This window comes from Haliotis cracherodii, unplaced genomic scaffold, assembly GCF_022045235.1.
Source record: "Haliotis cracherodii isolate W230 unplaced genomic scaffold, xgHalCrac1.p SCAF_15, whole genome shotgun sequence".
In the NCBI taxonomy this organism is placed as follows: domain Eukaryota; kingdom Metazoa; phylum Mollusca; class Gastropoda; order Lepetellida; family Haliotidae; genus Haliotis; species Haliotis cracherodii.
In genome coordinates this window covers 25,096,661-25,149,064 of record NW_027266270.1, presented here as the reverse complement: position 1 = coordinate 25,149,064, position 52,404 = coordinate 25,096,661, and the positions used below count along the sequence as shown (strand labels likewise).

Sequence of the window (52,404 nt, the reverse complement as noted above, 5' to 3'; positions counted from 1 at the left end):
AAGTTTGAAATAACAAAACTAGTAAACAATGACCGAAACGAAAACAGAAAAGAAAGTTCCCTTAAGATTTTACTTTCGAAAATGTATAAACTTATAATTTAAAAATTGGATATGCATTCCTGCCACAGGTGAATACATTATAAATTGTTCGAGTGAGTGAATATGGTTTTACGCCGCTTTTAGCAATAATCCAGCAATATCACACCAGAAATGGGCTTCACACATTGTACTCATGCCTGGAATCAAACCCGGGTCTTCGGGGTGACGAGCGAACGCTTTAACCACGAGGCTATTCGACCGCCCCTTAATAATTGTTCGAAACACAAATAATATATATTCCTTATTTTAAATTGATAGTTTTGGCAGGTTGTAGGTACCACAGCACCTCAGTCAACCTTCTAATGGTATGCTAAAGACAACATTGATCCCAATTCCTATACTAATTAATTACCTAAATACACAGTGGTATAACACATCTATTAAGGCGTCCTTACATATTCTTTGTGTTTCTTATCTCCCGCCGCCTGCAAATTTCCCTGTAGCCTAGATTTTTATAAATGACACGTTCTAGTTAGTGGAAACTGGAAAGGTCATTTCAGCTAAGCATTTGTTTCTTTCAACATTTCCCCGCCAATCAACAATAGACAAATGTGAAGGTGGATCCTATATCGCAACACAACAAGAAAAGTACTAAAGAGTTTTAAAAGTTACATTTAAGAACGCATACTGTCATTTATATATACGACCATGGTTTTCAAAACACGTTTTATTGTGAAACTTCTTTTCAAGAGGCAGCATACAAATACAGATGGATAATTCAGGATAAATAAAATATTGATATATTTCTTTTTGCGGGAGTGAAATTTGCAGAAGGCGGGAGATGAGAGAGACAAAAATAAGTGTAAAGGACGAACTTAGATCCTTTTCCACAATGTGTTTAAATTTCGGTTTTCGGGTTCAGTTCGCTTTCAATGTTCGACCAATGATCTGTTTAAGTTGACAGATATTTAATACAGATCGTCAAAACCTTCAATAGGAACCCTTTTATTCCCACCCGCCCGCCCGCCACCCTCTGTGAAAACCTTGGAGACAAAAAATACAAAAGTAAGTAAGAACGCCCTTACTGCTACTAACTGCATGGCTTTTCACCAGTAAATCCTAAAGTATACGTCGTATCATATATAGCGAGGTGTGTTGTGAAGGCGGCAAGTCGTGCCGCGCCATCAATGCAGTTAATGGTCTAAGGGAGATAATCATGTTATGCTATGTTTGTAATAATTAAGAGTAAAGTCCCTTGTCAGAGCTCCATACAAGCTCTTTCCCAGCGCGTGACACCTTCGTTACACCCTCGGTAACATCGCTGCCACCAGTGTGGGCGCGGCCATTACAATCTTGAAATTTGCCATCTAACAGCAAATGTAATAACGTTTATACTTTTATTTATGTCTTTTGGAATGCCATCATATTTCATTTTGAAAAGGTTTTCAAGATGAATTTACTCTGTTGTTTGTATATAATCAGATTGGTTCGAGATTGCAGACTAACGGAAAATCAACCAACTTCTCCCTTACATTCTTACTATATCAATAACACGATAGTTTTAATGAAATAGAAATTCAAATTGACAAACAAAGAAAAGTAATTTAGCACCGGTAAGAGTATTCGGCGTCACAACAGTCGTCACTTGTTTGTAAACATAACGGTCATTTGATTGTGAGTTCAACTCCAAGCATGGTTGGGGCCACCTATCACAGTGGGGAGTTTTGACTGGTGGCAGCGATAGTATAGAGAGCTCCGCGAATGGTTTATCGCTGTGAAGAGCTTAAGCGCCATAAAGTGTGTTAACTTAAAGTCCCCACATCGTGTGGAATTTTCCGAGTTCATTCAAGCTCCTCAGAGCGATAACCCTCTCACGCACTGAGAAGGAGCTTAGAAACTACTGGTTATCTCCCTTGCCACAAGGTCAAACGACGTCACAACTTATTCCGGACACGCGCATAGCCCACACACTGTATTCTTAACACAGTTTTACCCTTTGGTAAACTACAACGCAGTGTCTGAAGTTTTGCATGTACAACCTGATAGAGGGAGCTTGTGCGTTTGAAATTACCAAGTAACATGGTTCCCATGTTCGTACGCGCCACAAGTTTAGCGCTTTTCGCCAGACAAGATCACAATCACAATCTCATTTAAATCAGATCTAATTTCTGGCTGCCGCTTAACTAATCTTTGTTTAGCGATAGCGAGAACTAAGATCTGATTTTGATGAGGTGGGACAGGATCACAGTGTAATTTCCAACCTGAATTACTTCCCTTTGACCACTGGAAAATATAATCGACTGAATTGTCTCCCTTTGACCACGAAAGAAATTGTAACGGCGCTGATTTGTAGAACTCGAACAGGTCCACCTGTTTAATTTGATAACTAACAACACATAAACAACAAACTATCAAGATCTAAACCCGTGTAGAGAGTATTTCCCTTGTTTGTAAAATAATAATCTAGCATCCGTTTCTATTTTGCCCAAGACTGCATGTCAGAAGATACATTGAAGTGATGTTAAAACTGATTCGAACCTGTATTTAATTTGTTTTACTTGAAAGGTCAATGTTTTTCTATTACAATATGACTTTATGGTGATGGTTTCTTTTTGTTTATCTACTTGTACTTTCCCACTTAGATCCTTTTCCACAATGTGTTCAAATTTCGGTTTTCGGGTAATTTGCTCTAAAAAATCGACCAGACATGTTTAAATTGTTAAATATTTGGTATAGATCGTCAGAGCATTTAATCGGTATTCTGCGGTTAGGAACCATTTTTTCTTTCTTTCTTTTTCTTAAAAATGTCTCGTTTAGATTCAATGATCCTGTAAAACGATGAATGGCACACTGAAACTTAAGTGAATTAAAAATATCGAAAAAACTTCCGCAAAACTGAAGCGAACTATAGATATCGATTGGACTATTTTCTCTTTGACGCTCATATTGATACGGGATATACTTACTGATTCTCAGCGTGTAATACTTACCTCCATGAAGTATTAAAACACCCCCCCCCCCCCCCCCCCCAAATGTGTGTCACGATTTATTATGAACTGACGTACAAAAGAAACTTTGCCAGAGTTTGAAATCACTCTTGCTCAAAAACATCAAAACATACATGCATGAAGTAAAAGGTATTGAGAAGATCAATATATCAACTTAATCACCACTGAAAATGACAACCATACCGCGACCGAGAATGACGTCAGAGCTCCCCAAAAGTTGGGTGTGGTACAAAACTCGAGCTTTCAGAATCATGGACAATAGGCAGAGTACATAAACAATCGCTCACGTTCAATAACAAGTCATCAGTAGCGTGTGTGACCACCAAATGCCTCAATACACGCAAAAACTCTTCGACGCTCAGAAAATGTCAGTCGTCTGATGAGGTCACGTGGGATTTGACGCCATTCTGCTTGGACGGCCACGATCAGTTCTTGCCGGTTGACTGGAGAGTGTGGTCGTTGTCGAATACGACGATCCATCAAGTCCCAGGGGTGTTCTATGGGGGACATGTCGGGTGAGCGTGCAGGCCACGGCAGGATGTTGGCGTTGTTGGCTGCGAGGAGGTTAGTGACAATTCTGGCTGTACGGGCTCTGGCGTTGCCATGCTGATAAATGACACCATGTGGCTGCTGTTGGAGAAATGGTAGGACAACTGGACGAAGAACGTTATCCATGTAACGCTGAGCTGTCAAGTTTCCGTCAACGATGACCAGCGGTGTCCTCTCCTGCCCACAGATCCCTCCCCACACCATAACACTCCCTCCACCATATGGTACGACCTCCTGCACGCAACACGCCGCCGTTCGTTCACCCCTTCGGCGGTAAACACGTTGTCTTCCATCAGCCCTAAACATACAGAATCGACTTTCGTCAGTGAATACAACCCTCTGCCAGTCACGTCGTTGCCAACGTCGTACAGTCCGGGCCCATCTCAATCGGAGACGACGATGTTGCGCTGTCAATAGCTGTCCTCTGTATGGTCTAAAAGCCCCGATTCCATGAGCCCTGAGTCTCCTGGCCACTGTCTGTCGACTAACCCTGTGACCTAAGGCATTTGTCGCCGAAGACGTCACTGTCAGGAAGCGATTTCGGAGGTGCAATTAGGTACGCAAGTACCGGTGATCATGGGGCGTGGTCACCCTGGGTCTGCCTGTTCTTGGCCTGTCAGCGGTCCACCCTGTCTGTCTGTAACGTTGCATCAAGTTGGTAACGGCAACACGGGAGCAACCGAAGGTTCGTGCAATATGGGCGTGCGTGGCTCCCATCTGTACCATACCCAAGGCTCGTTCACGTTGTTCGACTGTGAGTCGTGGCTTTTCTTTGGTGTTTTTTTATCACTGTGGATGTCTGACTTGCCGTTGCAATCGTTTTATACCCTTACCCGCATGTGCATTTGCAGTTGTCCGTGGTGCACGTGTTTTTCACTTTTTCGCGTGTTATCTCGCAAACATGTAACAGACGATTAACATTTTCTGCATACACTATTGTTGTATTTAGGTTATGTGTTTTAGATAGACTTCATCGAAAAATAAAATACTTTGTCTGAAATTTATATTTTCAGTTGGTAAAGTTTCTTTTGGACGTCAGTTTGACGTCATATTTGAAACCTAACGCTGTGCGTTCGGTATATATGGATTGGACCATTTGCTCTTTGACGCTTATATTGATACGGGATATACTTACTGATTCTCAGCGTGTTATGCTTACCTCCATTAAGTATTAAAACACACCCCTCCAAATGTGTGTCACGATTTATTATATATCTGAAACCTCACGCTGCGCGTTCGGTATATATACTCACACGCAAAAGAAACGCAAGTCGAGTACGCAGTATACGTTATTTATTTTCAACACTAAGGACAAGAAATATTAATAGGGCAAGATTGACAAAAAATTGATTAAAAGGCAGATGACATAATTGTTTTTTTCAAATGTTAGGTGCTTACACGGTTTCGGGTCAATACCCAAAATGTCAGTCAATACCTGGTGTGACCACCATTACCATTGATCACTGCTACACATCTCCTGTACATTGAGTGGATCAGACGATTTCTGAAGGCTCTAGGGATTCTCCTGCACACATCCAGAGCAGCTGTGCGTAGTTCATCGGCAGTTGTAGGGACTGGGCGCACATTGTACATACGCCTTTGAACCTCATCCCACAAGTGTTCGATAGGGTTCAGATCAGGGCTGGGGGCTGGCCACGGTAGAACACGGATGTTGTGGCCATGGTAGCTCTGGCAACATGGGGACGAGCGTTATCCTGCTGGAAAATGTGTTGTTGATGATGTGCAAAAAATGGAACAACGTGGGGTCTGATCACTTGGTCGATATACCGCTGAGCAATGACGCCGTGTGCCCGACCTTGACCAACATTCAGAAGTCACATGGGTCCAAGTCTCGTATTAAGTCCAATCCCTGCCCATATCATGACGCTAGGTCCACCCCATGGATCCCTTTCCACGACGTTTCTGTCAGCGAAATGATCACCTCGATGCCGCCAAATTCTGACTCATCCGTCTGCATGGGAGACACAAAAGCAACTTTCATCAGAGAAGATGACACGCCTCCACTCACGATGACGCCAATTGTGATGACCCTGTGCCCACTGAAGTCGTGCTTGTCGATGTCGTGGTTGGAGTACAGGACGACGTGCTGGTCGGCGACATCTGATGTTGTTGGAACAGAGACATCGGATCACAGTGTCCCGGTTAATGTGTCGATTATGTGTTCCTATGGTCTGTCGAGCACTTTCACTTGCAGTTAGGAACGGATGTCGCTGGTGTTGACGGGTAATCTGCCGATCTTGTCGAGGTGTGGTGACCCTAGGACGACCTCTCCGAGGAAGGTCATCTGTGGTCTGTGTAGCATTGTATCGATGCAGGAGACGGTAAATTGTGGTTATGTTAACGTTGAAATGACGGGCAACATCTTGGCAACATCTTGGACAGACTCTCCAGCTTCCAAACGTCCGATAGCCTGGTTTCTCTGAATTTTAGTTAGGTGTGGCATCGTTGACCAGGGAGTGATAGGTCCAAGAATCGGCCACAGTTTTATAGCCAGTACAGTTCGTGACAGTTCGTGCATTTTCGATTTCGCGAGAAATGGGTGTATGATACCCACATATTCATTGAAATGGTGCGTTTTGACTATACGTTTTTTTATGTTGCGCTATATATATATATATCGATTGGACCATTTGCTCTTTGACGCGCATATTGATACACACCCTCTCCAAATGTGTCAAGATTTATTATATATTTGAAACCCCACGCTACGCGTTCGGTTCCAAATTCAATTTAGGGTGGCTTACTCTACAGGTAACTTAGCACTACTTAGAAAACACAGTATGCTTTTCTCCTAATTAATACCTTTTCAAATACCTGCGAGCGGCTGACCAAAAAAGATTGAAGCTTATTCTTGATGATCTCCTTAAAAGTGATTGTTGGTTAAAATATAAAGCAAATGGACATTATTTTGAAATGAAAACTAAAATTATGTTCTTTACTGATCTAATTTAATTTTGTTCATAATTGAAACATGTTGAAAGACGTGTAGGAAAGAAAAAAACATTTTCTAATTTTGTTAAATTCTATTTCAAACATGTGCAATGTTGGAAAGAATAGAAGATCGCAGGTGCTCTAAGGGGCATAACTCTGGATTAATTTAGCGGAAGTGCACAACTGTCAACATGGCTGACTCGTCTCCGTGGCAAGCTGGTCAACAAGCCGTAAGTTGCCGTTTCCTTGCCAACATTGGGGTGACTAAACCCATGATGTCTTAATGCCCACATTGGACAAGATCTAATTTATGGAGAATTGTTATTTTCACGCGATGCACACCTAACAATCTGAAAGTGACTTTCTCTGAAAAATAAATCCGACAGTGAGAGTTTGTGGAAGATATGATTTCAGAGATTGTCTCTAATTATAGTTATTTAATGTAGCTAAAACTTGCAGACTTGTGTCGCTGAAGAAATGTATAAATGTTAATGCAACAATACAAAAGTGTTTTCAATTGCATGATAACTTGTCGTAAGTTTATTAAATCATTTAGTTGGATGTTGGGTTTCCCTCAAAACATATCTACGAAGGCAATTCAAAATTAGTTTGGTGCTCATTTTGTAATGGTGATTTATTTTGCATATTTTTGCACACATCCACGTGAACTGGGCTTTCAACTCCCTCAGAAGTATTTCTGATTAGTGTCCATTACTGTCAAATAACAATCCCAATACACAAAAATGATGACATTTATTTCTGTTAACACTTGGATTGACAAATGACCATGTCTTGTTAATTCTATAGCAATATTACCTGGTTGACCGAGACTAGCAATCAGGTGCCGTCTTGTTGAGAGCCGCAATTTAGTCCTACAGTCATGTCTTGACTGTAGGACCCAATCATGGCTCTTGGAAAGGTTCCATCTTGTTATCGTTACATGATTTCAAGCCCCTCCATCACAGTCAAGTTAAAAATAGATGCACGACAAGATCAGTCATATGATATTGTAGAATTTGTGTTACTGCATGCTATTTAGTGCTGTAGTAGCATGTGGTATGTGGTTTACATTACAGCAGTGCCCCGCCTACTGTGTGTGAACTTCATTCATAAATAACTTCAGTGGCAGTGGGCTTTGAAGCATCTCCCTTGTTTACATCATTAAGCATGTGGTCACGTAGTGTTAAGGGGATTAAAAAGAGGTGTGTCTTGAAAACATGTGATGTGGGGATATATGCAGCTTGTCTTGAGTTCTCGAAACCGTTTCATTGAGCTGTCATCTGATTGGCTCAATAACCCACACATTCTTCATTTACTGATTTAGATCGTGCAATGAATGTCTGTTTATGTGGAGGTGTCCGCAGATCTTCACACGGAAAGATCTGATTGTAATGAGACTGAGGTTGGAAGACTATGGTGATATTGATTGTGATACACCAATTTGTTACTTCTTGACATTTGATGGGAAAAAAATGTTTGTTTCCAAAACAGATGTGACTGATGTCTAAAATATGTTGCCACCCCTACTTTAGTCCCTGTTATAGACATTATATGACATAGAATGCAAAATATGTATCCACTTGTATCTTGCTACCAGTGTCTTATGTACTTTTAGTGGGAAATAGAATGTTTAAAGCAAAAATATATATATATATAAGACAGGGCAAAAGATGCTTAACTATACTATCTATTTTAGTAAGAGAGCATCCACTGCACTGAAGTTTCTGTTGAATCTAATAAATAGGACATGTTAACATTCCATCGGACAACAAGCATGATGGTCAGTGATCCTGATGCCGCTGAATGATCTGCTCAGTAGAAACACAAACATGTGGTAATGCTAAGTTAACATTAATCCTTTCAATTCTATCTGCTGGCCATCTTGTGAGGATACATTTCAATGTAATTTCAAGGTAGTTATAGTATTACAGAAATAACCAATATTTTACCAATTGTGTTTTGAGTCCTCCCAAATATTCATCTGTAACTGACACTTGTCTGAATCTAACATGTTCTCAAAAATCTAACTCTTACACATATCATGTTTTAAAAATGGTCATGATTTTAATTATGGTAATTGAAGGTGACAATATGCTTGATAATATGTTGCTATGGTTACAGGACATGAACCAGGGGTCAGCAGTACTGGAGATGGAAGGAGTGGAGATGACAGATGAAGATGGGGATGCTTCAGACTATGAGAACAACATGTCGGGTAAACAAAACCCTCCTTTCAGAATAGTTCATCATTAAATTTTGTATGGAAGACCTGATGATAAAGCTGCTGGCCACTTACATTGCTTATGGCTGGAATATTGCTATCTGTGGTGTTAAACACTCATTCAGTTAAACACTCACTTATTCCGTCACTCTGGTTCTTTGTTCGTTTGATTCAGGACCACAGAGTGGTGGAGACAAAGAGGGCAAGTTCATGGATGATGTCCGTCAGCGGGTTGGTCAAAATGTCACACAAATGGTATGTATCGTTATTATTGATAAGGATTGACTGCATATTTTTTTCGGTTCATTGAGGTATGAATAAAAAAACTGACATGAAAACTTTTGTAACAATCCGCTAGACGGTTTGCACATCGGTTTTTCGATTCATACCTCAATGAACAGAAAAAAATTCAGTCAGTGCTTATTATTAAATTCCACAACGAAAACATATAATAGTTTAACCAAAAACAGTTGTTTATATCAAAGCAGACAAAAATGACGAGATTGATAAACATTCCAGGTTTAGAAATACGTGAATCATGTGCATGGGCGGATACAGAGTTGGGGTGCGGGGGTACGCACCCCCCCTTTTTATTTCGAAAAAAATCTTTATTTCTGTATAAATTACCACCAAAGACAATAAATAGATCTTAATTGTGCACCCCCCCTTTTAAAAAAAGCTGTATCCGCCCATGATATGATTGTTTAATATATGCACATAACTTGGCACGCCCACAAAGTCAGTAGCCAATCAATGGAGGGTAGGGTTAAAACAAAGTTAATAGGACCTGTCAATCAAGCCTAGAGGTGAGAAGAACTGCCGGAACAAATATGTCCGGGAAAAGGCGGCTGTTTCAACTGACATGGTCAGGTACCGCCAGATTCGAAAATTAGTTCCCTGAGAACGAGAAGACCCAGTTGGAAAAATGCAAATGAAACCTGAAGACATGAAAGTTCTGGCGAGCGGGACAAAAAAAGCCAGCAAGTCTTCGGTCTCAAAGGGTTGTTTGGACAAGGAATATGCAAGAATTTGGCTAAATGCCCTGTGCATGGCAATATATGTGAACAGAAAGGGAATTCCCTCGCATGTAATATTGGGATTCCCTGACATTCCATAGTAATAAAAGTAGTCCGCTTTGGTGGGCGTGGCTTAGTTTTTTACATTCATTGGGAAATGAATGCAATAACACATGACCAATTCAACTAATCAGAATGCAGGAATTTCAATGAACTCAAGGAAAATTTAATTATATTACAATGATTTGTTATATGATGTGTTGAAAGCAATGAGCACTCTATGTGTGGAAGATTATTCAGCATTAGTTTTTATGTGAATATCACATTCAGCAAAATGAGTTAATTGAAAGTTTTTAATTAATTTTATGCATGTTAGCAAGTTAACATGGTTAAGATAACCATTATGTGGTTGTTTCATATGCTTTATATATGTTTTGTTAAAGCATGAGGGTGATTGTTAAAAATTTTATAAACTAGAACTTACTTACTATCATAATCTTCACGTTAATGTTATTACAACAGATGTGGAATGCAGGGAGACAGAGTGCTCAGAAAGCTTGGAGTATCTATGGCAACATTGACATTCTACGCCCTTATTTTGATGTTGAACCTAAAGAGGTTCAGAGGCGGTAAGTGGCAGACATTCTTTTTTGCGAGATTGTATGTTATAAAATAGTCAGATCTCTTTTCCTTTTCTCAAGGTGATAATACCTTTTGGATGAATAAACTTTCACCCAGTGAGTGGGGACAGCCCATCAGCAATATTGCAGCTATTAGCAGATTAAAATATTGATTTTGAAATGATTGTTTTGGTTCATAGCTCTCCCATTTGTTCATGTTTCCTTGAGTGCAAGAAGATTGGTTGGTTGGTTGGTTTGTTGTTTAACGCCACACTCAGCATTATTCCAGCTATATGAAGGCAGTCTGTAAATAATCAAGTCTGGACCAGACAATCCAGTGATTGATATCGAGCATCAATCCACCCAATTGGGATGGATGACATGCATCAACCAAGTCAGCGAGCCTGACCATCCGATCCCGTTAGTCGCCTTTTACGACAAGCATAGTCACCTTTTATGGCAAGCATGGGTTGCTGAAGACCTATTCTACCCCAGAATCTTCACGGGTCGAGTGCAAGAAGAATTAATGTGAAAACAGCAGCACTGTCCAATGGCTTTTATTCTTCATATACGACCATGTGTCCAGTGCTTCAACAACTTCTTTGAATCTGATTTTTTTAGGAAACTGAACTTGTATCGCAGCAATGTTGTCATTTCAGAGACAGTCCAGAATTACGTTTCCCATTTTTAACATCGCTGTCCTGAATACCCACTGCCATTTATTCAGGCATCATCATCAGTTTATGTCAATGAGCTTTATACAGAATATATATGTAGGTATTTGATAAATCTAATATTAGTGAATATATAATGTGTGGAATCCTTTTGATTTCTTTGCATACATCGATGTTGGGTGAAGGTTATTTGAATGTCAGTTAAAAATCTCTGGTAACCGTCGTAAATGCATCTTAATGTAACGGGTGGCCTAACTGTGAGTTGGTTGGCTGTGTTCATCGCATGTCAATCACTGAATTGTGTGGCCCTGATTTGATGATTAACAGACCGGAGTCACATCGGTGGAATATTGCTGAGTGCTGCATTAAACAATAACTGAGCGACCAAACAATTTGATTTCCAATTATTTAGAATTTCATTTATTGCCATCATGATCATGATTGTGTCTGAAACCATGAACCATGTGAGCTGAAGAACCTGTTACTTTTATTCATGTCTAATCAATTTACCATTTTCATCAAATTAGTGATTTATCGTAGTGCACCGACTCCAATGTTTATAATCACATGATAATATCAATGTTTAATTATCAACTTTTTGATGGAACTCCAGCCAGTCCTTTTGATGATCCTAGGTCTGTAAGCTCCTGAGGGGTTTCAATATAGTGGTAGATGTCTATGTCATGTCACTTTATGATTTTTCAAAGTGAAGTTAAGATTCTGTCTCTCTCAATCCCTCTGCATATTGGTGTAGACGATCTAGTGTAAGAAATATTTGACCTGGCCATTGTTATGTAATGTTGTATCCAATACTTTGTAATATGTCCATCATGTTGTAAGAGGCGATTGGGATCAGGTGGTTAGACTTGCTGGTTTGGTTGATGCATGTCATCGTATCCCAGTTGCGTAGACTGATGCTGATGATGTCAATCGCTAAATTGTCTGGTCCACACTTGATTATTTACTGAAAAGAGTCATAGGTTTGGAATATTACTGAGTGGAGAGTTAAATAACAAACAAACAAACAATATGTCCATGACATTCACCATGACACTTACTCCCGGACTCTATCTGTTCCTCCAGGCTGCTGTTTTCCATGATACCACAGAAACCTACCAGTCAGAGACAGGTGAGGCAGCACCCCCACTCCTGGTTGTGCACACATTTTATGTATCCTGTGATCATGCTGATAATTTCTCAGCAACCAGATACCCTTTCTAAGTATAGTACAAATTCTAGTACTTTTGGGGGCTGCATTGGCTAGCATCTTAGTTAATCACACTGAATTGTGCTTTACTTTGGCACATCCCTATAAATTTTACAATTTATTTTTTTCTTTTCATATTTACTTTCATCATGTTCAAATTATTCTATAACTAATAAATTATCAATGACTGTACGTAATTGGGTTATTTTTGTTTTGATAAATAAGCTTGTCAAGATGATTTTGTGTAACATGTTAAGATCCATGGTCCACTGACAGGTAGTCACGCGCACATGTGTCTTTCTCTCAGGCAGTCACTTGCATGTGTAATTGGACCCATCTCGCGTACACGTAACATCCTCTATTGCTGAAATGGGCTTCATCTGTGATACGTTATCCAGATTTACATATGTTATAAGTTAGTTGCCAGACAGTTACTAAATGTATGTCAATGTTGTATGACAACAAAGAGTGATAGTGCCTGTGTTGTGTGACTACAAAGTGTGATAGTGCCTGTGTTGTGTGACTACAAAGAGTGATAGTGCCTGTGTTGTATGACAACAAAAAGTGATAGTGCCTGTGTTGTGTGACAACAAATGCACTGTCTGTTACAGCGAATTCAAAAGGAGTTATATGGACCGCTGATGGTGATCTTCACAATGATTGCTTTGCTGCTGTACCAGATGAAAGTTTCTTCCCATTCTGTGGTTCGTATATTGGGTTATACACAATCAGCCTTTGACAATCACGCTAGTCTGCTGACCCGGGAAAACTATATTGTGCTGAGGACAAGAAAAAATACAAAGATGATAGTTCTCATTGACTTGTAGCATTTAAGGGATGTTATTTTAAACCAGTTGTCAATGTTTCAATTTTGCTACTCAATAAGACTGACCAAATGTAAAGAAAGTAAACAGTTTTGTCTCTTTCAAGCAGGACTAGCTACTCTTAGTACAGGGAAACATGGTTTACACTAGTCCTTTGGACTAGCCTTCAAAACACCTGGATAAAGGCTTCATGTTTATGTCCTAATAAGATATAAGTTGCAGTAGATTCCACTGACTCAGTCATCTAAGCTTGAGGTTCGTTCCTATGGTCCTAGTTACTCTTAATATTCAACATCAGATTATTGACAAAGTGAGTGAGTTTGGTTTTACGCCGCTTTTAGCAATATTCCAGCAATATCACGGCTGGGGACACCAGGAATGGGCTTCACACATTGTACCCATGTCGGGAATCGAACCCGGGTCTTTGGCGTGACAAGTGAACGCTTTAACCACTAGGCTACCCGACCGCCCCTAATGACAAAGGCCCCTTGACCGTTATGCTTAATTTTGTACACTGTCAGTGGGTGAAATTATGTTTTCTGGATTATCCCAGTCAAAACCCACATTTGTTTTGCTAAAGATAAATGGCTGTCCAACAAGTACTGACTCCACATGTTACTGTTGGTAGGAGGAGGGGACGCTGATGGGAACGGCGTTTGTGGTGTGCTTCTCATACTGGTTCGGGACGTCATCTTTCATATGGTTCCTCAGTTACGTGTGCAACGTCAGGATAGCGATGGTGCAGGTGTTGTCTATGGTGGTGAGTACAAGATCAAGGCTCCCGATAAGCTGTGGATTTGGTGCTTATTTGTATAAAACATACAAATCACCATCACCAAGTTTTGAATTGCTTGCGTACAAATACACATGAAGAAATTCAACGACCAATTAGAATAACAACACATTGCATAATTATCCAAAGAAGCTTTTGCAGTTTTTGTGCACGTCTTTACAGATATTTTCTTACTGACTGAATGCAGGCATCACACGAACTCCTCTGCAGGGAATAATGCAGCATGTTTCAGTGCCACTGTGTTAATCAGTCTTGTTAATCTGACACAGTGATCATTGTACACCGTTGCCATCTGCCCGCGAGTACACAGCCCTGTGTTTTGATTCGAGACGAGTCGGCGAATAGCTGGATATTTCAACGGTTGCAGAAATAAATTTGCTTAACAATAAACAATAATTGCTTTGGATAAACAAAACAGGATTAATCACATACCTAGATTACCTCAATCTCATTAAAATCGAATACAGGTTCTAGCTACCGCTGAGGACATCCTATTTCAGGTCACGTCAGAAAGACCTTTTGCGAACTTTGACTGACCCATAAAATCATTAACAGGAAGTTGACAGTAGTCACAAAAAAATCAGCTTTCTTAAGCATTGCGGCACTAGTTTCAAATTGGTGACTTCCATTCCAGTACTTTTAAAGCCATTATCTGGAATGGAAGTGTACGTTGTAACACTTCTCCCATGTTTCAGGGCCACTGTATAGTACATTGTAACACCATGTTTCAGGGCTATCCCATGTTTTACCACTGTGTAGTATGTTGTAACACTTCTCCCATGTTTCAGGGCTACTGTTTAGTATGTTGTAACACTTCTCTTACGTTTCAGGGCCACTGGGTAGTATGTTGTAACACTTCTCCCATGTTTCAGGGCCACTGTGTAGAACGTTGTGACACTTCTCCCGTTTCAGGGCTACTGTTTAGTATGTTGTAACACTTCTCTTACGTTTCAGGGCCACTGTGTAGTATGTTGTAACACTTCTCCTATGTTTCAGGGCCACTGTTTAGTACATTGTAACACTTCTCCCATGTTTCAGGGCCACTGTGTAGTGCATTGTAACACTTCTCCCATGTTTCAGGGCCACAGTGTAGAACGTTGTGACACTTCTCCCGTTTCAGGGCCACTGGGTAGTATGTTGTAACACTTCTCCCATGTTTCAGGGCCACTGTGTAGAACGTTGTGACACTTCTCCCGTTTCAGGGCTACTGTTTAGTATGTTGTAACACTTCTCTTACGTTTCAGGGCCACTGTGTAGTATGTTGTAACACTTCTCCTATGTTTCAGGGCCACTGTTTAGTACATTGTAACACTTCTCCCATGTTTCAGGGCCACTGTGTAGTATGTTGTAACACTTCTCCTATGTTTCAGGGCCACTGTTCAGTACATTGTAACACTTCTCCCATGTTTCAGGGCCACTGTGTAGTACGTTGTAACACTTCTCCCATGTTTCAGGGCCACTGTGTAGTACGTTGTAACACTTCTCCCATGTTTCAGGGCTACTGTTTAGTATGTGTATGTTGTAACACTTCTCCATTGTTTCAGGGCCACTGTATAGTATGTTGTAACACTTCTCCCATGTTTCAGGGCTACTGTTTAGTGTGTTGTAACACTTCTCCCATGTTTCAGGGCCACTGTGTAGTATGTTGTAACACTTCTATCATGTTTCAGGGCCACTGTGTAGTATGTTGTAACACTTTTATCATGTTTCAGGGCTACTGTTTAGTATGTGTATGTTGTAACACTTCTCCCATGTTTCAGGGCTACTGTTTAGTGTGTTGTTACACTTCTCCCATGTTTCAGGGCCACTGTGTAGTACATTGTAACACCATATTTCAGGGCTACTGTGTAGTACGTTGTAACACTTCTCCCATGTTTCAGGGCTACTGTTTAGTACGTGTATGTTGTAACACTTCTCCATTGTTTCAGGGCTACTGTTTAGTACGTGTATGTTGTAACACTTCTCCATTGTTTCAGGGCCACTGTGTAGTATGTTGTAACACTTCTCCCATGTTTCAGGGCTACTGTTTAGTAAGTTGTAACACTTCTCCCATGTTTCAGGGCCACTGTGTAGTACGTTGTAACACTTCTATCATGTTTCAGGGCCACTGTGTAGTATGTTGTAACACTTTTCCCATGTTTCAGGGCTACTGTGTAGTACGTTGTAACACTTCTCCCATGTTTCAGGGCCACTGTGTAGTACGTTGTAACACTTCTATCATGTTTCAGGGCCACTGTGTAGTACGTTGTAACACTTCTCCCATGTTTCAGGGCCACTGTGTAGTACGTTGTAACACTTCTCCCATGTTTCAGGGCCACTGTGTAGTACGTTGTAACACTTCTCCCATGTTTCAGGGCCACTGTGTAGTACGTTGTAACACTTCTCCCATGTTTCAGGGCTATGGACTGTTTGGCCACTGTGTAGTACGTTGTAACACTTCTCCCATGTTTCAGGGCTATGGACTGTTTGGCCACTGTGTAGTACGTTGTAACACTTCTCCCATGTTTCAGGGCTATGGACTGTTTGGCCACTGTGTTGTACTGTTCCTGGGAACTGTGATACACACCACTCATGATCATATGTTCTTCTATCTACTCTGGGCTATTGTTGGAGGGCTTTCTGCACTGAAAATGGTACGGCAAACAATATGAAATACATAGCAAAACTTCATGCCCCATCCGGGGCGGTCGGGTAACCTAGTGGTTAAAGCGTTTGCTCGTCACGCCGAAGACCCGGGTTCGGTTCCCGACATGGGTACAATGTGTGAAGCCCATTTCTGGTGTCCCCCGCCGTGATATTGCTGGAATATTGCTAAAAGCGGTGTAAAACCATACTCACTCACTCATGCCCCATCCATCACCTGAGGGGATTTAAGTTTAGAAAATATCCCCAGCAACCTATCCTTGCTGGAAGAGGCGACTAATGGAATTGACGAATGGTCGTGTATCGTTGTTCACAATATCAATCATTGGATTGCGTGGTCTGGACACAATTATTTACAGTTCACTGTCATTTAGCTGGAATATTGCTGAATCCATTTTTAAACAACAAACAAAATCATCCCTAATACAATGTTCAGTATACAGTTTAAAGTGAATGTTGTGTAACCATGGTAACCTGGCTGGACAGATATTGTAGGCGGTGTAAAGCACTGTCTGAAAACTTGCACGACATTGCCCATCACAGTCTGTGCCCAAACTTTATTTCATTTTCAGTAGATTTTACTGTTAAGGTATTGACAGTTAGTTGCCAGCTAAGCTCTACTTGACTGAGGGAGGTCGGTGAGCCTTGTGGTTTGATTACCCACATGGGTACAATGTGTAAAGCTCATTTCTGGTGTCCCCCACGTGATATTGCTGAAATATTGCTTAAATTGGTGTAAAACCATACTCACTCACTCACTCACTCACTCACTCACTCACTCCTAGGCCATGTAGACCGAACACAATGTTACAAGATGCGGATCTGATAGTGGCTAAAGTTGCTGACTGTAATTAGTCACAGAGCCTGACCATCTGATCCTGTTCAGTTGCCACTACAACCATCAATTTGGTTTCTAAGTGCCTCTTACCAAAAATTATCTCTTTTCTATCATGAATATCAAGCTATGGATATGATCCTTCTCTCCCTTTGGGGATACCGGGATAGAGTTGGTCCCCAACAACATACGTTGGTTGTAAGAGGTCACATGATGGATTGGGTGGTCAGGCTCAGTGACATGGTTGATGTCATGGCATTAAACAACAAACAAACAAATGTCATGCTTATACCATGTATACACATCATGCATATAGAAATGTCATGTGGCATTTCTGGTTATCTCCACTAACGAGACATAGACATCAACATCTTCCCGAGGCAAGAATGTTAACTGACTTTAAAAGTCCAGTTTTCACCCTTGCCGAACTAGGCTGGTATTATGGAGTTACATTTTAGCAGGACTAACGAGTCTGTGTTTAGTCCAATCAAAATCGTGCAATGAAATTGAAATTTGGTTGGTAAACTTCAGTGCAGATTTTGGTTGATTGCAGGATTTGCAAAGCATGTGCACCGCTAGCTCGTTGTCAACAAATATTTTCCAAATCTTTTCATGTTTTTAATCAAGATGCTTACGTGATTTGATGCACATTGCGATGTAAGACCCGTTTTATCACAATATAGATTTTGATTATCGATCAGATTGCCATGACTTGGGGACCCCATTTTGTTTGAAGAAAATGCAAGTGATACGAGATGTGGAATCTGAGTGGTGAATAGGAGAGGCTTAGAGGCTTGTAATAAACACTGGTTGCCCTACGATCGAGGTGGAAACTGGACTTTGAAAGTCAGTTAACTCTCTTGCCTCGGGAATATGAGACATTGATCGTTGAGGTGTTATTTTATGTAAGAGAAGTGTTTACATTAGTAACGGAAGTCAAATCTTGTGCCACATCACGACAATAACACAAACTGTGATCAATATCTGATGCTGAGTTATAAATTATGATGAATTTTTGCTGATTTTGATTCAAGAAACGCTATTGAGTTGTTTTTGCAAACTCAGTTTTAGATTTAGGTTAAAAGTTAGGTTTGTTTCGAGAAATTGGGGTCGGATTTGTGATGAGTTTTCCTGTTTCCTGTTTCAGGCATGCATAATCATGTCGCGAGCCAGTGGGAAGACGGAGCGGCTGATCGTGATCGTGGTTCTAGCTTCATTACATCTCCTGTTCCTCCTGTATCTACACTTTGCGTACCACTCTGTGGTAGAAGGTAGGTGCCTGCCTAGCACACATTGTGTGGAATCCTGGCATCATCCCTGCATGTATTGGAGCTGCGATACTCCCCATGTGGACACACCACACTCTGCTGTTGAATACTTAAGTACAGTTTGCAATTTAAACAAACTATTATCAATACAGTAATATATTGGTTTGAAACAGAGGTATTCATGAGCTGTGTGAGTAGTCAGGGGAGATGTTTCTGCTGGTGTAAATTTATACTTTAATAACTGCAGAAGTTCACACTTTGGACTGTTGAAGAAATGAACTGCTCAGTGACTTACTGTTGACATAAATGTTCTTAATTCAAGGGAGGTAACTGAGGTTTCTCTCCTTCCCCCCTCCCCCCATCCCCCCATCCCCCACCCCCAAGCATTTATTCAGATAAAGCTAAATTTGAATTTATGCCTTTGTTGCTCGAGTCACCTGCAGATAGTGGTCCAGGGGAGATAACTCCATCAGTGCAACACATTCTGACACAACTGTAAAATCATAGGTTTGACAGTGTCATTGAAGCATCTTCATGGAGAGATATATAAAATGTGGCCTGCTAGTTTCTAAAAGATTTCATAATCACAGTCATGAGCTACCTACTAAAGATTCCAACTGGGCAACTAACTTTATTGTCCCGTCCAGACTCGATTATTTACAGACCGCCGTCATATAGCTGGAATATTGCTGAGTGCGGCGTAAAACAACAAACAAACAAACAAACTTACTTTAAGTGACAGCAGCACCTATGTTATTCTCATGTAAGTTGATCTCTGCTCTGCATATTTGGAGTTTGGGAGTTCAGGAATGTTCTGTTAACAGTAACCATGGTAACACACAGTTCAAATGATACTCAGCTTATCAGTGCAATGTTTAGAATTATCATTGTGCTTTTGTTTTGATTGCAGAGATGTCTGCAATGTTTGAGGATCATCGACACGAGCCAATCCAGCCCGTGGTGGCGCAGAGGATTGCAGAGCAGGGCCTGGACAGGAAGGTTGAGAATGCAGCAGCAAATGTGATGGAGAAAGTCACACAAAGTGAGTGTTACCTTGTACTTGTCTGCCTGTCTGTGCATGTTGGGGAGAGGATGCTTTCTCACTGAGATCGAGCTAGTACCACAAGGTTAGGGCCCCATTCCCACTTGCATGTTGTGTCTTAAGGGGATTCCAGGTTAGAATTGGCCACCAGCAACCTATCCTGGTTGTAAGAGGCGACATGGTTTGGTTGATTGTGTCATTGTACACCCCCCTCTTCCTATCTTCTTACAAAATCTCACAGTCAATTCTGCTTAGGCATCAAGACATGCAAACAATATAAAAAGTATGATCACATTGCATTAAATTGGCAACTGCACTCGATAAGGGTCAACTGGATATCAGTTGACATTTCAAGACCATGGACTGTTTAGAACTAGACAGACCAGAGCCGTTCTGATTAGAGCTATGCAGTCTAGACCATGGCCATGGCCAGAGCCAGATCTATCTTGATTAGAGCCATGCAGACTAAACCATGGCCATGGCCAGATCCATCTTGATTAGAGCCATGCAGACTAAACCATGGCCATGGCCAGATCCATCTTGATTAGAGCCATGCAGACTAGACCATGGCCATGGTCAGAGCCACCTTGATAAGAGTCATGCAGACTAGACCATGGCCATGGCCAGATCCATCTTGATTAAAGCCATGCAGACTAGACCATGGCCATGGCCAGATCCATCTTGATTAGAGCCATGCAGACTAGACCATGGCCATGGCCAGATATATCTTGATTAGAGCCATGCAGACTAGACCATGGCCATGGTCAGAAACATCTTGATTAGAGCCATGCAGACTAGACCATGGCCATGGTCAGAGCCACCTTGATAAGAGTCATGCAGACTAGACCATGGCCATGGCCAGATCCATCTTGATAAGAGTCATGCAGACTAGACCATGGCCATGGTCAGAGCCACCTTGATAAGAGTCATGCAGACTAGACCATGGCCATGGTCAGAGCCACCTTGATAAGAGTCATGCAGACTAGACCATGGCCATGGTCAGAGCCACCTTGATAAGAGTCATGCAGACATGGCCAGATATATCTTGATAAGAGTCATGCAGACTAGACCATGGCCATGGTCAGAGCCACCTTGATAAGAGTCATGCAGACTAGACCATGGCCATGGTCAGAGCCACCTTGATAAGAGTCATGCAGACTAGACCATGGCCATGGTCAGAGCCACCTTGATAAGAGTCATGCAGACATGGCCAGAGCCACCTTGATAAGAGTCATGCAGACATGGTCAGAGCCACCTTGATAAGAGTCATGCAGACATGGCCAGAGCCACCTTGATAAGAGTCATGCAGACATGGTCAGAGCCACCTTGATAAGAGTCATGCAGACATGGCCAGAGCCACCTTGATAAGAGTCATGCAGACATGGCCAGAGCCACCTTGATAAGAGTCATGCAGACATGGCCAGAGCCACCTTGATAAGAGTCATGCAGACATGGCCAGAGCCACCTTGATAAGAGTCATGCAGACATGGCCAGAGCCACCTTGATAAGAGTCATGCAGACATGGCCAGAGCTATCCCAAGCCTGAGCAGAAGGACATGACCTATAGGCCTGATTAAACCAGATCCAACCCATCCAACCCAGTGCCATGGAGACCTGATCAGATATGAAGGGATGTTGTATTGATTGATGAACATCCTGCGGATATAGGGGAAGAATAGGTCCCCTGTGTGACATAAAACAACCAACAAATAAATAAATAATGTAGAACAACACCTTATCCTTGCCTCTAAACTCAACAACTACTGTGGGTAATATTTCTGTATCTAAAATTCTTTGTTTTTGTATTTTCGTTCTGTATTAGGACTGACATTATAGTTAGATCACTAACACTTACTATGTACAGTCGCTTCCCATTGTCTGGAACTCCTGGAGACCAAGAAGTAGTTCGACAAAAGCCTTTTGTTACTGAAGGATCTCGCCATACATGTTATGTAAATGTCTTTAGAAATAAAACCAGAATATTTTTCATATCTACATTTTTGCATCCATAGACATTTTATTCATATTATTATGTTTGAAGTTGTGTTTAAAAAATAAAATGAGTTTGACATATCAGGGTAAGTTTTAATTTTTGGGAGCATAAATTGAGCTCCAGGAATTCGACTCATTTTGTTAAATTGGGGATAAACAGTATGAGTGTGCTTGGACTGTACTGTGAATTCGGGACTTTCGTAATGGAGGCAATGGGTTCGACTATATTTATTTATGTTGGTTTTGTCTATGTGATGAGTTGTGAATTAAGCTTCTGTCTGTAGTGCATGTGTTTTATCTATCCCATACCTCATGTACCGGTATATATACATGTATATGTGATTGCACTAAGTGTCTGGCAGTGTGTTTTTATATGCTTCTTTTCCTGATACTAACATGCCCACTTAACTGCCTAACATGGGATAACCTACTCTGTGTATTGTGTTGTTGAAGCATAGAAGTATTCAGAAATAAATACTTTATGTTAAATTTTGATTTTTATCAAGTCTCTGTAGTGAATATTAATTGTTGGATCTTAGTAAGTTAAGGTCAGGTGGCAGTATTACATGAGCTTGAAACTTCTGAGAGATTATTGACCACCTTGGTCTCGATTGGAATCAGTCAGTTCATGTTCCCAACAATGAAATGGATGCCTACAGTTGATGAGAGTAAGAACCATGTTATATAATCCAGGGAAATCAAAATGAGATGTGATCAAAACACACAGTGTCTTGCCCTGAAAATTAGGTAGGATAATTTGAGACTTTTGCCTCAGTCAATTTAATTACGGCTTAATGTGAGTTGACTGTAGAATTATCCCCACATAGGTTGTCCATTTTGAAATGATAAATTCAGTGGAGTTTATTTATCAAAATAAAAATTATTAACATGATCACATATGTTGAAATATGCCAGGAACAATATTTAAGGAAACCCCCAAATTTATTCAGAAATTATGTTAAGGAAATAACATCATAGAATTCATTCAAGGCAATATCTGGTCCCTGCCCTGTGAGAATTGATGCAGGATTTTTTCTTCCCATGGGATCCTTTGCCATTCTTCTTGTAAGGCCTGCCCAAGGTGTTGCAAATTCTGGGAAACCTGAGGTTGGTTGCGAACACTTTGGCCCATGTTTAATTGGTGACGTGTTTGGATATTTGGCTGGCCAGGGGAAGTTGTGACACCTTGCTGGCTCAGACAGTCGACTGCAACACTCTGTAAGGACATGAGTTGGACATCAGTTCTGAGTGAGTGAGTGACTTTGGTTTTACGCTGCTTTTTAGCAATATTCCAGCAATATCACAGCTGGGGTCACCAGAAATAGGCTTCACACATTGTACCCATCCATGTCTGGATTCGAACCCAGGTCTTCGGCGTGACGTGCGAACGCTATAACCACTAGGCTACCCGACTGCCCCTCATCAGTTCTGATGTGATTTGGTCCACATGATGTCGACCTGTCAGGTTCTCATGCTCGAACATCAGATCCGTTGTTGTATTGTTGTATGTGATGCCTACCGAGGCCATGATACTGCCACCACCATTCCTATCATGCAAGCGTAAACAGTACCGCAATTCTTAAAAAAACATGGCATATCTGTTGACGACCTGCAAACTGCTGTGCCCACTGTTCTCCGAGGTGCTGTGTGCAACAGTCAGACACATTCCCTATGAAGGACATCTTGATTTCAGACCTGCAGTTTTCAACCTGTTTTTATCCTTGATGTTGAGAGTCAGATTCCTGTGGCAGGCCTGAAGATGTCCCTCAGTTCTAATGCAGAAGTGAATCTGTTCCTTAACACTATAGTGCGTACATATGGATCCTGTCTGGGAGTAGTGTTCCTTGGCCTCCCTCCTCCTGTCCTCATCTTCCTGAGGCAAGAGAGTTAACCAGTTACCACTCTTGCCAAACTAGGCTGGAATTCCTGGGCTCGATCGTAGCGCAACAAGTGGTTATTACAAGTTATGTCCCTTCTAAGCCACTCCTATGGACCAATCAGATTCCACCTCTCATATCACTTGTATTTGTTTCAAACGAAATGGCGTTGCCCAGTCAAGACAATCTGATCGATAATCAAGATCTATATTGTGATAAAACGGATCTTACATCGTGAAGTGCATCAAATAATGTGAGCACCTTGATTAAAAACATGAAACGATTTGGAGAATATCTGTTGATACTGAGTTGGCGGTGCACATGCTTTGCAAATCCTGCAATCAACCAAAATCCACATGACAGTTTATGAACCGGAGTTCGATTTCATTGCCTATCCTAATCTTAACCCCACCCATTTGCTGATATCATTCCATCAGTCGCGATATCATACTTTCAAATCAACTAAAGTGCCGGGCACCTACATTCTGGAATTGGCCAGTTTCAATCTTGCCTATTTCACACATTTTTTCATTTTCTTTCATGTTCACTTTTGGTGGCATTTTGTTTCATTGTACCCCATCTATGAACTATGTGGCTATGGCATTTATTGGCACATGCGAGTAACCAGGATGTTTCACCGTGGACAGCATGCTATACCCGTGCAATGTGTAAAGTTCAATCAAGTTTGCTATCCACGTTCAATCTCGTGCCACAAAGCTGGTCATTTCATGCTTGAAGTTGAGACCACCTCCGCTGTCTAGTGGTAGAGCGTCCGCCTGGAGAGCAGAAGATCCCCGTCCGCGTCATACTTAAAGACGTTAAAAGATGGTACTTTTTGTAACCCTGTCTGGCGCTCGGCATTAAGGGGCTAAAACAAGGACTGGTCGGCTCGGAGTCAGTATACTGTGTCTGAGTGGGGTATTCATGTTAAAATCGGCATGGTATCTCAGTGAGCTAGCACTATTAATCGGCATCAGTCCGGTCCAGTACAAGCAACCACACACACATGCATGCACGTCGCTATATAAGTGCAATAATCATGGGTGCGATGTTAAACCCCATTTCACCTCACCTCACCTCACCTTGAAGTTGAAATGACACAGGTTCCCTTAAATACTGTTCCTAGTATATAGTACGTACATGTAAATTGTTTGGATTATGTTTCTTACAATGCATGTTTTGTGTCTGGCTGTAAAACTAGTGCAGGTGGGTTACGTAGTGGGTAAGACTGTGGGCACATCCAGAACGAGATGGTCATCTGTGCAAGGCCTGAAGGACTTAAATGTCTTCGAAGCGTTATGAACTTTATGTCAACTGAACTTCTGATATTTCTTATTTAACCATGTAGAGATTGCCGCAGCCTTTCAGCAGCGAGGTCAGTTAGTGGCGGAATCTATGGGCAAATCTGTCAACTCCTCAGCAGTGAAGAGAGTGTTGAGGGAGACTCTGAGAGGTGTTCAGACGGACAGGATTGTCCCCTTTGTCACCAAGACTTTAAATGGAAGTCATGTGATGGCTGGGAATGCTTCAAGGATCATGTGATCGCTGATGATTGATCATTGGTCAGTAGAAAGTAATCAATGTAATGAAAATAACATGAAAAAAGACTGATTAGCAAATTTTAGGATGGTGGAAATTAAATGATTATATGGCCCCTATCAACCTATGCTTGTTCTAAGAGGCGACTTAATGGATGGGATTGGCCGACTTGGGGACTTGGTTGATTCCTCGTCATTGCACCCCGACAGTGAACGATGCGCATAATATCAATCACTGGATTGTCTGGTTCAGACTCGATTATTCAAATGCTATTGTCATAGAGCTGGAATATTGCTGAGTGCAGCATTAAAACAACAAATAAAGAAACAAGTTATGACTTTGTTCTAAAAATATTCTAAACGGTTCATTAAATATTCAACTGGTGCATGTTCATATCATCATGTCCATATAAGGCATCAATCTGTTTGTTTCTCACTTACTAATGGTGGTGGTAAATAACTCCTGATAACACTCATTAGTCTAGATATATGGAGTGAGTGAGTTAGTGAGTATGGTTTTACGCCGCTTATAGCAATATTCCAGCAATATCACGGCGAGGGAGACTTCACACATTGTACCCATGTCAGGAATCGACCCGGGTCTTCGGCGTGATGAGTGAACGCTTTAACTACTAGGCTACCCGACCGCCCCCTAGATATATGGAAACATTGTTTATGGAAGTGTTGATAATTCTAGGGTGGAGCCTTGTGCTTTTAGCCCATAAATTTGAAAAAAAGGCCCACATTTTCAAATTTTAACATTATGCTGTATGGGCAAGTGTGGGTGTGCCTCTGGAATATTTGAAATTTTCACATAAAGGCCAATGTCGGAAATTTCCCAGAGTGAACCCCAAAACTAGTCAGAGGGACCGATGATGAGATTACGAGTAAAACAGTCTTCATAATGATGGAGCCTTTGGGATGATCCTTGCATGTGGCTAGTAGCTGTTTCTGTCTTCTTAGTACACATATATAGTTTGTATGTAAGATAGGAGTATTTACATCACAAGTCATTATGCATGCTCACTAGTTGTCTGTTGTTGAACTGTTGTTTGTCATGATTGTGTACAGAAGATGCATCTCTCTGTTACTTAGTCAACATAGAGGCCCCATATTTGTTTGTTTGTTGTTTGGTGCCACACTCAGCAATATTCCAGCTAAATGATGGCTCAATGATTCAAAGGTAATAGGTTATCCTGGTTTGTTTGTCTGAGAAAATAATTTATCCTTGATATTTCAAAGGAGTTATTGTTATTGTAGTACATGATATTTGTGAACCAAGTGGGTCTAGTATAAAGGATGTAGTACCATACACTGGCTACCCTCCTCCTTGCTTCGCTGCGACTGCTGTCCTCCGATCTGTCATCCTCTGCTGGTGCTCCAAACCTCATCTGTGGGTCCCTCATCACAGCACTTTCCTAGCTAATCTGTTGTTTGATAGAAACGTTTCTGTGTTCTTTGTACAATCAATTAACCCTTTCATCCATGTCATCCTGTCTCATCTGTTTTATTTTCATGTTATGAGTCTTTCTCAGTGATTTTACTACTGTTGGCTCTGTTTTGTTCAGGTGCACTCTAGTGAAGACAAACCTCCATAGCAGGCTGCACTCACAGGAAGTCGTCTGCCAGGGATAAAGGGAGGTAATCCATGCTCATGGCTTCAGCCATTGTGAAGTTGCTTTCCAAAACTATAGAAATGAACTGTGAAGAGTGACTGAGATTCTCTTTATGCCTGACTTTACCTGGGAACAGAAACTGGAGGATGTGGCAATATGGATCTGAACCAGATTGAAATACTTGTCAAGTGGATCCCCAACACTGAAGGTTTAAACTCAAAACTTGCACACGCATGCATACACCCCATCCCCACTGAACATACAGAATTAAACTTTAAGAATGTGATTCAACCACCCAACCATCCTTGCCACCTTGATCCAATTCGGTCCAGTGTTTCTGTTTCCAGCAACTCATCCTGTGTGAACTGAAATTAAGAGAGCATTTACACTGGGTATATGTTCTCTCAATTTTCTCAGTAGACTATTCTTGCCTGAGTGTACTTAATATTGATAAGCGAACCTACTGGAAGTGGCAAACAAGCTCACTATAGATCAGGAGTGTAGGGAGTGCGCACCTCCCCTTTTCCGGATAAGTGTCAACCTATGTCAGTCCCTCCAGGAATGTCTAGACCTCAACTTTTTCAAAATCCTGAACTTGCCGCTGCTGGGTGTTAAAGTCAGCCTTTCCTAGGTTTAGTAACAGTGTACATGTAATTCCTTTAAATGCCTTACCTGTATTACATGGTTGCCATAATTCTCATATTCTGGCTGTCATCACACTATGAAATCTTTAAATTTTCAAGAGATGCTCTTCTTCACTGTCAGATTATTGAATAAGTTGTGTGGAAGATATTATCATCAACTAAGCATTATTCAGTTTTAGTTCTTTATTGCAGTATAGAGAATCATGTGTGATAAAGTACATCTCCCCGAGGCAAGAGAGTTGACTGACTGTAAAAGTCCAGTTTCCACCCTTGCCAAACTATGCTGGAATTTCTGGGCTCGACAGTAGTGCCACTAGTGGCTTTTACGTGTTATGTCCTTTCTATGTCCCTCCTGTTGACCAATCAGGTTCCACCTCTTGCTTGAAACAAAATGGTGGCGCCAAGTCAAGACGATCTGATCTATAATGAAAAATATAATTTCATAATTCTAGCCTAGTTCAGCAGGGTGGAAACTGGACTTAGATAGTCAGTTTACTTCCTTGCCTCAGTTTTGGGAAGCAGTTTAGCTAGTGCAAGGGTTTGCTGGTGAACATATCCTGACTGTCTTCTTGTAGAGGAGAAGACAGGCACCTGTATGATGTAGACGAGTCCATGGAAGTGACTTGAATAGTGTTTTTATGGGGATCCTCAATGCTGTGATGATGTACAGAGCATCACATTTGTACATAAAGTGTCATTTCAAATTGCTGGGGAGAACTTGTTATTGGGATATTTTGTAAAAAGTGTCTATTTTTGTATTGGTTTAGTTTATTAGAAACTTCTAGAAAGTGCTGGTTTTGTAGGTAATGTCATATGCAGATTTCAGATATTGTTTGCATGTCTATCTGTTTTCAGTGAAAGATATCATGACTGATGTTTATAGAAACATACATGTATGTAAGGATGTGCTATGTTTTATGTTTGTCACAATACCATGTGTCATTCAAGACATACATGTATTTCAAATATTTCTGGGATTGGTTAAAATCTTAAATATTTTGAATTTGTCCTATTTATAAATAGTGATATTACATGTGTTGACAGAAAAAAATTGGAACCAGTGGTCAAAAACTTTGTTATCACATACAAAGGGGAGAGGTATATAGGCATGGTTCTCTCCATTCATGGGTTATAGCATGTAACAGATTAAAGGATAACTATTAACAGAGTTCTGTATCAGTCAGTAACATTTTCAACATCTTCTGTGAAATAAATTTGCCTATGAAGCTGAAACTTTGCATAGATTATCCTATCCAGTGTGTCTCTAAAGTTTCTCATAGAATTTTGGCCCGATTTCAAATATCATTTTGTCAATTATTCAGGTATTTCTGTATGTATTATGAAATTTCACATTTACTATATATTATAAAGTGTTTGTAAGAACAATAACATAAGAAGTGTTTTTTGTATTTTTTGGTTAACCTGGAATGGCCTTTGACACTTTTAGCATAGGTGAAAATAATGTTTATTGTTGACTGCAAAGAAAGATTAATTGTTAATATTATATACAGATGACCTGCCTACCTTGTGTCTATGCAATATACCAATGTTTTAGGTTGACTCATCTGTGTAATGGCTGTCTTCAAAATCCACAGCATGAAATAGAATGACGCTAACATGTATTATAAATGTGACATGCACCAGCCAGTGTGAAGCTGTGTTGAACACGTGTGGATTCCAGAGCAAAGAAGGTCCCTGTGCTCAATGTTTGTCACAAGGGCTGATCCAAAGGTGGTGACCATGTTTGGCTGGGCCCTGTTCCACAAAGCTATCTGATCAGTGTCATGGCCTAAGACTGGTAGCTCCCATTCTTTGACATCAACTTATCATAGTCATTGTGCTTTGATGGCTTTGTTGGACTGGGCTCTGTCTAATCCTCTCCATTGGTGGAGTTAGGTCCTCAATCAATAACTAGCCTTCTGGGAACAGACTTTGTTTAATGTCACACTTTGCAATATTCCTGCTATTTGACAGTGACCTTTATATAATCAAATCTGGACCCGATAATCCAGTGATTGATGTTGTGAACAATGATCCACGCTCTCATGGTATGATGACACAGTAAACAAGTCACCGAGCCTGACCACCTGATCCACTTGGTCTTAGGACCATCATAGGTTGCTAGGGACCCATTCTAGCCTGGAATCCCCACGGGGTTCAAGTCTGAATATTTACGGGATGCAACATAAACTAACATTTACTCCCTCATGCTGGTTGGAATTCTTTGGTTGTGTTTAATTGTATAGTTAAAGAATGAATCAAGTGTGTTGCTGGTATACAGCGGTTACACTCTGCATATTTACAATCATATCTAATTATTAACACCTAATTAAAAAGTGACTTGGACAATATGGTTCAAGCCAGTGGCTGTCCAAGTAAGTCTGATTTAATCTCAAACCACATTTTGTCTTCAAACTGAAAGTTTAAGACAAAAATTAATCTAGCTGTTAGTGATTTCCATATTACACAGTAGCAATGTCTCTGTTTCTCATATATAACTAATCATGTTTAGGCAAAATAAAAACTGGGTACAGACTGTAGAGCATATATATAGTGTCTATAATGCTATTTTTGTTTGGTCATTGGTCCAAGAGTTTCATATTCCCACCAAGAAGATTGTAACTAAATCATGCTGACCTTCACCCTTCACCTGACCTTCACCCTTCACCTGACCTTCACCCTTCACCTAACCTTCACCTATGCATGGACATTACGTAGCTGTACTTTCCTCATTATGTATTATGAAGTATGATGTTTCAAGTATATTTATGACCACTGTACATCAGAAGGACCTTCATCCATTGTTTGGGTTATCACATGGGGTTGGTTCTACTCCATGTCCCAGTATATATGCATCAGCAGGTGTAGTAACTGAAGCTGAAAACAGCCGATAAGTTGAAACAAAATAACTTGTCAGGAAACAAGATGAATAAGTTTCATCCTTGGGATTTAATGTTTAAGTGGTTATTAATTTTATTATACCATTCAAGTGGGAGGGTATATAGGAATGATTCTGTTGATCCAGGTGTTCTTGGGCACAGGTTGCCCAGTTGTCTAAGGCGGCGCAATTTGCGAATCCAAGTTTGCCATGATTATGTTTCCAGTTTTGTCAGCACCATATCGTACCGGGTTTCATCAAAGTGGTAAATGTCCGAGACCTGCATCACTTTAGGTTTTCCTCCCACATTAAGCTGACACGCTGTGAGATAACTGGGATACTGTTCAAAGCAGCGTTAAAACTCAACTCACTCACTCTCATTTCCCCAAGAGCATAAGAGGATAATACAAAACTGTTAATAGCAGAGATATTTCAGTAAAGCTTTTTAGACATTACTTTCCGTGTGACAAGTAAGGTCAAGGTCAAGGTCGCAAATAAGTCTATCATATCCATACGGAAGTCCAAGTGAGCTAATTTTCAACATCTTATATTTTTGCCTAAGTATGAAGCTGAAGCTTTGCATGGATTATCCTAGACCTTTGAGAGATGCTCCTGTAATTCTAACCTGACCTTAAAACATTATCATCATTCTGTTTCACCAAAGTAAGGGGTAAGACCTGCACCACATCCTCTTTTGCTCATGTTAATCTGACATGCCCTGATATGACCGAAATACTGTTTAACTTATCGTCAATACTTCTCGGGTGTGTTTTCTGGAACATACAAACTTGATCTGTTCAAATTGGCGTCAACCCTAACAGACTCATGAGATTTCTCACTATAGTTGAGGATATGGATGTTCTTATTGCCGCTTCTGGTCACTCTATGGGTAAGCATGTGTTGGCCTGCGTTAGGCTTGCTGGTGACTGGAGAGTGAGCTGGCCCTACCTGTAGATACTGTACATACTTGCTGTACATAATGCTGGGACACACAGCTTGTCCATCTGTACCTGGTGGAACAATAAAAGAAAAACTATGTTTGTTGTGTTTTGTTTTATTTTGAAATACAAAGAAATGCTTCCGAATCTTTTGTCTGTTACAGTTTATTTGGTGATGGTGAGGTTACTGCTGTTTAATCACCTGCTGTGATGTGGGTGGAATAATGCTAAAAGTAGCGTATTTGAGACACAAAAACTGAGTATTCACTTTCACTTATCTATGAGCCTCCTGGGGGGTCAGGCGAAGACCATGTCGGCTGCAGGTGAAAGTAAATACAAAGAAAACGATGAACAGTTTCCCTTCGTTCTGTCCATTTTGTTACTAAGGTATGTTTTAATGAATTAGTTGGCAGATAGACCCATAATTTCAGAAATGTGGAATAAAATATATATTTTTTGTATCATTCTTTTGTTGCTGCCACTTAAACATCGAAATCTTTCAAAATATAGGGATAGTAACCCTTTGACTTTTATGTGTAAGAAAGAACAGCATTTCTCAGTAATTGTAAACCTCCAGGGTGATACGGGGTTTAATGTTGCATTCAAGATTAATGCACTTATATAGCAACATGATATATTTCACTTATCTATGAGCTTCCCTGGATTTTTCAAAAATCAATCCAAAATAGATTGTATCTGATATTCATGTGTGTTCAGTATATGTCAAGACTGCGTCAGTGGTACATCTCGACAACAAGGTCAACCTACGTTGTCTGAAAAGAGGATGCCAGAAAACTATACTGAACCCCCAAAAGTTAGGGATCGTGAACATTTTTTGGATGTTTTTTGTAGTGAAGACTGAGTGCACAATTTAATCAAAATATCCCCCACAATACCGGGGGATTTTGTTGGCTCAGTATAGATTCTTGTCATGAAAAAGTTGTATTCATCAATCATCATTAGTGAGAATGAGGAGAGACAAACCAAAGGAGCCAAAACAAACAACTAATTAAACTAACAACAGTTTCAAAGCTCTTGTCTCCACCACCGTTCAATATGTCCAAGAAGTGTGTAAACTGCCACAACTTAAAGTGATACACTGTTAATCGTCAGTCTGAGCCAAGCAGTTATGTGTTAAATCTTATTCATGTGTTGCTATATCCATGTTTATTTAGAGCAGGGACCGCCTCCGTGGTCTAGTGGTAGAGCGTCCGCCCGGAGAGTGGAAAGTCCGGCGTTCGATCCCCTGCCGCGTCACACCAAAAGACATTAAAAGATGGTACTTGTTGTCTGGCGCTCGGCATTAAGGGGCTGAAACAAGGACTGGTCGGCTCGGAGTCAGTATACTGTGTCAGAGTGTTAAACTGCGGCATGGTATCTCAGTGACCTAGCACTATAAATCGGCATCAGTCCGGACTAGTACAAGCAGACACACAAACACACACACGTACATGCACGTCGCTATATAAGTGCAATAATCTTGGACGCGAAGTTAAACCCCATTTCACCTCACCTCATTTAGAGCAGCAAGATGTTTCTCTACCACCCATATTGGTACCAGCATTAAAAACACAGACTAATATCCTGTTAAAGGGCCTGTCACACACTACCGATGTACCTTGCCAGGACTAAACCGGAGCAAAAAATTAACAATGGCAAGAAAACCGGCGAGCAAGGACTTGAATAATAAAAATTGACGGTAGCAATACCGATGTTGTACCGGCGTTCCCGTTGTGATACCATTGTTCTACCGTTGTCCTACCAATTAAGAGCCGATGTGCTACCGAATACCACTTCTCTGTCACCTTGGTGTTACCGATGCGACGCCGATGTTATATCGATGTACTACCGTTGACCGGATCTATAGTGGAGTGATACCGTTGCTCTGCGATATAACGGTGGAGCTCGGGTATCACATCGGCGCATCGGTACTACTTCAGTGGTATTCGGTAGTACTATGGTATCACATCGGTACCAGTACGGTACACATTGAGACAACCGGAGAGCCGCCGATCCATTACGGGTGCTCTACCGACATCAACAACGCCAGCCATACATGTACTGCCGTTGTACTGCCGTTGTACTGCCGTTGTAGTCCGTCAAAAATTTCTACCGTCTCCTGCAGTTGCTAAATTTATCGCCGATGTTCTGACGATGTCCCGACGATGTACTACCGTTCTTAGCGATGTGATACCGTTGCGCTACCGTACTAGTACCGATCCCCGAAAATCGTCTGCTCCAGTATAGCTCCGGCGACCCAAATCGGCTTAGTGTGACAGGCCCTTAAGTTCAAAACGTCCAGGGTGCCGTTGTACAAAGCGATCTTAATCTCCAGGGCTCGCATTTCGGGAAAACCTACGCTTACACCTGGATCCATTCCCGTGGTACCCGCGAAGCTGGTTTGCAACTCGCATTCTGATTAGTCCGTTTTACTGTGTAGCTCAGCTAATCAAATTGGCTGATGAAAGTTCAGGGCGGGTAATTGACATCTCGAGAAACACAGGAATGGATCCAGGGGTTAGTGTTTGATTACAGAAATGCGAGCACTGGAGATACAGAGGATGTAAGGTGATCTTAACCTCCTACCTTACGTCGTAGCGCTAAGGTGGTTGTTTACAACGGCACCCTGACTGGGAACAGTCAACCCTTATCGCAGAGGTCTGTGGTAGCATCTACTTGAATGATGGGAACGCGCATCTCGGACATCTTGTGGTCTTGTGTCCCCTCAAGTTGACCGTCGTCATCATCGTCTCCTTCCTGGCCATAGTCCTTCTCATCCCGGGGGGTCGGACGACGGCCATGTCGCCTGCAGCTGAAAGTCAATACAAGGAAAACGATAAATAGTTTCCCGTACTTTATGTTCCTGCTAACAAGCGCGGGTTTCCCTCGCCGAGGTTCGATTATTTACAAGTCGTTAGGCTAAAACTTTTAGTCGCTCCATTGTGGCTCAGCTGCTTTGCTGCTGATCGCGGCACGAAACAACATTCATTCCCTCATATTTTCTAAATCATACCAGCAGGAATGAGAGAGGATCCATCTGGGCTCCGCACACGGTTCAGACTCCACATTACACCACAACACGGTGAATAGCAACGTGCCCAGGAATACAGTTGTACAACCGATGCCTATAGCGATATACCGCACACGACTCCACCTTGAAAAGAAAAAAGAACAACCATGGCGAGTGAGTGAGTGAGTGACTTGTGAGTTGGGATTAACACCGCTTCGAACACAATCTCATTAAAATCAGATCTTAGTTCTCGTTACCGCTAAACAAAGACCTGAGGACATCCCATTACGGGTCACGTCAGACCGACCTTGCGCGAACTTTGACCGACCAATGGAATGACCAATCAGAAGGCAGCTTTCTCGTGCTTTACGGCACAAATTTCAAATTGACGACTACGTTCCGAAATATATTTTGACAAATTCTCGATTACAAATTTGAAACCTGAACAAAACATCATTCTGGAATGACTAATAGATGGTCTAGATATTAAGGATTCAGTCGTTAGACCCGGAACTATCGTTCGGAATACCCCATGTTAAAGTTTTCGAGATTGCATGATTAGAAATCACATTCCGACTGTCACTTTCATAATCTGGTAAGCGACGCATTGATTGGTCGGATGAAAGGTCGTTCTGACGTGACCCCTTATGGGATTTCTTCAGATCTTTGTTTAGCGGTAGCGAGAACTAAGATCTGATTTTAATGAGATTGCTTCGAAAAGTATTCCAGTTATATCACGGTACGTCAGCTTCATGTAGGAGGAGAGCCCCGAGTGATGCAGGTCTTTTACTCGTAACACTTTCATGAAACGTACGACCACGGGTATTATGTTGACAAACCCAGAAACATAATTGGGGCGAACCGAGGTCGAAACCCACAATCAAAGGTTTCTGGCACACCTTTGGGACGCACAGTGAATTGCGGCGTGTCCATACAGTAGTAGAAAATAAAAACGACTCCAGCCCAAACTGTGTACTGATATATATTCAACCACAAAAAGCCCCAAATGGCCGAGTAGGACAGGGTCAATGTGATTGAATGGTGCATGCAAGATGTGTACGGGACCTGTGTAGGACGGGGTCAATGTGTTTGAATGGTGCATGCAAGATGTGTACAGGACCTAAGTAGGACGGCGTCAATATGTTTGGATGACGCATGCAAGATGTGTACAGGACCTGTGTAGGACGGGGTCAATGTGTTTGAATGACGCATGCAAGAAGTGTACAGGACCTGTGTAGGACGGGGTCAGTGTGTTTGAATGGTGCATGCAAGATGTGTACGGGACCTGTGTAGGACGGGGTCAGTGTGTTTGAATGGTGCATGCAAGATGTGTACGGGACCTGTGTAGGACGGGGTCAATGTGTTTGAATGGTGCATGCAAGATGTGTACGGGACCTGTGTAGGACGGGGTCAATGTGTTTGAATGGTGCATGCAAGATCTGTACAGGACCTGTGTAGGACAGGGTCTGTGTGTTTGAATGGTGCATGCAAGATGTGTACAGGACCTACGTAGGACAGGGTCAATGTGTTTGAATGGTGCATGCAAGGTGTGTACGGGACCTGTGTAGGACGGGGTCAATGTGTTTTAATGACGCATGCAAGATGTGTACATGACCTGTGTAGGACGGGGTCAATGTGTTTTAATGACGCATGCAAGATGTGTACAGGACCTACGTAGGACGGGGTCAATGTGTTTGGAGGACGCATGCAAGATGTGTACAGGACCTACGTAGGACGGGGTCAATATGTTTGAATGGTGCATGCAAGATGTGTACAGGACCTGTGTAGGACGGGGTCAATATGTTTGAATGGTGCAAGCAAGATGTGTACGGGACCTGTGTAGGACGGGGTCAATGTGTTTGAATGGTGCATGCAAGATGTGTACGGGACCTGTGTAGGACAGGGTCAATATGTTTGAATGGTGCATGCAAGATGTGTACGGAACCTGTGTAGGACGGGGTCATTGTGTTTGAATGTTGTATGCAAGATGTGTACAGGACCTACGTAGGACAGGGTCAATATGTTTGGTTGACGGATGCAAGATGTGTACTGGACCTACGTTGGACGGGGTCAGTGTTTTTTAATGGTGAGTGCAGGGTGTATGTGTAACGTTTGAGCAAATATTGTGCAAGGTGGATAATGGGTTGTGCAAGAATTAGGCACAATGCATTTCTAAACAGAATGCAGACATAATTTGCACACATACTTCTCTTCCATTTTGCAGCAAACCTTCACCCCACTGACTTCACAGCAAGTGGACTCGCCTTCCATGATGTAGATATCTGTGGAACAGTCTATGTAGTTGCCGGGATACGTGGCAGGTTTGGATGGGTCCAAAATACAGTTGCTGTCATCCTCTGCGGGAGAAAATAGGATGTGTCCATTATATAACATACTATAGTGCCTCCAATGCCCAGAGAGACACGGCAAGCCCAGTCGCCTAAGGCACCGGAATTCATTTTGCACATTTGCGTCCCTTGGGCACGTCAGGAACCTGTGAGTTCGAATCTAGGTTTGGATGCACTATACTCGTGCTTGCGGGTTTCGCTAAAGTGGTAAATGTCTGAGACCTGCATCAGTTTTCTCCCACATGATGCTGACACGCCGTGATATAAATGGAATGTCTTTCAAAACATCGTTAAACCCAACTCACTCACTTACTCTTATACCAAGAAAGCGTCGTGTTAAACATGCGTTCGAAAATACACCTAGGTTTCGGCAAGCCCCTAAATCCACTTCCATGTACGATGACCATGTGTGTTATTACCAGTGACCAGAAACGAACATTTTCTCCGTATCGTAGAATGATGCTGCTGAATTTACTGAAGAGATTCTTTCTCAATATATATTTCCTCAGATAAATGTGTAAACGGAGCACACGTTGCGCTGACCACAGGGTCACTCTCGACAAGACTCTCAAGGTGCCAGGGGATTAGATATGGACCCTCAGTGTGCTCCCCTTAAGGAGACCATACGCGATTTCTGTCAATATTTACCTTCTGTGCCCTGGGGGGTTGTCGGGTAGCCTAGTGGTTAAAGCGTTCGCTCGTCACGTCGAAGACTCGGTTTCGAATCCCGACATGGGTACCATATGTGAAGCCTATTTCTGGTGTCCCCCGACGTAATATTGCTGGAATATTGCTAAAAGCGGCGTAAAACCATACTCACTCACTCTGTGCCCTGGGAAATATGTGATACCTGTCTATTCCGTCCCTTTTGTACCATCGGACCACATACAATCCCTGTCTCTGGAGAACCTTCAGTTCATGCAAGCCGTGATACGGCTGAAATATTGCTGTATTGTTGATACAGTGTCAGTGACAAGGCATCTTCTGAGGTAAACGGGGCGGTCGGGTAGCCTAGTGGTTAAAGCGTTCGCTCGTCACGTCGAAGACTCGGGTTCGAATCCCGACATGGGGACCATATGTGAAGCCTATTTCTGGTGTCCCCCGCCGTGATATTGCTGGAATATTGCGAAAAGCGGCGTAAAAACCATACTCACTCACTCACACTCTGTAGTAATCACTACACGAATATTTTGTGATTTTTAACGCCCAGTTCAGGACCACAGTTCCGCAAAGAGTATTTTCTGGTTTATAATGTTTGGGCAACTTCCGTCCTATTTGAGAATATACTAGTTTCTTTTTAAATTTTTACATGCGTGTAACTAATTAACAGGTTACAGGTTTTAAAGTTTGAACTCTGTGGATGTTTGGACACGAGGAAAATCAGGCTAATTGACATGGTACCTGGGGTGATGTGCTATGTATACCGCTTGTACCTTTCAACTAATCAATAATTTTGAAAATCATGTAAATTATGTATTTACTTGGATAGTTTATCCATTCCCTTATCAGCTGGTTTTCTAAATTCTGTTTTGGGAATATGTTATATTTTACAGCTGTGGTTCCAGATAATGATATATCTTTACGCGCATTCACTTTATATGAATAATGAATTAAGATGAGATATTATATACTCTCCCCCCAAGAGGGGCTCATGAAATATAAATTTTGTAATTGATTGTCAGAAGGAAGATCGGTTTTGAAAAATGTCTGCTCGACGCCCCAACACACCCGAATCATTGCCCGTGGACCATGCAAGATCCTCCATGCACATGGGTGGGGTCGCTTCAGAGAAAGGTCGTCGGATTGCTCAGAGGAATTGGTATTGTTCTTTACGCTTGTTTTAATACAGTATTTGTGACCATATTGGAAATGCATCGTCTACAACGGGATCAACGTCTACAAAAGGCATAGACATAGGCGAATATGTGTGTGTGTTTGAGAGCGAGAGCGAGACGGGAACGACATGCATATATCATAAAGGAGACATATCTTTTTTATGTCCCGAGGCCAGATATTTTTTCTCATATCATAATTTCATGGTATGAATATGAATCCCGATCTTTGATTCTGTTTCCAAACAGGATATTACCCAACATGTAATAATTGAGGTTTAATAACGATTTCAAGGACATAGTACACACAGTAAGTCCACGTGTAACGTGGGGATCTCACGGGTCTGTACACAGAGTAATGAAATCAGATGGTTCTAGTTTAAAACTGTGCACATTATTCTAATATAGAAATACGCAAGTGCTAACTAACACTTAGACTAGAAATATTAGTAATGTCATGAAGATATAAGCAATGCTAAAGCGTAAGTTTTGCTAACAGATAGGTATGTACACGCTTTATTATGTAACTTTACTAATTTTGTACTATTGTCATTATAGGGAAATAAAACACTGAAATAAAAGAAAGAAAAATGAACAAATATTTATTAAGTTATTTCTTTTTGTCTTTTATATTACCGATATTCATTCATGTAATAATTTTTCATAACAATAAGATAATAAAATGTGAACTCACTTGCATTTATGTGCAGGAAAAAATTCCAACAGACGACAGACAGCAGCAGACGAGCCGGAAATCGTCTGTTTGACGTATATGACGCCATTTTGAAAACGCAGCTATCACAGTTGCATGATGTCAACCTTGGCTTTGTTTCGTTGCTCTCTTCACCGAAAGGTCATTTTGTGATTTTGAGATCATCAAGGGATTAAGGGGAACATTTACAAATATTTGCGAGCAAATAGTTGGCCCGCTTCTGGTATTGATGAAGCGTGTCCTAGCCATTACGAAATCGATCCGTCATTGAGAGGACTGATTTCCTCTCACTGTTTCAAATATTCGCCTTGAAAAGAAAGCTGTCTGATTTTACAATGTCTCCATTGTTTTTTTTTATGTCGGTGTGCAAATTTGCTGCATGCCTATGGACAGTTTTGTGAAGAGAAATCAACACAATATTTAACGAGTCGTGGGATTTTGTTAGTCCCCCAAGGACGTGTATGAAATGTACTCTCCTAACTGTTTGTTTATGTGTTCTATGTAATACAAAGACACACAATCACCATGGTGCTTTTCTTCTGCGTGTGTACCGGGAATGATTTCTGGGCGATCTACAATCTCTCTACTTATTGTTTGTCATGACTGTCTACACATTCTCTCAACAAGTTGCTAGATTGGAATAATTTGCTTTGAAGTGTCTCTGTTTGGTTTATGAGCTCTTTCTCCGAATAAGTGCATTTATTTGTTGCTCAACACACAGCTGTATGGCGGCGGCCGGTAAATAATCGAGCCTGGACCAACAAATCCAGTGGTTGATATCGTGAGCACGATCAACGCCTTCGGGGTACCATAACACACACGAAGTCGCCTTTTACGACCACTTAGGGGCGGCTGGGAAATTCTAACCCAGAATTCACACAGGGGCGATATTCGATTAAAACAGGGAACCTTTGAACAGGGAATGTTTGAATGAGGCCAAAACGGAAGTAAACAAGAAATGGTTATTCGATGGTGATGGGTACCAAAATTATGCTGTGGACCTTAAGTTTGCAGTGTTTCGGCGACTGTTTTCAGCCTGGTAATGTTTTGATAACGTTTGTAATGTTTTGGTCAAATCCAGTTTTCGAGCATACAGCTTCGTCTGCCTGGCGGGTTTTATGAAGATATTCAGTAAACATACCAAAGGTAGGTTTATAAGATATTTACGTACATTATCTTAATATGGCCATGTGAGAAAGGTGTAATTGTAACCATATTTAAGTAAACAGGAGAAGTGAAACGACCTGTGAAGATCCTTCTGAGAATAGATCTTCAGCAAACCATGCTTGCCGTAAGACGCGACTAACGGGATCGTGAGGTCAGGCTCGCTGATTTGGTTGATGTATTTCATTCGCTGTGCAGAGTTGCGTCCCTTGGGCACGCCAGAAACCTATGATTGTGGGGTCGAATCCCGGTTCGCCCCGATTATGTTTCAAGGTTTGTCAGCACCATACCCGTGCTCGTGGGTTTCACCGAAGTGGTAAAGGTCTGAGACCTGCATCACTTCGGCCTTTCCTCCCACATTAAGCAGACACGCCGCGATATAACTGGAATAATGTTTAAAGCGGCGTTAAACCCAACTCACTCACTCACTCATACAGGAGAAGCCCGGAGGGGTCAGTGAACAAATATAGAGTTTACTAATTCAAGATAATATATTGAATTCCCAGGATTCTCACTTAAATTTGATATATATCCTCAAAAAAGTATGGGATATTTGAAAATAACAGATTATTACAGCAGTTCAAACAGGTATCGAGTGATGGCAATGGATGGACGAAGATGAGGGACTAGGTGCAACATGTTAATCAACGGAACCTTTTGGCGGGATAGTGTAAAGGTGTAAACAACCAAGAAAGACGACAGGGGCGTGTCGTACAAAAATGAACTTTTGAGATGACTTGATGAATAATGGTCATGTCCCCAGGATTGGTTAAAGATTCATTTATAGGGCGTGGCATGGTCAATCTCCTAGTGACTGCAGTTCCTGCCTAGGTTCGGTTCGGCTCGGTTCGGTTCGGTTCGGAGAGGACTACTCGTAAAGGCTATGTACATATGTTGAGTATTTATACGAAATCAGTTACAATGGCGACCAGATTATTTACCTAAATGTATCCATTACTTTTTTGCAGGCACGCCAGAAACCTTTGATTGTGGGTTCGAATACCGGTTATGTTTCTAGGTCTGTCAGCACCATACCCGTGCTCGTGGGTTTCACCGAAGTGGTAAACGTCTGAGACCTGCATGACTTCGGGCTTTCCTCCCACATTAAGCTGGCACGCCGGGATATAACTGGAATAATGTTTAAAGCGGCGTTGAACCCAACTCACTCACACTCACTATTTTGCAACATGTGGCTAGTTTCTTAATTAAGAAACGGTATGCACAGCTGTTTGATGGCATTAGAATATTTACATTTAAATATAAAATGAAAGTAGTCAGCAGTGTCTTGACTATATAAGTGCACCTCCTACCCAGTAAGAGTGTACTGTTCAGCCTTCCACATTTGAAGGATAACTAATGACATGATGTTCTAAACACTAAGAAAGATATATGTAGGACTCAGACCTATGGCGGGACTCCAATCTGTTGCCTCTCTCTAACCTAGAGTTCCATGCGACCAGCATAGTACCTTTATCACAGGCCAGCGCCATGTGACAATTTGTCAAAACGTACACAGTCCATTCAAGGTATTGCATATTTTTTAATCTGTTTCACTGTTGACGAGGCAACACATTTATATAAACATGTCATAAAATGGAAAACTCTCATTTAGAAAATACCATGAAAAATGAAAAACTATTTACAAACAAGAAAAAGTCCTTCCACATGAAATGTAAATGTTCCTGTGGCAGTGGTGTTACTGTTACTCCAAATTGCTTGTATTGTGCTACATTTGTTATACAATTGTATAATAATAACTCTGTTCTGTTCTGTTCTGTTCTATAGACTTTTCATGCAGTTCAACAATTGTAATTGTCTTAAATTGCTTTTGCTAATTGGTGTCTTTGTGGTATATTTTGATGGAGAATATCAGCTTCTGAACAACTTTTACTTGCGTGCATGGCTGTTGGCATTGTATAAATTTAATTTAGTCAGTTTCGGGTTCAGTGGATTTCTTGTTTTTGTAAACAAAAGCAGTATTTAGGCATTTCACTGGATCCTAAACTTAAAACGGTACTAACTAGAGGTATTAAAATTAAAATGCCAATTAAGGGAATGTAAGTGGTACAAAAGTGTTCGCCTATTTGTAGATTCTCAAGGGTTAGCTGCCCATCAAACCCTAGAATATTCCCCCCCCCCCCGATTTTTTATACAGACGTGTCATGCAGTTACATTTTTTTAGGTGTATTAAATGCTTATGCTATGCAGTGGTACTTTGGGATAGACCTAAATACTAGATGAGGAAATGTATGTGGTAAGAATGTGTTCAGCTGTTTGTAGATTCCCGTCGTTTGGCTACAAATTCTGTGATGTATTAATGGTTGAAGAATTTTAAAACTGAACTGTCCGAAAGTTTATATCTAACAGTGATCTGACAGTGATAAAGTCTTATATCAATATGTGGACTCATAAATATTGGTTTTATGTTTTAACGGAGATATGATATTTTCTTATGAAATATCGCGTAATAGTGTAATTTGCATGCTTTACCATTCATTGTACCATTCTAAACCATGTGAATGTCGTAATATCAGTCGATCGGGTGAGAAAAAAACCCAATCCTCGCTCTATAAAGGAATATTTCACTCATTTTGCAAGTTGAAATGACCCCTGATACCTTATGACAGTTTATGGAGTAAACATCAATGCTGATTAGTCAAACCGCTATGCATCTTTTTCAAAGGAAATTAGGCCTTATTCTGTAAAATTACCATTGGCTCGGATAGAACCGCTGTGTAAGGTGTAAAAAGTTTTACATAAAAGAGCAAAATACATGGGGAAGAGTAAATACATAATTCTATATAATTTTCTTGAATGGAGCACATTTGAAAAAAAAGTTTAAAAATAATCCAAGCATATGCGATATTACCGTGTTTAAAGAATTAATATCAGTCATATATTTCTTACTTTGATCACCATGGGTACAATGTGTGAAGCCCATTTCTGGTGTCCCCCGCCGTGATATTGCTGGAATATTGCTAAAAGCGGCGTAAAACCATACTCACTCACTACTTTGTTCACCCGTATGTAACCCAGGTAAAGCATGCATATCGGGGAACATTGTAATGTTGGTACAGTTTATCGTGTCTTCATGCTTTATAATTAGCATTACACATTGGCTTTTCATATTCCTCAAGTTTTTAATGTTTATTTGTTTATGTACTTTTATATTTTAAAATTATTTTTTTCTCTCCTTTATTTTTTCTGGTTTATATATTTATCTAAATATACATTTAGTTACTTGTATGTGTGGGGGTGTTTAACAGAAACCTGGTTGCACCATGATGTTCTAGCCACTATTCTATAATTATTTTAGGATGGAAGGTACAGTTACCAAATAAAATATGCTGAAATATCAATTCAATATGACCATATTTCATAATCTATTTTTTAAAGTTACCCGCCTTGTATTAAAGATATTTATTTAAAGAATATAGTACTTAAAGACATTGCAACAAACCGAATAATCAGGGGGGAGACTTTATAATGAGGGGGGTGCGAAATATATCCGCCCGGGGGAGATTTCAGAACAGATTCTCCGAATCATTTAAAGTGATTTTTCAAAAATTCAAGGTCTTCGTGTGAAGGCTCTGAATCCGAAGAGCGGAAGTGTTAAAATTTTCAGGATTTTATCAACACCGACAAATGAGAGGATGGTGGAGAATGTCTTAGAAAATTATTTCTTCGATGAAACTTTGGGGAAATATTTAAGAAAAGTACCGATATCCAATCCCTGCACCGAAGATGTTGTTACAAAGAGGAAATGATAAAAATCAGTCTGCCGCTATATATGAATCTATACAACGTTAAGCGCTACAGAAAATGCCTAAGTATCATTAATATATGATAATCTGCAATAGATCTGAGAATCCGCTTGGGATCAGAGTCTTACCATAGATCTGAGTTATCTAAATATGATTCCAATGCAGTGTTATCCCTTATGACATTATGGAACCTCGCATTGCTCGAATTTGATATCAGAGTTCCATTTGTGTAAACTTTATTAGTCTACAAGATGTGATCTGATCAAATGCTTGAAGCCAACTTGTAGATAGAAATGACTGTTCAGTCCAGATGTTCAAATCACCAGCTTTAGTTAGAATATGTTTAACAAACGTTAACCTCTTTTGGTGCACACTATTCACAATGAAATTATTTTACAAAATTTTAAAAACTAAAAGTATTTGCCAGATGAAAGTCTTGCCCTGAAAGTGATGACGCTTGTCACTACTGTGATGTACTGGGGTGTTCGCCCTGTTTCACCACTAAGCATATGCAGTGATGTACTGTTTGTTTTACAGGAGGTATGTTTCTAATAAACCATAAATGAAACTATTCAATCATAAATCGCACCTATATATTAAAATAAGTAGTAAAATGACTTAGTAAACTTTATTAGTCTACAAGATGTGATCTGATCAAATGCTTGAAGCCAACTTGTAGATAGAAATGACTGTTCAGTCCAGATGTTCAAATCACCAGCTTTAGTTAGAATATGTTTAACAAACGTTAACCTCTTTTGGTGCACACTATTCACAATGAAATTATTTTACAAAATTTTAAAAACTAAAAGTATTTGCCAGATGAAAGTCTTGCCCTGAAAGTGATGACGCTTGTCACTACTGTGATGTACTGGGGTGTTCGCCCTGTTTCACCACTAAGCATATGCAGTGATGTACTGTTTGTTTTACAGGAGGTATGTTTCTAATAAACCATAAATGAAACTATTCAATCATAAATCGCACCTATATATTAAAATAAGTAGTAAAATGACTTTAATTGATATTGAATAGATAATATTATAATACTTTTTCACAGAGAGATTTCATGTTTACACTAAAATTACAGTTCTTATTCAATACAACGCCTAGATATTTTTAAGTGTTAACATTTTCTAAGCATAAGGTTTTCTAAGGTTTCTTGTTGCCTCCCAAAATCATTTGTTAACCTTCAGTTTCCAGAGTTTGCAGGATTATGTAAATTCGTCAAGTATTTTCTGTAGATCGTTCTTGCATGTTACTACTTGTAGTATGGTAGTAGCTATGTAGTATGGTAGTAGCTATGACGGCATCTGGGACGACATTGCTAATAGTTATTCCGTGACAGTCTGGAGTTAAAGGAAGGGCTCGAGTAGATAAGTTCTCTCCTCGTCTCACACCTTCACTACATGCGGACATGCCACTTTTTAGGCTGTCCATGTCTTTTTCTCAATTTCCCATCTGTTGCCCGCCCTGAATTTTCATTTCAACGTGATATATAAAAAAAACCTTTCTCATCTCAATTTGTCCCGCCGCTGTGGAAAAGTATGCCCCGATGTGATAAAAAATACTACCACCATTGCACACTCATAAAAAAACCCCAGCTTAGCTTGATCTTTCTTAAGATATGTTTATTAAAAATACGTTTCCGAAGCACATCGACTCGATCTACGTCATAATCAAATTAAAGAGTGTTTTAAACTTTAAAATGTCATAAAATAAATTACACAGAAAGTGAATTTCTTTTAATTTCTTTATTTTATTTCGCCCACCTACTCATGACTCTCTGGCAGTTTATATTTAAAATTTCAAAGATTAATTAATGGTCATCAAAGTGAGAAACGTGGGAAGCTGTCCTGCTCCCCAGTATTTGACATGACCTTGTCATGTGGAACTGTAACATGAAAGTACGTGTGGGTATGTTCTCCAGTCTGATTGGTTAAGTGTTGTCATCATATCACTTCCAGAATGGCTTGGTGTCCGAGGTTTTGAAAAGGCTCCTTAGAGAAGTGCACACACCGACGACATTGGATGCTTCATCACGAAGTCTCTTAATGTAAATGCTCTTGGCATCATGATGAAGGAATGAAGGATGAAAACGTGACCAACTCTTTGGTAAAATGAACCATCACATAGCCGTATATTGAGTGGTGTATCAATGTTAAACTGTGGCATGGTATCTCAGTAGGCTAGCACTATAAAAATTGGCATTAGTACGGACTAGTACAAACATCCTCACATACGTGCTGTAATCTTGAACGTGACGTTAAACCCCTTTTCGGGGCGGTGGGGTTGCCTAGTGGTTAAAGCGTTCGCTCGTCACGCCGATGGCCCGGTACGATTCCTCACATGGGTACAATTTGTGAAGTCCATACTGCTGGAATATTGCTAAATTGACGTCATACTTAATTAACACGGACAAATCAAGCTTGGGGATATCAGTTTTTGAGTGTCTCCAAAAAAGGGCCCTAGGCTTTGTTTTCAGCAAACTATATGAAAGCAGTTGTGGGAAGATAGTACCGTTGCCAAGTAAACAAACAACTGTCAGCTGTCAAACTTCAGTCAGAATGGACCAAAACTAGGTATGTATGAATAAGCTGGAACACAGTCAGTTGCCAAATACAGTTAAATATACCTTAGACACCATGTCCACACATTAAGTGATATAAATATATTAAATAAACAAGCAGAACATGAACTTTGCAATCACTAAGCAGAAAAGATGACAGCATCAAACTCCCAGTGTTCTTTTTATCCCAAAAAGATTTTAAATGACAGTTATAGAGTTGAATGGAGAAATGAATGATATATATATACTGTCAAGTCAACGCTGGGTATGTTTTTGCACTCATTATAGCAATACTAAAGAAATCTAGATTTTTTCATGATATTACTATAAATAGACTCCAGTCTTCTATGTTTATTTTTCATAATAATTTGTTTGTATGAGATCTGGTGAGTTTAAACACAAATTTGGCCTGTTATCAGAAATGTCCGGGTCAAATGAAATTTCTACTGGACTTGAAAGCTGTCTGAAGACTGCCTGTATGGCAGTGGTATACGCTGCAGGGAACACATTCTGGATGTGTACGTGAAACCGTATGCTCGGGCAATCGGATCGGATTTCATCCTCATGGACGATAACGCACGACGTCTTCGTGCCAGGGTCGTTGATTCTTACTTAGAGCATGAGACCATTGTCTGCATGGAGAGGCCAGCACGGTCGCCAGACCTCAATCCCATCGGACACATGTGGAACGAGCTGCAGATCGCCCTCTCACGACGCCCTGTCCTTCCGGTAATTCTACAGGAACTCGGCAATGCTCTTACTGAGAAGTGGTACAATCTTCCAATGGCGACCATCCAGACACTTCTTGGTAGCATGAGACAACGGTGCCAGACTGTGATCTGATCACGTGGATCACATACACACTACTGAATTTCTTTGGGGGCAATGAATTTGTTTTCGGATTTGTTTGTGTTTCAGTTTTGGTCAGATGCTCTCATTTTGATGGGTGCTCTTGACTGGTTATTGGTCGCCTATTGTTTGTTGTCATTGTGTGGCACATGCCAACGGATTTTGTTCATTAAACATGCCTTCACGCAATATTGTCTTTGGCTTTTTCAACAGATGCACACGAATTGACTTACCTTTTAAAGGGTAATCCTTGGCAAACTGTGAGTAGTATAGAAATATCGATTTTTTTCAAAACAGATAAAGACACAAAACATTGTCATATAGTCATGTTTCTTTTATCTGATTAAAACTATTACTCCATTATTAATGGTACAACACCCTGATGAATATGGAAATATCAGGAAATATACTCTAAAGATAACGCTTATTTCTTTTCTAGTACATATTTAATGATTTATGATGAAACCTTAAAGTATAAGGTTCATTGTGGATATTTGTATCCAGAAATACGTACTTGTATTTGCGTGATCCATTTTTATTTCACCCATCGAAGAGTTACAATGACTCGCCAAGCTGTGTTTTTTAATCATCGAGTAAATTCGATTTTCATATTATCTGAAGTATGTTTGGATGATAGCCTAAGCTATTTTGGATATGTTTTAGCACTGTCCGCTTTTAGAATCAGTCATCAGTAAATTTGCGACATAAGAAATGGACCATTTGTAGATCACAACTGTAGCACAACCCTAACTGTCTAGAGCTTTTAGAAATGTGCGTCAAGGGGGTAACAGTACTTTCTTATAATTTTTAACATAACTGATCATAACGTTTGGTTATTCTTGAGATCAAAGGTGTTCCATTCATCGAGGGTTCTGCTCTCGTTGTGCAGAAAAGAGTCCCTTGGTGACGGGGTTCCTCTCGATCATGACCTTGGTTTGTCAACATCATACCCGTTCCCATGGGTTTCACCAATTTGAATGTCGTAAACGTTTACGATCAACGCTACTTTAGGATTTCCTCCCACATGAACTGAAACGCCGTGTTATACCTGAAATGTTGCTCAAATCAAGCTCATTCAGTCACTTGTCGGGTTTCACCAAGAAATAATGCCGTTGCGACGTTCAAATTTAACTCACCCACTTACCTATCACTTCGGGCTTTCCTCCCACATAGCGCTGGCAGACCGTGATATAACCGGAATACTGTTCAAACCGGTGTTAATTCCAGCTCACTCACAAGTCACTTGTCCCAAGACGATCAATAAGTCCCTCACTGCTGTGTGGATCGATGCTGTGGGCGGCGTATCCTTCTCAATACCACCCATGGGATGTGTATTGTCCCCTTTCAATCAGGAACTAAAAGCCCGATCCTCATTGTTTTTTCCAACGCAAACTGTTAATTATGATTTTTCTGTTTTGTAAGAGTGAACAAGTAAATGAATGTGTGTGGCTTACGCCGCTGTTAGCAATAGTCCAGCAATATCACGACTGGGACACCAGAAATGGGCTTCACACATAGTACCCATGTCACAATTGAACCCTGGCCTTCCGTGTGACGAGTGAACGCTTTAACCACTATCCCATGTTTTGTAAGGGCCATTAAATGTGTTTGTTTGTTTGTTGTTTAACGCAGCAGTCAGCAATATTCCAGCTATACGACGGCGGTCTGTATATAATCGTTTCTGGACCAGACAGTTCAGTGCTTGACATCATGAGCATCTATCCACGCAAATGGGATACGATGACATGCATCAACCATCCCGTTAGTCGCCTCTTATGACAAGCATTGTCACCTTTTACGGCAAGCACATGTTGCTGAAGACCAATTCTGCGTGTCATCGTATCCCAATTGCGTGGATCGATGCTCATGATATCCTCGCCGTCGAATAGCTGGACTATTTCTGCAACGTTAAGCAACAAACAAACAACACGATATATGGTTAAATACTACATAGCCAAGACAGAATAATTATTGACAAGTAAGTGAATGTGTTAATGTTTTATCAGAATTTGACCACCTCCGCCGTCGCTGCTGCCCTTTGTTTTGAAACCACGCATCTGTGTCATGGCAACTCAGGGACATCGTGTTAGATATATTTCCTTTATACCCTTTGGAATGTGTTTTGCGTTTCATTCACTCAGGTCAATGGTCAAGGTTATCGTCAAGGTCAGATCCAAAGAAGGTTGTTTACCGCCACACTCAAGAACCTTTCACTGTAGGTCATGTACTTTCAGGGTCACAGTGAAGGTGATTGGTAAAGTGTGTTTGCCATTACCTTTTATACGTCTTGTCCTACAGATAGATTTCAGTCGCATGCATCTGTTTCATATGTGAGTTAGATACGAATATATGACCAGGAAAGGCAAACTTAACATAACAGTAGTTGTCAAGGATAACCTACTTTAAACAAGTAGGTAATTGAAAGATTTAAAGGTGTTTTTTGTGTGTTTATAGTATGAAAATACGGAACCTCACGAATTACACTGTTTCGACATGTCACTGAAAAACATTGGTAGCAGAGAAACTAAACTGTACGTCATACTGTGTAAACAAGTGAAACTCCCCAAGTGCTGATACACTGTGGGGCAAAAGAAAGTACACACTTCAAAACTGGATTTGACCAAATGAAGTGAAATGCTATCAAACGTTACTGGACTGAAATCAGTGGCTGAATCACAGAAACGTTAGTAAAAACACAGCTATGATACCCTCTTCAAATAGATCACCATCGAATAACAGTTTTTCATTTGTTTCATTTTTAGCCATCTGTCATAGAGTAACAGTTTAAACAATAAGCCACTCCCCGTAATAACTGAACCTCGCGACGGCTGCTTCCGCCATGATGTAAACACTCATGAAGAGTAAATACATGACTATCCCTCTAATACCGGGTTGTCCTGTTAATTATATAATTGTATGTAGTATGGGGTTACCACATATATTGGCGACGAGGTCAATTTAGTGCGTTTGTCGTGCCGGCGAGTAGTAACAACGATCTTGGTCAGACCACGTGCGTTCGCCCGGTATTCAAAACATGGCTACCTTCGGCAAAATAGATGAATATGATTCTCAGACTGATGCCTGGAATGAATATGTCGAGAGACTTGGACATTATTTCGAAGCAAACGAAATTACAGATCAGGGTAGGAAGCGTGCTATTCTATTGAGTGTGATTGGTGCGAAGTCATACAAGTTAATACGGAACTTGTCTACGCCACAGAAGCCTGGCGATCATTCTTATGATGCGTTAGTACACCTGATGAAGTCACATTTACACCCAAAACCCACTATTATGATGGAAAGGAGGAGGTACAATATGCGTGATAGACAGCCAAATGAAACTGTGTCGGCATATGTGGCTGAGTTACGTCGTTTGGCATGGACATGTGAATACACTGATTTAGAGACTCAGTTAAGGGATCGTCTAGTGTGTGGTATCAACAATGAAGCAATGCAAAAAAGACTGTTAACTGAGAAAACATTGGACTTTGCTAAGGCTTACTCCTTGTGTTTGGGAATGGAAATGGCTGCTAAGGAAGTGCATGATATTAAAGGGGGAGATCAGATGCCAAGGCCAGTGCACAAGATTAGAGAGGATAACAGGAGAAATAATACAGGCAGGAAGTGTGATCGCTGTGGGGGCTCAAATCATGTCAGTAGTCAGTGCTATTACAAAAACGCTGTGTGTAACAATTGTAATAAGGTTGGTCATATCCAGCGTGCTTGTCGCTCTCGCAGCGCCATGAATGATAGATCTTCAGGTCGTGGTCACAGCCGCGGTCGTGGTCGCGACAGGGGCTGTGGTCATGGTCGTGGTACCCATTACAAGGACAACAGATCTTTCACTAATCATGCTAATCGTATTGACGATGTATCTCAGGAAGACGAGAACAATGAATATGGACTTTTTAAGGTAGAAACTCAACATGCTCAAAATGGAATGAGTGGTAAGCGACACAGAGTGGAGCCCTATCTCATTGAAGTGTTAGTTAATGGTAAAAAGCTAACTATGGAGATAGACACTGGCGCAGCAACTTCAGTGATCAGTTCAAGTACTTTCCATTCAGTGTGGAAGGAGGGTGATAACAGGCCCAAGTTAAGTGAGACCAATGCTATTCTTCGGTCCTACAACTGAGAGAGAATACCGATAGTAGGCACTACAGACGTTCAAGTAACTTATGGAAATCAGTCGGCTACTCTCCCGCTGACAGTGGTGGAAGGTGATGGCGAGAACTTGCTTGGCAGAGATTGGCTTCAGGCCATCAGACTAGATTGGGGGAAAATTTTGAATGTGAGAAATGAAGGGTTACAAGACATTTTGAACTCTTATTCTGATGTGTTCCAAGATGATATAGGGGAATTCAAGGATCAAAAGGTCACTATTGAGATCACCTCAAATGTGCCAAGATTTTATAAGCACAGGAATGTTGCTTATGCTCTTCGTCAGAAAGTTGACGATGAACTTGAACGCCTTGAAAAACAGGGTATTATCAAGCCAGTGCAATATTCTGATTGGGCTGCTCCAATCGTACCAGTGGTTAAATCCAATGGGAACATACGAATTTGCGGAGACTACAAATTAACTGTCAACAAGGTTGCTCGTACTAATGTTTACCCCATTCCACGGATCGAAGATCTGTTCGCATCTTTGTCAGGTGGAAAGACTTTCACGAAACTGGATTTAAGTCAAGCCAACCAACAGTTAACCCTTGACGAGGAGTCGCAAAAGCTCACGACTATAAACACTCACCGTGGCCTCTATCAGTACCAGCGCTTACCCTTTGGCATATCGGCAGCTCCAGCTGTATTCCAGCGAACTATGGAGTGCTTGCTCAAAGACATTCCCCATGTCTGTGTCTACTTGGATGATATTCTTGTCACCGGGGCCTCTGAACAAGAACATTTGGAAAACATGAAGGAAGTCCTATCCAGACTTAGCAAGGCTGGTCTCAGATTAAATGCACAGAAGTGCAAATTCATGGTCGGCT

At 40.9% G+C, this 52,404-nt stretch overlaps 1 protein-coding gene across 2 annotated transcripts; it reads left to right on the top strand.

Annotated features, from left to right (window-relative positions):
• Positions 1-6,722: 6,722 nt before the first annotated feature.
• On the top strand, positions 6,723-31,257 carry LOC139462411 (protein YIPF3-like). 2 transcript variants are annotated; one of them, XM_071244110.1, is made up of 12 exons: positions 6,723-6,778; positions 8,670-8,763; positions 8,945-9,024; positions 10,308-10,414; positions 12,163-12,208; positions 12,898-12,990; positions 13,739-13,870; positions 16,414-16,536; positions 18,529-18,652; positions 19,560-19,691; positions 24,909-25,122; positions 26,667-31,257. In XM_071244110.1, exons 1-11 carry the CDS (start codon positions 6,740-6,742, stop codon positions 25,100-25,102), a joined length of 1,164 nt encoding a protein of 387 aa, XP_071100211.1. In that variant the 5' UTR covers positions 6,723-6,739; the 3' UTR covers positions 25,103-25,122; positions 26,667-31,257. The 2 variants fall into 2 exon arrangements, with proteins under 2 accessions (XP_071100211.1, XP_071100212.1); XM_071244111.1 differs by lacking the exon at positions 24,909-25,122.
• The last annotated feature ends 21,147 nt before the right edge of the window (positions 31,258-52,404 follow it).

What these genes read in the sequence shown, in the direction of transcription:
- LOC139462411 (XM_071244110.1), top strand. Translation starts at nt 6,740, where the DNA reads ATGGCTGACTCGTCTCCGTGGCAAGCTGGTCAACAAGCC. An exon ending in CTATGAGAACAACATGTCGG is followed by an intron (nt 8,764 to 8,944) that starts GTAAACAAAACC and finishes CGTTTGATTCAG; the next exon opens with GACCACAGAGTGGTGGAGAC. An exon ending in TGCAGGTGTTGTCTATGGTG is followed by an intron (nt 13,871 to 16,413) that starts GTGAGTACAAGA and finishes CCCATGTTTCAG; the next exon opens with GGCTATGGACTGTTTGGCCA.